The sequence below is a fragment of the Thamnophis sirtalis genome, unplaced genomic scaffold (assembly GCF_051295495.1).
Source record: "Thamnophis sirtalis isolate CommonGarterSnake01/CBP01778 unplaced genomic scaffold, rThaSir2_p1.2 scaffold_2, whole genome shotgun sequence".
Classification (NCBI taxonomy): Eukaryota; Metazoa; Chordata; class Lepidosauria; order Squamata; family Natricidae; genus Thamnophis; species Thamnophis sirtalis.
In genome coordinates this window covers 173,980,251-174,046,412 of record NW_028261382.1, presented here as the reverse complement: position 1 = coordinate 174,046,412, position 66,162 = coordinate 173,980,251, and the positions used below count along the sequence as shown (strand labels likewise).

The 66,162-nt window shown below is 42.9% G+C and overlaps 1 protein-coding gene across 1 annotated transcript; it reads right to left on the bottom strand.

Moving 5' to 3' along the window:
* Window positions 1-6,137: 6,137 nt before the first annotated feature.
* On the bottom strand, window positions 6,138-35,304 carry PXDC1 (PX domain containing 1). Its single transcript, XM_087707521.1, has 5 exons — window positions 34,668-35,304; window positions 17,498-17,589; window positions 15,376-15,493; window positions 10,834-10,945; window positions 6,138-6,935 (listed from the first exon to the last, which is right to left on the bottom strand). Exons 1-5 carry the CDS (start codon window positions 34,921-34,923, stop codon window positions 6,818-6,820), a joined length of 696 nt encoding a protein of 231 aa, XP_087563647.1. The 5' UTR covers window positions 34,924-35,304; the 3' UTR covers window positions 6,138-6,817.
* Window positions 35,305-66,162: the final 30,858 nt, after the last annotated feature.

Genomic DNA, 66,162 nt, shown 5'->3' with positions numbered 1-66,162 from the left:
AGTCTTCCCTCAACTGCCTTTTGATTAATTGTATCCAAGAAAAGAAATAAGCAAAATAAATTTGGCATTCTGTATAAAATTATCCATATATTTAAGCTTTAATGCCAGAAGAGATAGGGTACTGGGGAAACCAAGAGGCATTGAATGCAGAAAGGAGCAACAGAGAACCAATTTTTTTTAAGAAATAAAAATAAGATACTGGTATCGAATTTATTTCTGTCACATACATTCAGAAATAGATGTCATGTAGCCCTCAACTTACAACAATTCATTTAGTGACTGTTTGAAGTTGCAACAGCACTGAAAAAAATGATTTATGACCATTTTTCACACTTACGACTGTTGCAGCATCCCCATGGTCATGTGATTTACACTTGGATGCTCGACAACTGGTTCATATTTATGACGGTTGCAGTGCCCCAAGGTCATGTGACCTTGCTACTAATTTGACAACCGCAGTGGTTCGCTTAACAAAGAAAAATTTAAACCCATTTAACAAATTTCTCACTTAGCAATGTAAATTCTGGGCTTGAGGATGTTGTGGCCCAGCAGGAGCCGTTGGAGCTGCCACCAGACTCCAACAGCAAGGGGCCCTATGAGTCGGCTCTGGAGGATGTGGAGGACCCTGGACAGGGTTCCGACTCCGAGCAGGGCGCAGAGAGACTGGTTGGCCACCAGGAGGCACCTGAGCCTTGGATCAGTGGGGAGGAGACAAGAGAAAGTGATCCAGAAGCCAACGGTGAGTTGTTCCGGGATGCACGCCATCGAAGAGCTACTCAGCGTCAAGAACAACTACGTAATTACAGGAGGTAATTACGCTCAGCTGATGGTCATTAGGCTCCTCTCCAGACTATAAAACAGACTGCTTGTGCCACGCCCTTCTTGCAGAAGTCAACGCTTTGACTAAAGAGAAACAAACTTGGCAGGTTGGATTGCTGCCAGAGTTTGTCTGAATTGCTGCCAACATTTGTCGGCCTTGCTGCCAAGTCCTTATCTGTTTGTTTACTTGGCTTTCAGCCACCGAGAGTCTGGTCTTGTTATTAAAGAACATTCTCATTAAGCATGTCTCGGCTTTCATTACTGGACGGAGGAGGGGGTCAGAACAACTTGTACTTTTTCAGAGGCAGTTGTTATTTATTTGTCTTATTTATTAATCAACTGCCCATCTCACCCAAAGCGACTCTTAGTGGTGCACAATGAGATAAAATAACAATTTGCTACTAGTCTCATGAAAAGCGCACTTTAGCATTCTTCTTTGCTGAAATCCATTCAACCATTTGCTCAAGAAGAACTGAATTACAAAATGCGTTGGGCAGCAATAAATTATAGTGTATAGAGATGACTAGTAACAGAAGGTTCTTATCAGATACTTCTCTCTAGAAAGGGATTTCTTTAATCTCCCAAGAACTCTGCAATTCCCTGCTGTTTCACTGACGGTAGAATTATTCAGCATCAGGACCAGGCATTACTATTTTCTCTTGGGAATTAATTTACTTTCACTGTACCATTGACTGAGCAAATTAAGTGGGGCTGTGTGACGCAGGGAAGCACAAATGCAAGACAACTGTAGTAAGTAGTGAGTATTGTAGTACTCAGACAAGGCATTGGAAGGCCTTCGTGGATTTCAGCACAAGAAGCACTTTATAGAAAAGAATCAGCCGAGAGAAACGGTTGACTTATCGGACATTGTCTGAACAAGAACATGGAGAACAAAAGATGGAAGTCTAAATATCAATTGATTGCAGAGGGATTTTGTTTCCAATGGTTTTCCTATACACAGCTAAAAAAAAAGATTTTAATTAGACAAAAGAACTTAGCAATACAAGACCAAATTTGAAATGGAATTATGTGCATATGATGAACATATAATTGTTTAAACACATAAGCTTTTACTGAAATTGGAAACAGAAGAACAATTTACAGAGGGTGCATGATAAAACGGGCTAAGAACTTTGGTTACAATATACAGGTGGATCAATAGGAAAATATAGCTGTAGCACTTAGATTTATATACCGCTTCATAGTGCTTTACAGAACTCTCTAAGCAGTTTGCAGAGTCAGCATATTGACCCCAACAATGTGGGTCCTCACTTTACCGACCTCAGAAAGATGCAAGGCTGAGTTAACCTTGAGTTGGTGAGAATCGAACTGCTGGCAGTTGGCAGAATTAGCCTGAAATACTGCATTCTAACCACCGCACCGTCATGGCTCCTATGGGGCTAAAAGGACTGAAATTCACATTATGTTATAATTTAAAAGAGAATTTTTATGAAATGATATACCTTTGGTGTATATGATACCAGAAAAACTTTATAGAATCTATAGAGGAATTTCAAATTTATGTTGGGAATGCGGATAACATGAAGGGTCGTTTTATAATGCTTGTTAAAAACAGTAAAACATTTTGGATTCAAATACACACAGTGATAAAAAGAATTTTATAAATTAATGTCCCAAAGATGCTTTTTCAAGAGACAACTGGACTGTCTGGTTTTTCTTTGAAGATGTTTCGTTTCTCATCCAAGGAGCTTCTTCTGCTGAAGATGCTTCTTGGATTAAGGTGGCAGGCTGAACCAAGGTAGGCCTCAAGCCAGAACCAAACTAGGGTTTCATGATATTAAGCTTTAATTGTTCACATAGAAATTGCAAGGTTTGCTTTTAGGACATAGTGTGACACGGGTTAGAAGGAAGTCTGTACATGAAATATGCTGAGGCAAAACATCTATTTTAGCCCATCTGCTAGCTTGGCTGTTAATCTGTTTGGTAGATACATATTGTTAGTTCCTAAAAATACGGGCTATGCATGTCCGTTAGCTGACCCATGTATTATGACATCCTGTAGACATACTTTCTGTAACTCAGGGGCAAATCTTGAGGGGTGTTTCCAAAACTAACAGATGGCTTTAGCTGAAAGTGATAAACTATATAAGGAAGTTCCTGATTTTCATTCAGTGTTCAGGCCATTTATTCTTTGCTATGAACCTGCACAAATAAACTATTCCTTCTCTGAAGAGCTGGCTTGTGTGTCCCGTCTTTTCTACAACAGGATGAGAAACGACATGTCTTCAAAAAAAACCCCGCAGACACTCCTGTTGCCTGTTTAAAGCTTAATATTCAACTGAAACAAAAAATTCATTTTAGGATTCATAACTCAGTTCCATTTTCCGCATTTCTACGTGAGTTAAAAGAGCTGAGAAAAACGCACCATCCTGTGACAATCACAAAAGAAGAATACTAGAATACCTGTGTCGACTTTGTGCTCACAGATGATAATCCCATAATCCCAGACCTCTAGAGATGGTGAGATTTACAGACAACAGAATATGAAACTGAAACTATTAAAAAAAGGCCCAACCAGCGAGTTCCTTTTGTGCAATTAAAAAAAAATGATATTCAATTGCAAATGTTACATTGAAGATGAGTAATACTTTTATTTCAATAAAATATAATGGAAACATGTTTTGTAAAAGAGTTAGGGTTTTCAATAACTTATTAATATTTACAATTGCAAATGTTGCTTTACAGTTATTATACAAAAGATTCTGAAAAGCTTTAGCGATGGGGAAAATGTACCATATCCTTCCCAGCCAAGTGGGGGGGAAAACAGAATTCATTAATAGAATGTACTGATTTCGGTACCACCACAAAACCGTGCTCAACTAAACCGCGCCCGACTAAACTGCGTCGCTGACGTCATCAACAGGGCGACAACAGCGTGGAGACAGAAGCACGCTGTAAACCCTAAACCTAAAATTAACCCCTAAACCTAAACCTAACCCCTAAACCTAAACCTAATCCTAACCCTAAACCTAACCCTTAACCTAACCCTAAACCTAACCCTTAACCTAACCCTAAACCTAACCCTAAACCTAACCCTAAACCTAACCCTTACCTTAAGTTGAATCAGCTTGCTTTCAAAGTGCTATTTAAAGCGCCCTTCTTTCTCCGCGCTGGCTGTTGTCGCCCTGTTGATGACATCAGCGATGCGGTTTAATCGGGCACAGTTTAGTCGAGCGTGGTTTTGACGGGTCACGACTGATTTCCATTGCATTATGGACATTACAAGCATGTGCTGATTTAATACTGCCTTCACTGTCATTTCCCAATCCTTGTAAACTACAGTTTGGCATCAATAATTCACTGTGCCCTAACTCTAAAATACAGAACAACGGTTCCAGAACATCCTGACAAAGGAAGCAATCACTGAAACACCTGCAGATGGGGCCTCTTCTAAATAATTCAATCACTATGTGGTTGAATGCTACCTTGTGAGCCCTAGCTCAAATCAATGTTAAGGCAACAACACTCGGCAGTTTAAGCCCTATTTTGGCTGCTGTGTTTTAACAGGAGAATCAATTCTCTTTCTCCATCCATGTCTCATTTGTGGCCTTAGCTGTGTGGATTTTACTTCTGCCATACCTCTTTCATGGAAAGCAAGAGCTGTGTGTTTTTGTCTTCTGGCTTATGGCCACCTGAAAGGAAGGTCTAAGAACTACAAGGATCACTCTTGAGGGGAAGTGATTGTATTCTTAACAAATGAGTACAGAGGTTCAATAAAGGCTGCATGTGAACGTGTTGGTACTATAGGCCCTCAATCTCCTATGCTATTATGACAGGAAAAGGGATTCTTGTTCAGTTATCACACAAGATGCTATTACTTTGCCACTGAAATGATACCTATTTGTTGTGGCCCAGCAGGAGCTGTTGGAGCTGCCACCAGACTCCGACAGCGAGGGGCCCTATGAGTCGGTTCTGGAGGATGTGGACAGGGTTCCGACTCCGAGCAGGGTGCAGAGAGGCTGGTTGGCCACCAGGAGGCTCCTGAGCCTTGGACCAGTGGGGAGGAGGCAAGGGAGTGTGATCCAGACATCAGCAGTGAGTTGTTCCTGGATGCCCGGCACCGGAGGGCTAATAGGCGTAAGGAACAATTACGCAGTTACAGGAGGTAATTGCACTCAGCTGGTGGTAATTAGGCTCCTCTCCAGACTATAAAAAGGACTGCTTGTGCACACGCCCCTTTTGCAGGAGTCAACGCATTGACTAAAAGTTGGAGAACTTTTGTAACTAGCTTGGCAGGCTGGATTGCTGCCAAGGCTTGTCCGAGTTGCTCCCAAGGTCCTTGTCTGTTTGTTATGCTTGGCTTTCAGCCACTGAGGTTTCGGTTTCTTGCTAATAAAATACATTCCAGTTAAGCTTGTCTCGGCATTCATTACTGGATGGAGGAGGGGGTCAGAATACCTATTTATCTACTCACATTTGCATGCTTTCGAACCACTAGGCTGGCAAGAACGGGGGCAAGAATGGGAGTTCACCCGGTCATACAGCGCTTGTGTGTTTCCAGCCAACAAGCCTAGTGTCTTGACTGTTCAGTGATACATGATGTCATGCTGGCCACATGACCATGGATACATCTTTGGACAGCGCTGACTCAATGGTCTCGAAACAGAGATGAGCTCCACTCCCTACTAGCAGAGTAAAAACGACTAGCAGAGGCTTCTTTACTTTTACCGTATCATACAAGATAAACTGGGGAGAAAGGTTGGTGCTAAAACAGAACAACGGGGTACTTTCAAATGATGTAATAAGCTTATTGCTGAGTGAGCGGTATGAACAATAGCTTGCATTCCTATTATTCCTGGAAAAAGATATTCTCTCCTTTCACAAATATTCAAGTTTTGCCACTGTAAAGTCACCTAATGCAAGATCAGATTTTTCTCTGGGCTGAAGCTCATATAGCACATGCCAGTGATGTGCCACGGAAAGCAGGGTTTTTGTGGCACAAAAGTTCATAACAGTGCAATTATTTGACAACATGAATCCGCCCCACCAAATTGTGAACTTCACTCCGCATTCCTTTGTTGTTATTTATATTTAAGGGAGCAGCGCTGAGGATTTACTCACCACGGAAATCATACTTTTGGCAAGTTACTTGTTCTAATCCGTGGAAAGTTAAGTGGACAGGACGAAATGTACCCCACCTGTGTAAACATTAATACTGAGAATTGCAAAGTGTTCCTATTGTAGAAGAAACGAAATCATGGAGAATTCCTGGAGGAGGAAAACCAAACGTTTGGATGGACCATTTAAAACTCATCGTATTTCCCTTTCTCTTAGAGCTACAACTTGCTTGTTCACTCTTTTGTTTCACTATTATTATTTATTTCAGGAGAACATGATAGTTGCTGAAAAGATTAAAATCCTTGGTTTCAAATGAAGTCGAACTAAACAGTCAATTCAGAAGCTTATTTCTTGTAGGCACACATTACATAAGGCATCACTTACTCTGGAATACTTCCTGTAAACCAACTACTGGGCATTTCTTGCAAGCCATCATGAGAAATTGTGGGTGGTGGTCCTCTAGTGTCTGATCATAATGAATCTTTCAATTAAAAAGAGGTTCAAAATGTTGGGTGGGATTAGAGACCACTTGACAGAGGAGGAAACATGAAGTTCCTTTTCAAATTTCACCGCTGATGCTCTGTTTCCATTTTGGTATCATCAAAGTTTTATCAGCACATCACTTATTCTTTGAATCAACACAGCTTTGGATGTCCTTGTTTCACTCTTTTTTTGGCGCTATAAAAACTTCTTTGTCCATTAGAAGAGAAACGCATCCTTGGGAGTTGACCCAGGCAGCCGCAGTGAAGAATCAAACAACGATATCAGCTTCAAGGAGAACCTTTGTAGGAATCCTTTCCTGTCTTGTATCATATACTTGCAGCAGGCATGATCAGTGCAAAGCTGGGGGAGGGGGCAACTGAACGCCCCCAAGAAAAGACAATTGCCTGATGTCAGCCGTGAAGTCTGTTTGACAGTCTTAGTCCAAAATATCCGTTTCAAATGGAACCAGATGATAGTATGACAAGTTGGTGACATAAGCTGTTGGATCATCAGCGTCTTGCAACTCAGAGGTAAATTCACTAACATTTTCAAACCTAAAAATGGACAAAACAAAGAACTGTCTTAGCAGATTTTTTAAAATTATTTTTTCCCTTCTACAACACCTTACAGTCATTACATCAACATTGTTTTGTCATCATACCTGTACATGTATATATTTCGTTTCTATGTTTACACATCTTTACACACATACATACATACATACATACATACATACATACATACATTTAGTGTCACAACCCCTGGTATGCCCCAATTATGGGAGGAAGCTAACTGCTTCCATTCTCTGTCCATCGGCTCGTCACAAGGGACCATCCAGACAGAAAGCCCAATATATTACTGTTGCCTTTTTACATTTGTGTTGTATTTGTGCTGATAAATAAATAAAGGGAGACTAGTATAGATCTATTTCAAGCTATTTAACTCTCATCAGCTAGCCAGCTAGGTTCAAATCCCAGAAAGGGTATGGCTATTTTACTTGAAAGGAAGAGATGCAGCGCAATAAATGGCTCTCATAAAAGCCTTTGCTCTCCACTCTTACCATTCATCAAAGCTAGTTGGTCCTTTGCAGTCACCACCCTCTGAAAACCAAGTTTCGATAACAACTGCCTTGGAATGTTGCTCAAGTGGTTCCATTATTGCGCTATTTTTCAGCCCATATTTCACATGGGTAGTTCACTATTTTTAAGCGGCTCACAAAATGGGCACAAGCCACAATTTTGCAACCTGCAAGGTTCCTTCGAATTACCCAGTTGATGAATCACAATGAAATCTTCCACCCTGAGTACCTGCATTTTAATTTTACAGATCATTATGACAAGGGTTTTAGCTATACATCAGGAGGCTCCATTTTATTACGAACCTGAGTGAAGAATGAAGGGAAGAAGTTAGCTAGAAAGCACTTGGGCAGTGAGTGATCTATCTGAAACCCAGATGTTCCCATTTCTCTCTAAAAGGCTTTTGGCAGCTGCCTTGAAGAGCTTTACGCTTGGCAGGACACAATGATATTTGTAGTTTTTTTTAAAAAAATCTCTTAAAATGAAGATGGCATTTCTTTGACCATTGACTTTTGCAGCACTGAAATACAAATACGGCACTAGAGATGAGGTTTTATTCCAGAGTAAATTTATCCACATACAGAGCTTCTTGTATGGCTTTCAGCTGGGTGCTGGCCAGTGGTGGGTTTCAAAAATGGTTCGAACCTACTCTGTGGGTGTGGCCTCCTTTGTGGGAGTGGCTTGCCGCCCATGTGACCGGATGGGAGTGGCTTGCCGCCCATGTGACCGGATATGAAGATGCCGCCGACACTTGTCAGAACCACCTTAAATTACCTGACACACAGCACTGGCATGCATAAGAATAGGATGTAAACTTGTTTTTTAAAAGGCATCTTTGGTTTGCGTTAAAACAACTTCAACACACGCAATGTTCCGATTGCACCACAAACGCAGTAGTCATCCTTACCTTTCACAGAGGCCCTGAGTTTTATAAATAGGAGCATGATAGTGTAGAATAATCCTATCCAAGGACCAGTGGTGGGTTTCAAAAAAATTTGGAACCTCTTCTGTAGGTGTGGCCTGCTTTCCGGGTCCACTGGTGGAACCTCTGCTAACCGGTTCGGTAGATTTGACGAACCGGTTCTACCGAATAGGTGCAAACTGGTAGGAACCCCCACCTCTGGTGCTGGCACACCTGAAAACCCTCACAGATCCATTGTTAGGCTCCTTACAATTTGCCTACCGAGCAAATACCTCGACAGATGATGCTGTTAATGTGGCTCTGCACTATATCCTACAACATCTTGAAGGAATATATTTTATTTTTCCCTTTATGTACACTGAAAGCATATGCATCAAAGACAAATCCCTTGTGTGTCCAATCACACTTGGTCAATAAAGAATTCTATTCTATTGACAATGGTACATCAGCCATACTAACATCTTGGTTAACTTGTTCTGAATGGATCAAACCTTGCAAATGGCCAGGTTGGTAACACAAACTGGTTGCCAAAAAAGACTGTGGACCTGGACCTGTGGCAGAAGTCCTCCACAACCAGTTTCTCAGGAAACCTTGATATTTTTGAACATAGGTTGTTGTATTTTTATAGAACGGTATTTTAAATATTTTCCAAATAAAAACATGTCAGAGGGAACACAATGGCCAGTAAACTGGTCTCCATTTTAATCATGGACAACTGAGATTTACACCGTAGCAGTGGTGGGATTCAAATAATTTTACGAACCAGGTCTCTGCCCTAATGACCAGCTGGGTAGGCGAGGCTCGGTGGTCATGTGATCATGTGGGCGTGGCCAAGTCAATGTCACTCAGGTCGATGGGCGCTTCGCCTTAGTTGTTACAATGGTAATAAGGGTTAATCGGAGAGGCAGTTTCTGTAAGCAGGGCAATAAATATTAGGCTAGAAACAACACCAGAATGTTTCCTTCCTGCCTTCCTTACAGGATTAGCCTTGTAAAAGTGGAAAAAAACAAAAGGAGATTTTCTTCCAACAACCGGTTCTCCGAACTGCTTAGGAAGTTACCAACTGGTTCTCCCGAATAGGTGCGAACTGGCTGAATCCCACCACTGCACCGTAGATAAAAAGGATATAAATTTGGGTGCTCTGGCCCCAAACTCTTTTTTTTAATGCTTTCCATAAGATTCATGATTTATGTATTTTAGAATAGGTTGTTTACTGTATAATGGTTCATCTGCACATTTTCTGACTCGCAATGTTTACCAAGGGCTGATCATAACCTGAATTTTTATGCACAAGGGGATCATTTCAAACTATCATAACTGCAGCCACAATACCTGTACAGAGAAAGGCACCAAGGGGGAGAGACTGCCACCTGCTGAATTAAAAATATCTCCTTTTTGAAGGACTCGTATTGAGTTTATCTGCTTCCTCTTTAATCAAAAACCAAATCACTATCCTTTCACAAGATTTGAAAGTCCATCTATGTGGAGCAACGTAGTCAGTATGTTATTCAATCCTGTCTTTAGAGTAAATGCACAGAAGTAGAAATGGCACTATTATAGTTTGGGATATGTAAAATGGTTGAACAAATTGATACAGGATTGGTTAAAATAACAACACACGGACACACACACACACACACACACACACACACACACAAACAGATTCGTGAGCCTAGTACTATCCATATAACATACCTAACATAATGTTGATCCTTAGTAACATTTTTTTGTGATTAGTATTTTTTCTTATTCTGCCAAGGTTCAAGGTTCATTTTATTTATATGCCGCCCTATTCCCAGCGGGACTCAGGGCGGCGCAAAGCCCAAAGGAGGGGAAAGGAAACACAAAAACTACAACAAAAAGTACAGGGCATTTAAAAACAACCAACAGCCACATGATTCGAGAGGGGAAGGGAACTCATTGACCCCAGGCCTGCCGCCACAGCCAGGTTTCGGAAGGCCTGGGGAGAGGTGAGGGTCCGAATCTCTGCAGGGAGCTCATTCCAAAGGGCCGGAGCCGCCACAGAGAAGGCCCTCCCCCGGGTAGTAGCCAGATGACATTGGCCGGTAGACGGAACCCGGAGGAGGCCTAATCTGTGTGATCTAATGGGTCTTTGGGAGGTAATTGGCAGCAGGCGGTCTCTCAAGTACCCAGGTCCAATACCATGAAGGGCTTTATAAGTGACGACTAGCACCTTGAAGCGTATCCGGAGACCAATCGGTAACCAGTGCAGCTCGCGGAGGATAGGTGTAACGTGGGTGTACCGAGGTGCACCCACAATAGCTCGCGCGGCTGCATTCTGGACGAGCTGAAGTCTCCGAATACTCTTCAAGGGCTGCCCTGCCATCCTGTTCAAGACTCAGTTTTGTACACGCAACGTGGGGGAGAAAAAAAAAGAGGAGGTGGTTTTATACTACAGGTGAGGATGTGTATCCAGGGATCACAATTACTTACAAGTGTTCTGCTGCATCGGCGTCCAAGTGTCTTTCTTTGCCATTTGGTATACTGTGGTCGATCACGATCGTTTCAGTATTAGCTAAACAAAATCCATTCGAACGCATGATTTCTGAAGAAAAAGCGAAAGATTAAAAACCTGTACCATATTTCTGAAAGGTGCATGCTTAAAGGTAAGTAGAGCATCCTATTTAGCAATAGCAATAGCAGTTAGACTTCTATACCGCTTCATAGGGCTTTCAGCCCTCTCTAAGCGGTTTACAGAGTCAGCATATCGCCCCCACAGTCTGGGTCCTCATTTCACCCACCTCGGACCAACCTTTATCAGGCTTGGAGAGTGGCCAGGCTGATATCAGACACCACAATACTTGGCAAGAATGCAGGAATGAACTAATTGTCTCCTGCAAACTCCACTCCCCTTTCGCTCCTCTTTTATTCCCTATGGGAGGGGCCATTCACCGTCCACTTGTGGCTTTACTCCGAGTCTATCTTTGTTCCTTAGCTGTTCATCTGGTGACTCTGTGCATGCACACACTGGGAACAGGCTCCAGCTGTTCATCTGCCTCACGGATGTCTGACTTCGAGGCAGCTGATAACTGTCAGACGGCCTTGGCCCCCTCTCTGCCTTGTCAGGGCCTCCCCCAAAGTCTAGGACTGGCCCATGTTCCTCCTCAACCTCCTCACTGTCCGAATCTACTGTGCCACTAGAGGGCCACAACAACTTGTGTGTATGCTTTAAATAGTACACAAAGCATGCCATGAATAGTTATAATGAATATATTTATATTTTATCCTTTCTGTTCTGCCATAACCAAGAACACATTACTTTCTTTTATGCAGACCTAAAACACTGTTCAATATTACGTTTCAGCTCACAAAATGCCTCAGATTAAGCCAGCCTTCCCAACCTAGTAACTCTTCAAATAGGAGGAATTTATTTCTTAGAAATCACAAAAATGGTCACAACGGCTAAGAATTCTAGATGTTGAACTCAACATATTACAACTGGAGGCCCCCCAAGTCAGGAATGTTGCATTAGGCTGGCTGTGTGCGATCCTTTTGTTGACAGTACACAATTATTCAGTTCACTTCCAACTCTTCATAACCCAAAAGACATTACTTCTCAAAAGATTGTTGGGAACTGCTTACGTTTTCTTTTTATTTGTTTTATAGAGACTTGAAAGAAAGTGTCACAAGGGGGGACAGAGGGTCAAGAAGAATAAAAGAGCAGAAAAGTAACAGAAAAGAGATTTGCGAGCTGTATAAAACTTGAGTGAGAGTTAACATTAGACTGGTACCCATGTAAAGGTGACTTTTAAAATCAATTTAGCACTTCAAAACCATTCTGAAAACCCAATCAATATTCAGTAGTAAAACAAGGCAGCCAATAGGATAAACATCAGCGCCCGGATAAATAATTAATGGGAATTTATGTGTAACCTGAGAAAGCCTGCCTGTATTGTAATGAATAAAGCTTTATGTTAAGAGAAATCCAGCCTTAGGATGTGGTAGAAGTGTATATGCACAATTATAATCTATAAATAGTTTCCAGGGTAAATTAAATTCAGGACTGGATTATTAGCTGCTTTTACGAGTGCTTGCAAGCACATGCTTGTGTCATTAGAGATCAAACTTAGCCATCTTCTCTTCTATCAGCCCCTTCTTCAATTGTCTTAGATTTTCCAAACACTGGTGTCTTGCAAGATTTTATATTGTTTGGCTGGCATTTCAGAAACTCCTACAGCTTTGCTACTAAGAACATTTTCTAGAGAGCATTGGTCTTTACTTTCACAAACATCTGGCTGTAATTCTGCGAACAAACCTTTGTGTGGGTACATAGCAGTGGTGGGATTCAAATAATTTAACAACCGGTTCTCTGCCCTAAATGGTTTATTCCAAAAACCAGTTCGCCTAACTGCTCAGAAAGTTAACAACTGCTTCTCCCGAAGTGGTGCGAACCGGCTGAATCCCACCACTGGTACGTAGATGTATCCCCTTGTCTCTTCTTGTTCTTTTTTGGAACTGAGCAATGAGGTAGGCATGTTTTTCTATGTTTGAGTTGCCTTATGGGTGCAACCCAGGGGTGGGTTTCAATAGCAATAGCAGTAGACTTATATACCGCTTCATAGGCCTTTCTAAGCGGTTTACTCTCTGTAAAGAGAGTCAGCATATTGCCCCCAACAATCTGGGTCCTCATTTTACCCACCTCGGAAGGATGGAAGGCTGAGTCAACCCTGAGCCGGTGAGATTTGAACCGCTGACCTGCTGATCTAGCAGTAGCCTGTAGTGCTGCATTTAACCACTGCGCCACTGCGCACCTTGGCCACCTTGGGTTTCAGGCGGTTCGCGGCGGTCCCCGCGAACCGGTTGGTCGGCGAACCCGGAAGTAAGTAACTTCCAGGAACGCCGAAGGATCCACCCGCCCGCCCGCATTTCTTACCCGGTTTTGATGAGTTCTGCGCTTCCACGCATGCGCAGAATGCATACAGCGCCTGCGCGATCCTCCAGGAGCAGCTGGAGCATCGCACAGGCGCTAATACGCATGTGTGCACTGCGCGCGTGCACAAGGTTGAAACGGGGCGAGAAACCCACCCCTGGTGCAACCCTACAGATAATGAATTCTATGGGCATTTATTCCCAAGACGAATGAATTCTATGGGCATTTATTCCTATTCCTAAGAACTCAAGTGTAAAACTGCAGCCTAAGTGTGAATATAGATTGATTTGACCTCACTCAGGGAAGGATTTACCCAAGGAAAGATCTGAATCAGATTTCACCTGTACAAAACTGTCAATTTCTTCAAACTGGGAGACCGAACAATAACAAAATGTAACATTGGCTCGGCTTGCAAGATGTTGATATGTATAGTTTCTTTTCTTACATTTTAACAACCGGTATCAATAATTAAGGCTGTAATGCAGGGGTGTCAAACACGAAGCCCACGGGCCGCATCCAGCCCGCGATGTGGTCCGATCCAGCCTGCAGAGCCATCCTGGAAAATGTAAGGGGCTGGCCCATGTTCATTTTGGCCCGGTCTACCCAATGTGAAGAAGATGTCAGTGTTCCAAGTATCATGTAAAATTAAATCAGAGTCCAAGGCAAAAGAATCCTTCAAGTTTCAATTTAACAAAGCAGACATCTTAGCACATCTGTGGGATTCTGATGTCATTTCCAGAATTGGGATTAACACAGATGTGCCTAAGATGTCTGCTTTATTAAATTGGAACTTTAAGGATCGTTTTGCCTTGGACTCTGATTTAATTCTACACGATACTTGGAACGCTGACAGAAGAAACATCGGGACGGGGTTCCTTCTGCCCAGTCTACCCAGTGCAAAGAGGAAACATGCCAGAGTTTGGGGAGTGGTGTCAAGATGGCCACACCCACCTGGTCAGCCATGCCCAGTGAGTGTCATCAAGTTGGCCTTTCCTACCCAGTTGGCCACACACCCAGTCGGCCAACACCACCCCCAAGGTCAACCACAGCCCTGATACAGCCCTCAATGAAATTGAGTTGATACCCCTGCTGTAGTGGCAAAAGAATGTTCAGAGAGGGAACAAGCTTAAAGTGAGTAACTATAGTTGGTTCTCCTAATGAATATTTCGAAGTCTATTCTGGGCATTCTCATCCTTCTTTTTTATGCAGATCACAACCTTGCCATCAAAACCTTTGGCAGACAAAAATGTAATCCAGCAGTTACCATTGCAATACCTGATGCACAAGGAACATCCCACTAATAATGTCCATAGGAACCTGTTGTGGTCCAACAGGAGCCGTTGGAGCTGCCACCAGACTCTGACAGCGAGGGGGCCTATGAGTCGGCTCTGGAGGAAGTGGAGGACCCCGACTCTGAGCAGGGCACAGAGAGGCTGGTTGGCCACCAGGAGGCGCCTGAGCCTTGGACCAGTGGGGAGGAGACAAGGGAGTGTGATCCGGACGTCATGCATTGGAGCAGTGGGGAGGAGACAAGGGAGTTGGTCCTGGATGCCCGGCAACGAAGAGCTAATAGGCGTAAGGAACAGTTGCGCAGTTACAGGAGGTAATTGCACTCCGCTGGTGGTAATTAGGCTCCTCTCAAGACTATAAAAGGAATGATTGTGCACACGCCCCTTTTGCAGGAGTCAACGTATTCACTGGAGCTGGAGAACTCTTTGGGCTAGCTTGGCGGGCTGGATTGCTGCCTAAATTAGTCTGTGCTGGATTGTTGCCAACGTCTTGTCTGTGCTGGATTGCTGCCAAGGTCTCATCTGTGTCAATAAATCCTTGCAGTATCATTGTCTCGGCGTGCTTTGGTGTAGGACGAGGGAGGACAGAACAGGAACCCAAAATGAAATGCAAATTGATTTTAGGGGGAAAGGGGCAATGTAAGCATGAAAACAGTTAAATTTTCTGAGCTCATCAAAACCTCATGGGACTGAATATAAAACAACACCATGAAGTTATTCTATACCCCACCAGTTCATACTGAGTTTGTACTGAGACGAATCACAATTCCTAATGCGTTATCTCATGCAGCTTAAAGCAAACCACTTCAGCCTTACCAGATATTTTAACTGGACTCTGGAAACTGGGTTGGATTTTATGGACGTTGTCGTTTTTTAACACTTGGTCTAAAGGAGACCTTTCAAAAAAGGTCAGGACAACTTCAGATCTGGAATACTGAAATAAAATTAACAGAGACAATTATAATCATGGGAGGAGGTAAAATAACATTTGAGGCATATTTTATCGGCCAAACTAGAAGCCCTTTGTTCAATCCTTACCACTTGCAGATAGGACCAAGAAAGATTTCTGCCTGAAACTCTACAGGTTGCAGACAAATTTCCGAAGATGCCCTCTATACTAGCTGGGAACGCTGCAAGTTCTAGTTCCAGCAAATGTAAAGATTGTGGAAATTTAAAGCCCTACATGGCTTAGGACCAGCCTATCTGCGAGACCGCCTACTGCCACACACCTCCCAACGGCCGATAAGATCCCACAGGGTGGGCCTCCCTTCGGATGCCGTCAGCCAGACAGTGTCGGCTGGCGGGCCCCCGGAGGAGAGCCTTCTCTGTGGCTGCTCCGACTCTTTGGAATCAGCTACCCCCAGAGATCCAGACCTTACCCACTCTCATGGCCTTCAGAAAAGCTATTAAAACCTGGCTATTCCGGCAGGCCTGGGGCTGTTGACCTCGTGACCCGTCAAAACCGCGGTAGAATAAAGCGCGCCCGACGAAAGCGCGTACGTGACGTCATCAGCAGCGCGATGAAAAAATTAAAAATAAATTAAAATTAAATTAAAATAAAATTAAAGCAAGCCGATTCACATAAAGGTAAGGGTTAGGGTTAGGGTTAGGGTTAGGTTAAGGGTTAGGGTTAGGTTTAGAGTTACGTTAAGCGTTAGAGTTAGGTTTAGCGTTAGGTTAAGGGTTAGGTTTAGGGTTAGGTTAAGGGTTAGGTTTAGGGTTAGGTTTGGGGGGGTTAGGGCAATGTTTTCGTCGCGCTGTGATGATGTCACGTACGCGCTTTCGTCGAGCGCGCTTTATTCTACCGCGGTTTTGTGGTGGAACCGTTGACCTTAGTGTTAAGGTCCAGCCCCGATTAGAACGTACGTGTGTTGCGAATTTTAAACTATTTTTTATTTTTTGCTTTTCTTCTTTTTTCTTTTTTCTTCTTTGTTGTAAGCCTCCCGGAGTCCTCCGGGATTGGGCGGCCTATAAATTTAATAAATGAAAATGAAATGAAATTTGAAGTGAGTAATGAGCTTGACAGAAAGTAGACCATCTAGAGATCTGCGTACTGTACCGTAACAGCTGCACTGTTCTGCTAAAATTCGGCTGCTTGACTTCGATGGAAATGGCTTCTTGTTCTCCTATTACAGGGGTGTCAAACTCGATCGTGTCACGTGACGCATCGTGATGTATTCACAATGTTTTTTTGCCTTTGCGGAGCTGGGGTGGGCGTATCCGACATGCGATGTGTCTGGCCCGCGGGCCGCCAGTTTTGACCCAGGACTCTTATTACATCTAGAAATGGGGCGTCTATCTGTTTTACAGGGCTGTAAAACCCTGTAAAGCCGAGGTGGCACAGTGGATAGAGTGCTGTACTACTCAGCAGGGGTCTCCTATAGCCCAAAAGGCCCATCTTAAGATTTACACTACGATTTTAGTGTTAAGTCTGTAATCTAGGCTAAAATGCAGCCACTTGTGGCTCTCTTCCAACCATAATTCTTAACTTCGTGGACATTTTAACATTTCTTCACTGGTTTTTCACGTTTCCCTGGCAGTGGTGGATTCTGGATTTTTTTCCAACTGGTGGGGTTGGAACGGCCCTGGAGTCACACACATGCACCATGTGCCTGCATTGTAGCATCAAATGATGCTTCCACAAGCCTCCGCAACGCTCCAGCTGCTCGGCGGAGCGTCGTGCAGGTGCCACACGCACCATGCGCGTGCTCAGAAGCGCCAAAAGCATAAAGCGCAGGTAAGGAGTGCAGGCGGGTGGGTGGGCCCTCCGGAGCACCGTACCGGAACGGTACCCGATACTCCGGGCAGGATCCGGTACGCCCGTACCGGGGCGTACCGCCTGCAACCCACCACTCCTCCCAGGTAATCAAAATCAAACAATTGAACAAAATCAACATTGCCTAAACTTTCCCTGAAATTTATCATTCCTCTCACTTACCTTCCAAGGCATATTTATAATATTCTTTAGGAGCTTCTCCACCTCGTTCAGCCTGGCTTCGATGTCATGAGACTCTTTAATCGTAATTAAGCCTAAAAAGAAAAGAAGAAGAAGAAAATCTTTAAGGACGTATTCTGAGGGAAAGCTACATTTTATTTCTGGACTGTACACTTTTCAACCTGTAGTCTACGTTCTCAATACGTGGAATGTACGGTGTGTTCTTTTTTAAATTGTATCTCGTTACTTTTTTAACTTTTATTTTTATCTTTCTCTAAGCCACCCAGAGTCCTATGGAATTGGGCGGCATACAAATTTATTAAATTGCAAATTGCAATTGCAGTGCCACAGAGCAATCTCGTTATTTTATCTTCTGACAAATAAATATTTTATGATTGGTTATAGCCTCCTTAATCCTTTTTGCCCATCATAGTCCTGTCCCCCTCCTCTCATTGTGTAGTCTAGAAAGGCTGTCAAACTTTGGGGGTGCCAGGGACCAGTTCCATGGAGAGATATTTCTGTGGACTGGAGGGAGCGTGGTTTCATGTGCTGCCTGCATCCTGCGGATGGCGCTTTCCTTGTTTACATGGCCCAGTTTCTGGCATGCCACCGACTGGTGCCGGTCAATGGACTGGGGGTTGGGAAACCCCGGTTTACTCTATTGTATAAATCAGTGGTGGGATTCAGCTGGTTCGCACCTATTCGGGAGACTGGTTGTTAACTTTCTAAGCAGTTGGAAAAACCAGTTGTTGGAAGAAATCTTATTTCCCCCCCCCCCACACACACACACTTTATAGGGCTAATCCTGTAAGGAAGACAGGAAGGAAGGAAGGAAACACAAATAGTACATCTGTGGTTAAAGGTTAAATCAGTGGTGGAATTCAGCCGGTTCGCACCTATCTGGAAGGAATCGGTTGGTAACTTTCTAAGTAGTTCAGAGAACCGGTTGTTGGAAGAAATCTTTGGTTTTTTCCCCACTTTACAGGGCTAATCCTGTAAGGAAGGCAGGAAGGAAACATTCTGGTGTTGTTTCTAGCCTCATCTTTATTGCCCTGCTTACAGAAACTGCCCCTCTGGTTAACCCTTATGACATTGTAACAGCTAAGGCGAAGCGCCCATCGACCTGAGTGATGCGGAGTTGGCCACGCCCACACAGTCACATGATCACTGAGCCACTCCTACCCAGCTGGTCATTAGGGCAGAGAACCGGTTGTTAAATTATTTGAATCCCCACCACTGGTATAAATTTCCAACTTTAGAAAATCTCTCGACATGAGGTTTTTCCACTGCAATTTGGTCAGTATCCAATAGAGGGAGCCATACCTCCACACATTGCTACTTCTAAAATCTATGGAACCTCTCTGTATAGAATTCTGCTAACTTCAGCTATTTTGCCCAATTACATGTCCTCCCATGTCTGGATAAATTTCACAAATGGAGAGACCTAAACTAATAGACCATTTTTTAGTTAAGTGCCTCCCGTCTGCATTCAGCAGAGAAGCAACCATCTAGCAACACAAGATATATTTTGAAGACTGGCCTTTCAATAATATATATATATATTCATCAGCTAGCCACACCCTTACTGATGAGAGAGCTAAATAGAGATGGGAGCTAAATAGCTTGAAATAGATCTATACTAGTCTCCCTTTATTTATTTATCAGCACAAATAAAAAACACAAATATAACAAAGGCAACAGTAAAAAAAAACCATATTGGGTTTCTGTCGTGATGGACTCTTGTGACGAGCCGATTGACAGATGATGGAAGCAGTTAGCTTCCTCCCATAATTGGGGCTTACCAGGGATTGTGACTCTCTCTCTCTCTCTCCCCCCCCCTCCCTCTCTCTCTCTCTCTCTCTCTCTATCTATCTATCTATCTATCTATCTATCATCTATCTATCATCTATATATATATATATATCAAGGAAAAAGGGAGATATGAGGAAAGGATGATGCTGCATAGAGAAGCCTAATTGTTCAGCAAATATCAGGTAGTATTTTATCTCTTTTCACAATACAAGCAAAAGCGTAGGGGACTTTATGCTAAGGAGAGGCGTTTAATCCCAAAGTACTTTCTTACAGTTTGAAACAGCACAGTCAAAACACAGTCTATATCAGAGATCAATCCAACACAAATTTTCCACTTAGCCAAATTGCCCAATTCATTTAGGTCTTCGTGGGTTGACTTTGGCTTGAGCCACATGTAGATGCTTGAGATAGTGGTGGAAACATGAAGCATTTCTCATTAAAACACCCGTCCCACTTGCTATCAACTCCAGCCAGAGGTGGGTTCCTACCAGTTCGCACCTATTCGGTAGAACCGGTTCGTCAAATCTACCGAACCGGTTAGAAGAGGTTCCACCAGTGGACCCGGAAAGCAGGCCACACCTACAGAAGAGGTTCCAAATTTTTTTGAAACCCACCACTGGTCCTTGGATATGATTATTCTACACTATCATGCTCCTATTTATAAAACTCAGTGCCTCTGTGAAAAGTAAGGATGACTACTGCGTTTGTGGCGCAATCAGAACATTCCGTGTGTTGAAGTTGTTTTAACGCAAACCAAAGATGCCTTTTAAAAAACAAGTTGACATCATATTCTGTCCCCATCTGTGCATAAGCATGAGGGCAGCCTAGCTTTAAAAGAGAAAAGTCCAGAAATCCCCCAAAATGCTTTCATTGAAATTTGGCAGCAACCCCCCCCCCCCCCACACACACACCAAATAGGTGTCATGCTTGCTCATGACTTTTCCTTATTTTACTTTAAAACCTCACCCTCCAATTGCCTCCAAATTCCTTTTTTTTCCCCCTTGGAAAGAAAGAGAAGCAAGCAACTAAGGACACAGGCTGTGGAAAAAACTGTTATTAATTTTTCAAGATGCTATTGGATTTGATATTCCCTAAAATTGGGTTTTATTTTTATTTTTACAAATATTTGTTAAATTCATGTTTGTAACTTTATTCACTAAATGTTTACAAGCATACAGTGCATACCCACTGGGATTTATGCCACGACCTTTGGGCCAAGCAGCTATGGAGCGCATTCTGAAACTAACCACAGGTTATTCTGAAATATATTAGTATGATCGCTGACACACAATATGGAAATGAGGGCTATTTCCTCTCTCTTTAAACACCATCTGAAAAATCAGTGCATCCTGTCACTTACTCATAGTTTGACAAACATCTGTTTCTCTACACACTGAGTATGCTTCTTCTTAAAAGGGGTTTCAACGAAGTTCCATTTATCTCCCTGCTATGCAAAACCAGATGGATTTTTGGGGGGAATTGTGATGATTGCATCTGTGTTCAGTGTTTTGAGTAGAATTTTGATGTAATGTTGTCCTGACTTGAGAAACAGCAAAGAGCAGTAGCATTTAGACTTATATACCGCTTCACAGTGCTTTACAGTGTAGGAAGTTATCACCCAGCCCTCCCCCGGAAAAATGAAATATCCTAGGCAATATTGAAAAGGCAGAATATTTCTCTGGATGTGAAAAGAAAGAAACATGTTTTAAAAGACAGAATAGCTGCCTGTAGCTTCCTGGCCATCCACAGTTTGTCAATGAGCCATTAAGAAGGCCAAGCTAGTCCACTTTACATAATAAAGACTTCTCCACTGCAGCTCCAGGGGGATGGGAGTAAAAGCATGATAATATTGGCCCTTTACTCAACTGACCACATGGCATCTGAGAACTCAACCAAACCTGGATTCAAAACGTAGCCCAGAGAGTTGCCCCTGCATGGCCCCATGGGAGTCTGACAACCAATCAGAATACATGTCTTACACAGGAACAGGAAACAGAGAGGTGGGACTGAACAGGTTATAAAAAGCCTAGCAAGCCCCTCCCTCAGCCCTTCTCTTCTTCTCCACCAACACTGAAGCATGTGATCCCCTTTTCTGTTCAGGAACTCAAGCCACGTGGTCCTGTCCACCATTAAAACCACCTTTCCAAGCAGCCTCCATGTCTCCAGTGTCTTTTCCCCCACTTGGAACTGAACCCAGAAGGACATTTCTTTCATCAACAGCCCTAAGCGGCATACAAAGTGTTTCCCAAACTTGGCAACTTTAAGACTTGTGGACTTCAACTCCCAGAATTCTCCAGCTAGCTCTTCTGGCTGGAGAACTCTGGGAGTTGAAGTCCACAAGTCTTAAAGTTGCCAAGTTTGGGAAACACTGCTTTAAGCTAAGGCAGGGGTGTCAAACTCAATTTCATTGAGGGCCGCATCAGGGTTGTGTTTGATCTTGGGGGTTTGGGGGGGGCATGGCGAGGGGGGGCAGCTTAACAGCACTCCTGTTGGGGGCACCTGTGGTGGCCCAGACAGGGCTGGAGGGATTCATTGTCTCCGGTGGAGGAAGGTAAGACCAGAGAGAGCGCTAAACCCTTCTTTTTCCTTCCCTCTTCCTTCCTTCCTTCCTTCCTTCCTTCCTTCCTTCCTTCCTTCCTTCCTTTCCTTCTTTTTCCTTTGTCTTTCCTTTTTCTCTTTCTTCTTTCCTGTCCCTTCTTGGATGCTCAAGTGCAAAAGGGGAAAACATTTCTCCTTTGGTTTGTTTCGCTAGCCCTCTGCCAGCGAAAATGGAGCTGGGGGGGGGGGCAAGAACAGCCTCCTTGGGCCCCATTTCCGGCGTGGATGGCCTCCTGCAGCCCTCTGCCAGCAAAAACTGAGCCTGGAGATTCATAGCAATAGCAATAGCAGATTTTTATACACCGCTTCATAGGGCTTTCAGCCCTCTCTAAGCGGTTTACAGAGTCAGCATATTGCCCCCAACAATCTGGGTCCTCATTTTACCCACCTCGGAAGGATGGAAGGCTGAGTCAACCCTGAGCCGGTGAGATTTGAACCGCTGAACTGCTGATCTAGCAGTCAGCTGAAATGGCCTGCAGTACTGCACTCTACCCACTGCGCCACCATGTTTCCTCCCCCACCTCCGAGTTCCATTTTCACTGGCAGAGTCCTGCGGGCTGTTCCTTTGCCCACGGGCCAGATCTAACCATCCTGCAGGCTGGATCCATCCCACAGCCCTTGAGTTTGACACCCCTGTTCTAAGCAAATGCATAACTGGGCAACAAAGTGTCTTTCATTGTTTGGGGAATAACAATAAGAAGTCTATATTTATATAACATTAGCCATGCAAAAGAATGGGGGGGGGGAAAGCATTTCCTCTCCATTCAGGCAAACATCTGGTTTTACAGTATATAATCAATTGAATCCAGTCTTAGTAATACGCGTGTGGATTAATTGAAACCTACGGGGCTTAAATTGGTTCTGATTGCCTTAAGTACCACTGACGGCCAGGGGTTTATTCTACACACTGCTATGTTTGCAATAGCAATAGCAATAGCAATAGCAATAGCAATAGCAGTTAAACTTATATACCGCTTCATAGGGCTTTCAGCCCTCTCTAAGCGGTTTACAGAGTCAGCATATCGCCCCCAACAACAATCCGGGTCCTCATTTCACCCACCTCGGAAGGATGGAAGGCTGAGTCAACCCTGAGCCGGTGAGATTTGAACCGCTGAACTGCAGAACTGCAGTCAGCTGAAGTAGCCCGCAGTGCTGCATTTAACCACTGCACCACCTCGGCTCGTTTGCGCAGTTAAGTACAGTAAAGTCATTACTGATGGAGAGCGGTATTTGCACTGATATTTTTTCTGATGTAGAAGTAAATTAGCTATTTCCAAGACAGTAGCTGCTGTTGCTATGCTGCAGAGATAAAGATTAGTTTCACAACATATAAATTGCATCAACTGTGACACATTTTATTGTGCAATGTCAAGAGTCCATTAAAAAAAGCCCTGCCTGATAAAAACGAGGGAACGGACTCTTTAATTATCTAACCGAAAGTAAGTTTTTAGCTGTATGTTCTCCTGTAATTGCTGATGTTTGTAATGGTGTGGGTGGGAGTGGGGTGTTGAACATCCCCACAGAATCAGAAGCTTGTGTGCATTTTTGGTAAGAATCAGAAACTTTCATGCATTTTGATGGAGCAATCTTGCTGATATGCTGCAAATATTTTAGCCATTCCTAAGATTATTTTTAAGGGATACAGGTAGCCATGACTTAAGGTGGCTACACTTGGGACCAGCAATTCAGTTATTAAGCAAAGTGGTCACTTATCTTATAAATCTTATAATATTATGACATTCTTCTCTTTTAGATCTCACGAAAACATCCTACAAAATAAATAAAATTTGACAAATCTAGGAGAAGTATTGGCTGTCATTCCTATTTTATACCAATTTGTAATCATCTGAACTTTGGCTTAGCATCCTATAGTCTTTTGCAATTGTTGATTTCATCAATAATGTTTAATTGAAGGGGAGAGGATACCATACAGAGGAAAATATATATTTCATAAGGTTATTATAAAGGGCTCTGCAAAATGGACAAAAGTTTGATGCTTGTAAACAACGTCTTGGAGATTCAAATTCCTACATATAAAAAAGCCATGCTGGTGCAGTGGTCAGAACACAGTATTGCAGGCTAATTCTGCCGACTGCCAGTTCGATTCTGATCGGCTCAAGGTTGACTCAGCCTTCCATCCTTCCGAAGTCGGTAAAATGAGTACCCAAATTGTTGGGGGCAATATGCTGACTCTGTAACCGCTTAGAGAGTGATATAAAGCACTGTGAATCAGAATATAAGGCTTAAGTGCTATTGATGTATTGTCTTTTCAAAGGAACTAAATGATCTTCTCACCTATTCTGCAAAGAGCCGAGGTGGCGCAGTGGTTAGGGTGCAGTACTGCAGGCCACTTCAGCTGACTGTTATCTGCAGTTCAGCAGTTCAAATCTCACCGGCTCAGGGTTGACTCAGCCTTCCATCCTTCCGAGGTGGGTAAAATGAGGACCCAGACTGTGGGGGCGATATGCTGACTCTGTAAACCGCTTAGAGAGGGCTGAAAGCCCTATGAAGCGGTATATAAGTCTAGCTATTGCTATTGCTATTGATAGAGTGCTGTACTGCAGCCACTTCAGCTGACTGCTAACTGCAGTTCGGCTGTTCAAATCTCACCGGCTCAAGGTTGACTCAGCCTTCCATCCTTCCGAGGTGGGTGAAATGAGGACCCAGACTGTGGGGGCGATATGCTGACTCTGTAAACTGCTTAGAGAGGGCTGAAAGCCCTATGAAGCGGTATAGAAGTCTAACTGCTATTCCTGACTTCCATCTCAAATCCTGCAAAGTAACACACACAAGATTCACTAGGTGTGGGGCACAGGCAACTTTGTCAAAATATTTCCATTAAACTATCTTTAAATCTACCTTGTTATTGAGTGTCTATGAAGATTCTCAGTCATCCAAGTTATGATTGTCCCAAAGGTGCTTTTTCAAAAGGCAACTGGATTTTCTGGTTACCAGAAAGTCCAGTTATCTCTTGAAAAACCACCTTTGGGATATTTTAATATTGAGACTGAAGAATTGCATTTTTATTGGCTGGTAGGTTTCCGCAGCAGTATTGCAGAAGTGACTGCAGATGGCAGCTTAGAACGGTGAGTCTCTCTGAAACTCTTCCAACTTCTTAGCTTTAGCTGAGGAGAAACAAATGTGGGAATAACTTCACATTCCCAAGATCAGAAAAATGAAATGAAGAGCCCAAACAATATAATAAAAATTACGCGGCAAAAGCGGAGGAAAGTGAAACTATGCGAATCCCCCCAAAAAACAAACTGCAATACTGCAGGTTACCAGAAAATACTTGAAATTTAATTGAAGATAACAGATCTAACACTGCTAAAACAGGTAACTCTTTCTCTTTCTAACAAATATAAGAACCCCAAGGGAACTAATCCTCTGGCTGAGAATTTTCTCAGTAAACTAATTTTCTCTCTGTCATCAAGTAGTCCTATGTAAATTCAGACATAGCAATAGCAATAGCAGTTAGACTTATATACCGCTTCATAGGGCTTTCAGCCCTCTCTAAGCGGTTTACAGAGTCAGCATATCGCCCCCAACAACAATCCGGGTCCTCATTTTACCCACCTCGGAAGGATGGAAGGCTGAGTCAACCCTGAGTCGGTGAGATTTGAACAGCCGAACTGCAGAACTGCAGTCAGCTGAAGTAGCCTGCAGTGCTGCATTTAACCACTGCGCCACCTCGACATGTTTATAGCCAAACTCATTCACCAGAGTCCACTGGGTCCGCAGGAATACAGGTAGTCTTTGATTTACAACAGTTCGCCGAGTGACCATTCAAAAGTTACAGCGGCACTGAAAAAAGTGACTTATGACCATTTTTTCACTCTTACGACCATTGCAAGACCCTCATGGCCACATGATTTACATCTGGATCCTTGGCAACTGACTCACACTTATGACAGTTGCAGTGTCCCGGGGGTTTATAACAGCTGCAGTGATTCACTTAACATGACAAGAAAAAAAGTCGTAAAGGAGAAGCTGGAAGCACAGTGAAGTTAGGGAAAAGGGAGAGAAGAAGAAAAATAATTAAAAGTGGAATTTTTGAGAGCTCAAGAGAAAATGGTTAGTAGAGGAAGAAAGGGAAAAAAGAGTTACATTAGTAGACTAAAGGGAATAGTAGTAAGATTGTTAGTGTTATGTAACTAATTAAGAAATAAAGAAATTTGCCCAATGCTGGAAACAAAATAATACCCCCTCGGATGAACTAGTGATTAAAAAGAACTTTGGATTGTGCAGAGATGGACAAATTAACACTGAAATTAAAAGGCAAAGAAGAGTCGGAATATTATGAAATTTGGAACAATTGGTACAAATGGCTGCAAAACAGGAATAACATTAATTAAGCCAAAAAACAATATATATAAATATATATATAGAACTGTGTGTAAAGGTGTGTAAATATAGAAGCGAAATATTATATACATGTACAGGTATGATGACATAACAATGTTGATGTAATGACTGTAAGGTGTTGTAGAAGGGAAAAAATAATTTAAAAAATCTTTAAAAAAAAGAAATTAAACTAAGTACATATTAGCACATCTGCTAACAACAGCTAGAATAGCATTTGCCCAATGCTGGAAACAAAAAAATACCCACTCGGATGAATTAGTGATTAAAAAAAACGTTGGATTGTGCAGAGATGGACAAATTAACACTGAAATTAAAAGATAAAGAAGAGTCGGAATATTATGAAATTTGGAACAATTGGTACAAATGGCTGCAAAACAAGAATAAAATTAATTAAGCCAAAAAACAATATATATAAATATATATAGAACTGTGTATAAAGGCGTATAAATATAGAAGCGAAATATTATATACATGTACAGGTATGATGATGTAACAATGTTGATGTAATGACTGTAAGGTGTTGTAGAAGGGAAAAAATAATAATAATAAATCTGCTAACAAAAAAAAAAGAAATAAAGAAATTATAGTATAATCGCTAATTGTAGAAAAAATTGAGAGAAATGCCATCTATGTTTAAATTGGAGGATATATGTTGTTTATAGCAAAATATACCAATGGAGAAAATAAGAAATGGAAATTTGGTGTAACTTTGAAGGGGCAACTGAAGATATTGTTTATGTATTAAGCAAAAATAACTATAAAGATGAAAAATAATGGAAGAGAATAATTTGCCTGAAAGTGAAAACGGAACTCGGACGTAAAATGGACTATGTAAATGAAAAGACCCAGATAACGCTTTGTTCCTATAATATGTATAATTTTTATAAAAAAATAAATAAAACCCTTGAATTAAAAAAAAAAGAAAAAAGTTGTAAAATGGGGCAAAACTTGCTTAACTTGCTTAACAAATTATGTTTTCACTTAACCACATATATTTTGGGCTCAATTTTGGTCATAAGTCAAGGACTACCTATATCGCAAGAAGTTCATGATATAGAATTGTTTTTTTCTTCCCACTGCTTTCCTCCAAGTGTAAGGGTGGGGGAGGGAGGAAATCAACTGATTGATTGTGTCAGGAAATTGACTGACCAGCTTGTCACCTGTGCCTGACATCATGGGCTGAGAGTCACCCAGACAACTTCCATCGCTAAAGTGGAGCTGGAATTCACAGGTTTCCTGCCTAATCTCGGGCCTTCACCACTAGACAAAAGAGTGGTTCACAAAAATACGAAATAGAAGCCAAATCTTGCAAAATTTGCCCTGTTCGTTTGAAATCTTGTGCTCTTGGTCAATCCTGAGTGTCACTGCCAGCTCAGATTCTGATGAGGAAATCGACAAAACAGCAGCCAGTTCCTGAATTGTTGGGCAAAACCTTGCCTGGAATCCCAGGCAGAGGAGATTGTGCCACCGTGGCGTCAGTTAACCTAGAGACCCAGTTGTCCCCCAATCTCTAAAGATGAGTTGAAGCTGCCACTCATTGTGCCGTCAGCAGAGTAAATGTGCTCTCCAAGGCTCTTTGCTAGAAAGGAACCCCACTCTTCCAAACAGAGGAGGGTTCCTGCCAGTTCTAACCTCTTCTATAGAAGTGGTTCCACAAATCTACAGTGCTGTTTGGAACCGGTTCCAGCTCCCTCCCTCCATCCGTCCACACATCATCAAGATGAAGAGCGAGAGGAGGAATTCTGGGAGTTGAAGTCCACAAGTCTTAAAGCTGTCAAGTTTGAACACCCCTGGGGTTTTTTTTCCTAAAGGGTTAGGGGTACAAAGGTCTTGTAACTTGACAGCTTTAAGACTTGCGTGCTTCAATGCCAGAGTTCCTGAGCCAACAAGACTGGAGGAGGAATTCTGGGAGTTGAAGTCCACAAGTCTTAAAGCTGTCAAGTTTGAACACCCCTGGAGTTATTTTTTCTAAAGGGTTAGGGGTGCAAGGGTCTTGTAACTTGACAGCTTTAAGACTTGCACACTTCAATTGCAGAGTTCCTGAGCCAACATGACTGGAGGAGGAATTCTGGGAGTTGAAGTCCACAAGTCTTAAAGCTGTCAAGTTTGAACACCCCTGGAGGTTTTTTTTTTCTAAAGGGTTAGGGATGCAAGGGTCTTGTAACTTGACAGCTGTAAGACTTGCGTGCTTCAAACGCCAGAGTTCCTGAGCCAACATTTTGGTTGCTAAGCAAGAGCGTTGGTAAGTGAGTTTCACCACATTTTACAAGTTGGCCACGCCCACCCAGTCACGTGGCCGGCAAAGCCACTCCCGCAAAGCAGGCCACACCCTACAGAAGAGGTTCTAAAAAAATTGGAAACCCACCACTGCTTCCCAATGACCAACATGGGGTTCCTTCTTTTTAAGAAGAACAACGAGCTCAAGCCTTTCCAATGGGTGACAACCGTTTCTTGACCTACAACTGAGGACCCAGACTGTGGGGGCGATATGCTGACTCTGTAAACCGCTTAGAGAGGGCTGAAAGCCGTATGAAGCGGCATATAAGTCTAACTGCTATTGCTAACTTGAAATTTTCATCTTTCTGACTCTGAACCTGGGATGACCTACCGCCCACTTTTGTATCTCTGTTAGTAGTAAAATTTTCTAACCTCCCTCTGGTTCCACAGTAATGGTGATTTTATGAAAACCTAATGAAAATGTTTTTAAATAATTCTATGATTTTAAAAAAAGTCAATTAAATTTAAAAAAAGGAAAGTGCTTCAGTATCAGACAAAACCCCTACCACCCACCATAAAAGCTGGAATGCCCACTAGTGGGTGGTAGGGACCAGGTTGACCACCACTGTTCTAAACAGTTCGGAGAACCGGTTGTTGAAAGAAATCTTAAATTATTTGAATCCCGAGGTGGCGCAGTGGTTAGGGTGCAGTACTGCAGGCCACTTCAGCTGACTGTTATCTGCAATTCAGCGGTTCTAATCTCAAGGTTGACTCAGCCTTCCATCCTTCCGAGGTGGGTGAAATGAGGACCCAGACTGTGGGGGGCAATATACTGACTCTGTAAACCGCTTAGAGAGGGCTGAAAGCCCTATGAAGCGGTATATAAGTCTAACTGCTATTGCTATTGCTAATCCCACCACTGAGCCACTCCCACCCGGTCACATGGCCGGCAAGCCACTCCCACCAGGTCACATGGCTGGAAAGCCACTCCCACAAAGCAGGCCACACCCACAGAGTAGGTTTCAAAAACTTTTGAAACCCACCACTGATTAGAAGGCATTTTGCAGCCTGACCACAAAGGCTCAGATTTCTCTAAGGATGGTAGCCCAGAGCAAAGAACTATTTTTTCATGTAAATATGTTTTATTTCCATTTCATTTCGTACAATCACATGTATACTGTGCATAACCGGGGCATATAACATTGAACAATAAACACAGCCCTCCCTCTTGCCGACAATACCCCCCAAAATACAAACCCAATATACCACCTTGACCCACCATACACCCTCTTTCGCCCCCCTCCAACTTTCGTTCTTCCTTCCAACATTCCCCTCTACTTCCCTACTTCCCCTCCCCCTCTATCACTCCTCTCTCCCAATACATTCCCTCCCTTCGTTCTCCTCCTCCCTCCAATCCTCTCTCCCACCCTCTCTACCCCTCTTTCTTCTTTCCCTCTACTCCTCCCTTCGGTGTATTTCTACTGTCCATCAATATATTCAGCTTGTCCTATTTTTACACTAAAATTAAAGAGCCACAGTATACAAGTGCAAGCAAAGAACTATTTATGAGGCTCTCCGCTGTGATTTTATGCTACCTAGCCAGGAGATCAATCCACAGAGTTGCTGAAACAGAGGACTCCCATCCATTTTTTCTCCCTCTGTTTCTATCTGTTCAGCGGTTCCAGCAGAAACTGTGTACTGCCTGTTGTACACAGAGCCTGATTACCCCGTTCAGTTTCCCAGCAATCGGAGCCAAAGTACAACCACAGAATTAACAACAAAACTGCCTGCCAAGGATTTTAACGTGACGTGACTACACCGCTTGTTCTTACGGCCATCCACTTGCCATCTTACAGTTGACCCCATGCGAAGCCAGGCCTTCCACAACGTAGCATTTCATTCTTCGTCTTAAAAACAATTACCCTAAAACACAAGTGTAACTGACACTACAATTTGGGAGAAACAACGAAATGGAGGGAAAACATTGCAGAAAGGGGTCTATGTTTAAGTTTAATTTTATATCAATATAGTGAATATTATGTGGGTGCTTTCTCTACTTTTTGTCAGTTAGCCTTTTTTCTTCTTTTTGTCACACTTAGATAAATTTAATGACCATAATAAATCTAGGATTTTTTTTTTTCTTGACTGTATACCAATTATCATTTCTCTTTTCTTTTCTTGAGTTTCTTTGCGTTTCATTATTAAAAGCAAACCACATATTTTAGAAAGGTCCTTTTTTTCTTTAATTATGTTTCTTTTATTTCAGTTAAAATCAATTTCAAAATGAATTAAAAATGGGTTTTTTATATATGTTGGGCTGGGAATATCATCTAATGAAGAGGAGTGTTATGCTAACAGGAATATTATATATATACACACACACACACACACACACACACACACACATACATACATGTGTCTGTGTGTGTGTGTGTGTGTGTTGTATTTGTGCTGATAAATATGATGAGCCGATGGACAGAGAATGGAAGCAGTGAACCTCCTCCCATATTTGGGCATACCAGGGGTTGTGACTTTAAATATATATAGGAAGATATAGAGGAAGATCACTATAGAGGAAGATCACTACTTCCATTCTCTGTCCTTCATCACAAGAGACCATCCAGACAGAACCCAATTTTTTTTTTTACTGTTGCCTTTTTGTTACATTTGTTATATTTGTGCTGATAAATAAATAAAGGGAGACTAGTATAGATCTATTTCAAGCTATTTAGCTCTCGTCAGCTAGCCATACCCTTACTGGGAATCGAACCTGTGCTCTATTGCCTCTAAGGCAGATGTGTTAACCATTGAAAGCCCTGAAGCCCTATGAAAGCCCTATGAAGCGGTATATAAGTCTACTGCTATTGCTATTGCTATTGAGCCACAGAGCTCGACTCCTTATCAGCCAGCCAGGGTGAAAGGTATCTATTTAGATTTTACAACCCCCGGTATGCCCAAATATGGGAGGAAGATCACTACTTCCATACACACACACACACACACACACACACACACACACACACACACACACATGCATACACACACACATATACATACATACATACACACATATATATAGGATGCTTACATTTTCAACATTTTTTAAATGAATTCAAATATTTGACTCTTACAAATGTTACCAAATAGCTGGGAGTCAAAAGCCCTTTGGTAGAATATATTTTACACATCAAATTAAATCTGCCCGTGAGAAACATATACATTACTTGAATAGATATGCATACATGTAGGATGGAGAAATACATGAACCACATAAATATCAAATGTAGAACTTGCCAACGTGGTGATTACATCTGTATCACAGAGTCAGGAATACAAAACCGTAGCCCTTAATTGCCCTTTTGTGACAAGTGTTTTTTCTGGGATTTATCTTCAATAATTATCTAAAAGATTATTCGATTCTGCAACGGTGGATCAATTTATGCTAAGGATAAGTTGGTTCTGAAGAGCTGTCGTTCCACCTGAGCCATTTTTCTTTCAATTTTTGTTTCTTATTATGAATGAAGGGTATTTCTGAGAGCTGCACTATAATTATAGGATTCCCTTTGCAGATCCAGGTAAATTCAGTCCCTGAAACACTTACAGCATGGAAAAGCTGGTTAGTGAAAGCACATTTCTTACCTGGCTGTTCTGGCAGGCCTGGGGCTGTTGATCAATGCCCAGCCCCACTTAGACAGAATGGATGGTGTGTGATTTTAACAACCGTATTTTTATTCTTAATCTTTTAAATGTTTTTTTTTTTTAAATCTTGCTCTGTAAGCCAGCCAGAGTCCCAAGGGATTGGGCGGCATACAAATTCTATTAAATCACAAATAAATTACAAATTACAAACTGGTACTATTTTTTAAAGCATCTATTTGAATGTATGTTTCAAGGTTATTCAATAAGTTTTTTGAGTCAACGTAGCAATTTAGAAATATGAAGGACCAGAATAAGGCTGGAAGGGGGGAAAAAAAAGTTCATTTTGTATTTTTATTTATTAAATGTATATGCCGCCCAACTCACTGTTCAAGGAACCTGGGTCGCACAGGGCAACTCGGAGAGGCTCGGAAGGATCATCCTTTCATTTTGCTATCATGGATTCCTGGATTAATGTCACTTAATCTGAGTATCATAGTTTGCTTCACTTCTGCAGCAATAACTGTTTCTCTACTTGTGTAGGGAAACACTTGACGAATTAGGATGTCCAGCACTCATACCAGCTACACCCAGAGTTGATGGTTCCACCACAAAACCGCGGTAGACAAAAGCGCGGTCGACGAAAGCGCGTATGTGACGTCATCACAGCGCGACGAAAAAGATCGAAAAATGTAAAAATAAAGCGAAAACCTTACCCTAACCCCCCCAAACCTAACCCTAAACCTAACCCTAAACCTAATCCTTAACCTAACCCTAAACCTAACCCTAAACCTAACCCTTAACCTAACGAAAAACCTAACGCTAACCCTTAACCTAACGCTAAACGTAACGCTAACGCTCTAAACCTAACCCTAACCCTAAACCTAACCCTTACCTTTATGTGAATCGGCTTGCTGTAATTTTATTTTTATTTCAATTTTGCGATCTTTTTCGTCGCGCTGTGATGACGTCACACACGCGCTTTCGTCGACCGCGCTTTTGTGGACCGCGGTTTTGACGGGTCACGGAGTTGATTACTGAGAATCTAAAGAACAAACTGTTGTATCAACAACCAGTACTTGGGATCCGTAAAACAACATGTGTTGTGAGGCTATTTCTTGGATGTTTTCCTGGTATCAGCATCCCTACCGGTTATGAGGTTGAGATTCTGCATTGATAAAGTCGCGAAGCCCCATGCCAAACATCAGAAAATCCCGAAGAAATGCACATTACGTCACAGCTCCCCATACAACAGCAACCACAACTGCAGTCAAGTTTCATTTTAGGAATGTGCTTGTACAATCCTCAGAATTAGAAGGCAGTGCAACAGGCCAACCATTTTCAACACTCACAGAAAGACTACACTCAGAAAGACCTACACAGGTTGAGGTTGATTGGATTTATACGCCGCCCTCCTCCCCAAGGACTCAGGACTTCTCAAGAGCTGAACTCAAGGAAGTCTAAGGGTGGAGCTGACCAGCTGACCAGCCACGTGGCTCTCTGCCCCCTCTATTCCTACAGTCCTCCTTCATGGCTAAGGGGGGGGGGAAGAAGATTATGCCCCCATTCATTCCCACTCGGTCATTAGCAGAAAAATACCGTCATTATCACAAGTATTTCCTATTAGCAATAGCAATAGCAGTTAGACTTATATACCGCTTCATAGGGCTTTCAGCCCTCTCTAAGCGGTTTATAGAGTCAGCATATGCCCCCAACAATCCGGGTCCTCATTTTACCCACCTCGGAAGGATGGAAGGCTGAGTCAACCCTGAGCCGGTGAGATTTGAACCGCTGAACTGCAGATAGCAGTCAGCTGAAGTGGCCTGCCTATTCCCATTTTGGGGGGGTGAAGCCTTGGGGGAGGCGCTTTTAGTATGCCCAGAGACATTCTATTGATCAGGAATGTCAAAGGACTGACCCGGAGTTCCGAGTGTATGTTTGAAATGGTAGAGAGGGTTTCCTGCCGGGGTTGGACTAGATGACCTCCAATGTGCCCCTTTCCAAATCTCTTGCTCTGTTTCTGTTTAGAAACCAGCCTAGTAGAGACACTCCGTCCTATCCAAGTTGCCTTCCTCTACTACAAGGAAGGATCCCGAGAAAACGTCGGGTCTATTTAGGCGCAGTGGTTAAATGCAGCACTGCAGGCTACTGCTAGATCAGCAGTTCAGCGGTTCAAATCTCACCGGCTCAGGGTTGACTCAGCCTTCCATCCTTCTGAGGTGGGTGAAATGAGGACCCGGATTGTTGTTGGGGGCAATATGCTGACTCTGTAAACCGCTTAGAGATGGCTGAAAGCCCTATGAAGCGGTATATAAGTCTAACTGCTATTGCTATTGCTATTTCGGCAGCCAACAGGTTTAAGAAGAGGCGGAAAGTTTCCCTCCCCAGCCCACCCCGATCCCTCAACTGCGGCGGGAAGGAAGCGCCGCTCCTTTGCGGGGAACTTCCTCTCGCCTTAGCGACGAGTCGCCAAGTGGGCATAGGATGGAGTTTGGGAGGGGGGGGGGAAGAGGGAGAAAGTCGGAAAACGAGGCGGCCGGCAAACCTTGGAGGAAGGGGGACTGGGAGAGCTCGGGGCGATCCTCCGGGAAGGAGTCCAGCAGGCGCTTGAAGAGGCGGCCCAAGTCCGAGTAGCTGCGGTGCAAGTACAGGACGTTCCGGTCGGACCACTCGGTTCGGATCTCAAAGAACTCCTCCTCGTCCCCGCGCCGGTTGACGATCAGCCTCCGGATGCCGTTCACCCAGCAGCCCCGCACGTACATGTTGACCAGCGAGGTGCCCTCAAACACAGCCGAGGCCATCCCGCCGCTGCCCGAGCATACCAGCCCTCGGCCAGGGGGACGGCGGGCAGCCTCCGTCCTTCGCTCCGAAGCCGCTGGGCGGTCAGGAGAAGAAGGGAGCCATGGGCGAGCTTGGGCGTCGGCGGCACAAGGCGCTGCCTTCAAGCTCCGCGCAGGGCGGCCCCGGGCGCCTCCGGCATTCTTCGCCCAGGCAGAGAGACCCAGGAGGGGAGGGCTCAGCCGTCGTCGTCCTCCTCCGCCTCCTCCTCCGCCGCCGCCGCCTCTTCTCCCTGGCTACAGTTGCCCTTTTTTTGCCGCCACCGGTCGCGAGTCCCAAGCGCGGGCTGGGAGGAGAGGAACCGTCGGGCAAATCAGACGGGCTTCTGCTTTTCAGGCCGGAGGGGAGAGGCGCGCTGCTCGTGGGGCGGCGTTGCGTTGCATCTTGTGGCTTTGACGCCTCTCTCTCTCTCTCTCTCTCTCTCTCTCTCTCTCTCTCTCTCTCTCTCTCTCTCTCTCTCTCTGACTCTCTCTCTCTCTCTCTCTGTTTCTCTCTCTCTTCTCTCCCCCCTCCCTCCCTCTCTCTTTCTCTCTGTCTGTCTCTGTTTCCCTCTCTCCCTCTTCCTTCCTCTCTCTCTCTCTTTCTGTCTCTCTCCCCCTCCCTGTCTCTCTCTTCTTTCTCCCCTCCCTCTCTCTCTCTTTCTCTCTGTCTGTCTGTTTCTCTCTCTCCCTTCCTCCCTCTCTCTCTTTCTCTCCCCCTCCCTCTCTTTGCCTCTCACTCCGTCTCTCTCTTTCTCTTTCTCTGTCTCTGTCTCTCTCTCTCTCTCTTTCCTTCTCTCCCCTCCCTCTCTCTGTTTCTCTCCCCCCCTCGGTCTGTCTCCCCTCTCTCTCCCTCCCTCCCACTCCCTGTCTCTCTCTTCTCTCCCCCTCCCTCCCTCTCTCTTTCTCTCTTTCTCTCTGTCTGCCTGTCTCTGTTTCTCTCTCTCCCTCTTCCTTCCTCTCTCTCTCTCTCTCTCTTTCTGTCTCTCTCCCCCTCCCTGTCAGTCTCTCTCTTCTCTCTCCCTCTCCCTCTCTCTTTCTCTGTCTGTCTCTGTTTCCCTCCCTCTCTCCCTCTCTATCTATCTATCTATCTATCTATCTTTCTATCTTTCTATCTTTCTATCTTTCTATCTTTCTATCTTTCTATCTTTCTATCTTTCTATCTTTCTATCTTTCTATCTTTCTATCTTTCTATCTTTCTACCTTTCTTCCTGAATGTTTGGGAGGCAGGGTGAAGAATTGGAGCTGAATTTCTAAAGACAAAAACAAAAACATGCGCGAGGGGATTTGGACTTCGGCCTGCCTGCTTTCTTTCTTTCTTTCTTTCTTTCTTTCTTTCTTTCTTTCTTTCTTTCTTTCTTTCTTTCTTTCTTTCTTTCCTTCCTTCTTTCTTTCTTTCTTTCTTCTCCTTCCTTCCTTCCTTCTTTCCTTCCTTCCCTACCCGAGGTTTTCAACACGTGGAAGGAAAAAGAAAGGGTGCGGGGGGGGGAGGGCGGGGGAAGCAAACGCCCCCTGCTCCCTGGACTCTGCGGCCCGTCCGATTCTCGTGGCAGGGGAGGTGCTAGACGGGGAGTTTTCTCCATCCGAGGTTTGGCAGGGCATCGATTTCGGCAGAGGGAAGGCTTTTTAAAAAAAAAAAAGGCCGTGACGCAACCGGCCGGGAAAAAAAAAGAAAGGTATAGAATAGATTAGTTTGCTCGCTTACTGGAGAAAGAGGGGGGTGGGTGGAAAAGACCGCCGGGAGGCTGGCTCCCCGCCCCCCCCCCCGTCGGAGGTTTCTCGCGGAGCTGGGGAAGCTTAAAGTCAACTTCTCCCTGTTTCCTTGCAAAAAAGCTCGAAAAATGGTTTTTTTTCCGGAGGAAACCAGGCGATCTTTGCCGCTGTTCGGAGACACCGGTACCATCTCCTCGAGCAACTGGCGCGTCTCCCACTTCGCTCGCCTCTTCCTTTCCGCCCAGCGCGGGTTAAACCGAAGGGTTATCCGGGAATCCCAAGCTCTGCGTGCAACAGCTGGAAAGGGAGGATCAGATCCAGACCGGTGGTTCCCAACGTGGGGAAAAAAAGACCCTTGCACCCCTATAACCCTTTAGGGGAAAAACCACCCAGGGGTGTTCAAACTTGACAGCTTTAAGACTTGTGGGCTTCAACTCCCAGAATTCCTCCTCCAGTCTTGTTGGCTCAGGAACTCTGGCATTGAAGTGTGCAAGTCTTAAAGCTGTCAAGTTACAAGACCCTTGCTCCCCTAACCCTTTAGAAAAAAAACCCAGGGGTGTTCAAACTTGACAGCTTTAAGACTTGTGGGCTTCAACTCCCAGAATTCCTCCTCCAGTCATGTTGGCTCAAGAACTCTGGCATTGAAGTGTGCAAGTCTTAAAGCTGCCAAGTTACAAGACTCTTGCACCACTAACCCTTTAGCAAAAAAACCACCCAGGGGTGTTCAAACTTGACAGCTTTAAGACTTGTGGACTTCAACTCCCAGAATTCCTCCTCCAGTCTTGTTGGCTCAGGAACTCTGGCATTGAAGTGTGCCAGTCTTAAAGCTGTCAAGTTACAAGACCTTTGCACCCCAACCCTTTAGAAAAAAAACCCCCAGGGGTGTTCAAACTTGACAGCTTTAAGACTTGTGGACTTCGACTCCCAGAATTCCTCCTCTCGCTCTTCATCTTGATGATGTGAGGACGGGCAGGGGGTGGGAGCTGGAACCGGTTCTAAACAGCACGGTAGATTTGTGGAACCTCTTCTATAGAAGAGGCTAGAACTGGCAGGAACCCACCCCTGCCTCAGGACTACCCCCAACGCCTGAGTTGAAACCGTCCTCCCTGCTGGCTTGGCATAATATCCAACAGAGTTATTTTGGGCCCCGAGACCTAATCCCACAGCAGTTCTCTTCCCACTTAAAAAGCAGTAACAATAATTTCCAATTAGCTGTTCTTTCATGACGTCCAACATCTGCCCACTGCTGCAGATACCACACTGTCTAATGCTAGGGTGGGTGTTGTACCACTTTAAATTCCTACTGTGGCCTGGTTAAATAGAAGCTACGGCTAGTCATCCGGCAGTGTTTGGAAGAGAGGATGGAAAAAAATGGTATCCAAGCCTATTCTTAGGTCCAAATACTGGGCTTTCCAGTGCCTCGTGATGAGGCAAATCCTACCATCTTCACATGATGGTAGAATTTGTCTTCTGTTTACACGGATGAAAGTGAATCTTCGGTGCCTTTGCTGGACAATCTTTCTTCCTTTGCTCCCCCCAACAGAAGGTCATGTCCAGAAAAAGGATAGTTGATAACCACAAGTCTGGAACTATTGGTCCAGTGGTGGGATTCAGCCAGTTCGCACCTATTCAGGAGAACCGGTTGGTAACTTTCTAGGTAGTTTAGAGAACCGGTTGTTGGAAGAAATCTCCTTTTGTGTTTTTCCCCACTTTACAGAGCTGATCCTGTAAGGAAGGCAGGAAGGAAACATTCTGGTGTTGTTTCTAGCCTCATCTTTATTGTCCTGCTTACAGAAACTGCCTCTCTGGTTAACCCTTATTACCATTGTAACAGCTAAAGCGAAGCACCCATCGATGTGAGTGACCTTGAGTTGGCCACACCCACATATTCACATGATCACCGAGCCCCACCTACCCAGCTGGTCATTAGGGCAGAGAACCAGTTGTTAAATTATTTGAATCCCACCACTGCATTGGTCCATCCTGAACATGAGTCCTAAAAAGTAGTGGATGCAGTTATATCATTAAAACCAATAACTCTTTAAGTAGCCTAAAGTACAAGTTCCAGAATCCATTCTGAGGTTCCGATAATATTAGCTGTGCAGGACTACTTCCTGATGGATTTCAGCCGATATTATTATTATTGGAAAATCTAATCAATAGGATTTTCTTATTTAGGTATTAGGAGCCGAGGTGGCGCAGTGGTTAGAGTGCAGCACTGCAGGCTACTTCAGCTGACTGCAGTTCTGCAGTTCGGCTGTTCAAATCTCACCGGCTCAGGGTTGACTCAGCCTTCCATCCTTCCGAGGTGGGTAAAATGAGGACCCGGATTGTTGTTGGGGGCGATATGTTGACTCTGTAAACCACTTAGAGAGGGCTGAAAGCCCTATGAAGCGGTATATAAGTCTAACTGCTATTGCTATTCTCAGTCATCCAGATTATGGTTGCCCCAAAGGTGATTTTTCAAGAGGCAACTGAACTTTCTTGTTGTTAAGTTATAAGTCAGCTCTAATGAAGCCACTTTTTCATCCTTCTGTTCCTTACGGTTCCTTACCATCAAGAGGAAACACCATAAAAACTCTTGGAAATGTTTACTAATAGTTTTTTAAATGCTTGAAATTAAAATATGTGAACAGGAAAAGTTTGTGGCCTCATTTCGAAGCTTGGGAAAGACTTCTGCCTTAGCCCTTGCTTAGTGCCACTGACCCACCACAGACATAATTAATAGAGGAAGTAAAGTTTTTTCCCTCCTCCGCCTCAGGCTGGATCGGAGGAGATGCCTCATCAAACACAAGCACAGATGTCTGCTCTTGGCTCCTCCGGGCTTTCAGGAGAGAGACAGATTTTTAACTTTTTTTTTTAAAGATTATGTTTGAGGAAAATCTGACGTGGGAAGCCGGGGCTGCAGAGCAAAACCTCTCGAGGGTTAGGCTGACAATGAGGACACGGTGAATTGAGGCCTTGCATCAGCTTCTCCGGAAAGCAGCCTTGGACCAATGCCCAGGGTGATGCAATGTTGCTCGAGCAACAAAAGTTTTTGGCTGCGAATGCCAGTATTTGACAACAGTGGTAACGAGGGAGAAGAGGAAGTCGAAGTGTTTTGTTTTTGAGAAATGAAAGCCTCTTCAGAGAGCGGAATGGTGATGGCCGGGGCAGCGGAGGGGGGGGGGAGAGACTCGGTTACATTTCTTAGAATTGAGTGGGTTGGTTTTAGGCCTGCCTGGAAAGACTGGGGTGGAATTTCATAGGGTTTGGAAACACACACACACCCCTTGATTTTAAATCTGATCCCGAGAAGGCACTTCCTTTCTACAAGCACATAGTTCTAAATAGGGTGCAATTGGTTCAAATGCGCGCTCGACAAAAGCGCGCCGACGAAACCGCGGCAAGAAAACCACGAGGTCAAAATCACGCCAACGAATGCGCGCAGAAGCGCGCCAACAACAGCGCGCCAACAAAAGCGCGCCTTCAACAAACAAGTAATAACAACCTAATAACCCTAACCCTAACCCTAAACCTAACCCTAACCCTAAACCTAACCCTAAACCTAACCCTAACCCTAAACCTAACCCTAACCCTAAACCTAACCCTAAACCTAACCCTAACCCTAAACCTAACCCTAACCCTAACCCTAAACCTAACCCTAAACCTAACCCTAAACCTAACCTTGATTTTAAATCTGATCCCGAGAAGGCACTGTCAGCTCCTCTCCATTAATTAATTAGGAAAGAAAGACCACGAGACTCCATGTTTGGAAATCAAGTGTACTTTTACTAATTAAGAATGATTAAAGGCAAAGCGTAGCGAAGTCTGATTAATTAGGCGCGAGAGTGATGGATATATAGAATAGCCCATTCCCCACCCCTTGGCATCATAGTCCCACTCCAATCATAAGTCTCCCAAGTGTCAGGTGTGAGATAACTTCAAAAGGCATCACGAAGATGGAATGTCGGTGCCGTTAGTCCTGGCGGGAAACACCCACGCATGCGTAGTCCGATCAGTCGGTGAACTCCAGAACCTTCCTCCAGCACAATAAGTAACCCCCTCCCAAATACCATGCCCCCCCTCCCCGTTTCATGGCAGCTGAAGCGACCGCAAAGCAGAAGCTGACATCCACTTCCTTTCTACAAGCACATAGTTCTAATAGGGTGCAATTGGTTCACCGACAAATGAGCGCTCGACAAAAGCGCACCGCCGAAACCACGGCGAGAAAACCGCGAAGTCAAAATCGTGCCAATGAATGCGCGCAGAAGTGCGCTGACAACAGCGCGCTGACAACAGCGCGCTGACAAAAGCGTGCCTTCAACAAACAAGTAATAACAACCTAATAACCCTAACCCTAAACCTAACCCTAACCCTAACCCTTACCTTAACTTAAATCGCGCTTTTGTGGGTGCGGTTTTGTCGGCGCGTTGTGGGCACATTTATGATGTCCTGCTGTTCTTGCTGCGGTTTTGTCGGCACGCTTTTGTTGTGCGCGCATTTGTCAGGTCACGGATGCAATTATATTACATTCCATAAAAGATGAAAGATGGCGTCCATTACATTGTTGTTCGACTTCATATGAATAACCTTAAAAGTTACAGAAATTATGGATATTTGTCAATTATGTAAAGTTGAAAAGTAAACCAGGGAGGTTCAGACTGGCCAAAGATATTTCTAAAAATTGACTGTGGTGGAGCAGATGCGTCAGGGGAAAATCATAATCGCCTTTTCACACATTTCCCTTGTTTTTAAAAATACACTTTTACTGCAGCTGCCGGGAATTCATTTTAATGTGCACTGCAAGTGTTTGAAAAGCGATTAAAACCCTTCTGAACTCTTATTTTTCTCTGCAGAAATTCAGTTTCGATTTAAAAACCTATCCCCCACGTGCCCTTAGTCAGGGTATCAAGACGGCTTAATAGCCAAAATAGCCTCCCAGTCTCCGTAGAATTCTTCCTATCTTGTCCTCAGCCCATAAATGAGGCATACTTAAATCATCATTAACTTTACTGGTATCGAAGTAGCATTTGCCTCTTTATTTCAGTTCTAACAAGGATGTAAAAAGATGTAAAAGAATCTGCCAATTGTTGTTTTGGAGACAAAAATCAGCTGATTTATCAGTAATAAATTTGGCTTCTTTGACCTCTGTGATTTGTAAGCACACCCTGTCCTTTGGCCACTTACTATTCTCTCCCACTGCTTTTTTTCCAGATTTTGCTTGTTTCCCAAGTTTTTTTCTTGCCTGTCATTTCCACCCTGTTCTGTTTCCCATATCAGTTTCTCCACAGTTTTTCCCTTGGGATAAAATAGCTTAATGTAAAGAAAAAGAGGGAATGTATTTGTGCTTCTCACTATTCCAGAGGTGGGTTCCTACCAGTTCGCACCTATTCAGTAGAACTGGTTCATCAAATCTACCGAACCGGTTAGAAGAGGTTCCACCAGTGGACCCGGAAAGCAGGCCATACCTACAGAAGAGGCTCCAAAAATTTGTTGAAACCCACCACTGGTCCTTGGATATGATTATTCTACACTTTCATGCTCCTATTTATAAAACTCAGTGCCTCTGTGAAAGGTAAGGATGGCTACTGCGTTTGTGGTGCAATCAGAACATTGCGTGTGTTGAAGTTGTTTTAACGCAAACCAAAGATGCCTTTTAAAAAACAAGTTGACATCCTATTCTTATGCATGCCAGTGCTGTGTGTGAGGGAATTTAAGGTGGTTCTGACAAGTGTCGTCGGCATCTTCCTATCCGGTCACATGGGCTGCAAGCCACTCCCATCCGGTCACATGGGTGGCAAGCCACTCCCACAAAGGAGGCCACACCCACAGAGTAGGTTCGAACAATTTTTGAAACCCACCACTGCACTGCTCATCAATTTCGATCATTCCCTCTACCCACGAATATGAGAGATGGTTGCCCAACAGCCAGGGGGAAAATTCTCTTATTTTGTGAGACACAGCTAGTTGCCGACTATGGTCTCGCCTCATGTTTCTTCACTTCACATTTAGTTTAATTTGGGAGTTGCCCGGATGGGGTGTGGAAGACCAAGCAGCCTGGAGAAACAGGGAGAAGCCTTGAAGTCATTCATTCTGACTGGTAGATGTTATCTCTCCTGGCTAGTAGCATGTTGGCAGGAGAGGCAGTATAAGGGGAAAACAGTCTTTTTTTTTTTTCAACAGCAAGCGGAGAATACCATTCATCAGTGACTCAGAAGAGATACAATAGAGGCACAAAATGAGTTGGCAACTGGCAGCATAGCTCACGCTGGCACCGGGAGCCAGCAAACATTATGCCTTGTGCTGAGTTTAGTCTGGGTGCCTAGCAAGGGGAGAACCAGTCCTTTGCACTGCAGTAATTGTGCAAATGTAATGTGGGAGAGCTGTGATTTTTTTTCCCGGTGGATTGCTATGGATAGCGAGACCACAATAGTGCTTGAGAGGGTTATCCGACAAATGCGCGATAGACAATATGCGCGCCGACAAAACCCCGACGGACAAATGAGCGCCGTCAAAAATCGCGAATTGATTTTCGACAATAGCGCGACGACAAACGCGGGACGACAAAATCGCGTCATCAACAAACTATAGACAGCCCAGTGAGTAACCTTAACCCTAACAGTAATTTTTTCAATTTTATTGTGCTTGTCATCGCGATTTTGACGTCGCGTTTTAATCAGCGCTATTTTGTCGGCGCGCATATGTCTATCGCGCAATTGTCGGGTCACGCTTGAGAGGGCTATTCCCTCAACCGCTCTTGCTAAGCTGGTGCAGGGATACTGAAGCACTCCAAGAAATCAGGCGCATGAGGAAATCCTTGGGAGTGGTGGTAAGATCAGAAATGCGAATGGTTCAATATGTAGATGGACTGAAATGTAAACATGTGCAAGCAGAGGAAACACCAGCGTGTCTCCACATTTATCGAGTCTTTGGGATGCCAGTCAGCTCTCTTAATAGGATGACTCACTTCCTCTCTTAAGAACTCTAGTCTAAATGCCTTCCTGTTGTTCACTGTGGGCATTTTCCAGGCACAATCGCTCCCAGCCACTTTGAGGTAGGCACCATATTGGTGGGTTCCCATGAAATAACAAGGCAACCATTTTCGACATTTTCTGGGATTCTTACGAGCTTGTGATATCTGAGGAAGTGAATAGGATCTCCTGTGGAATGAATTCAACCACGTGCAAATTAGAGCTGCACACTTCCTGGATTCCAGGCAGGAAGCGGATTTGAAAGAGGAAGAAACTTTCCTCTTTTTCAAAACAACTTTATTTCACCAAAACGCCTTAGACGTTTAGCGACCAGTTTCCAATCTGCTTTTTTTTTAAGATAAGTTTGTAGCGGTAATGGTGTAAGTACGGACAGCCCTGTAGATTACTTAGACACCTTTCCTCTGGGATATAGTGGACCGAGCATGGGGTAGAAATCACCTTGGCAACTTCTGTGGATGGCCTGCAACAGGACTCCAATAAGTGTGATGTAAGATCTCCTACCCCACTAGATCTGTAAATAGCATTCAGTGGTATTGACAGTGGTATCCTTTCAGATTGGCTGCAAGAATTACGGATTAAGGGCAGTGGTTAGGTTCAGGGTGGGCTTCAAAAATTTTAGCAATGCAAATATATGCAAAAAAACCTGGAAAAATGAAACAATACCAAAACAGGAAGAAGTTATTCGAAAAATAATGGACTGTGCTGAAATGAGTAAATTGACACTTGAAATTAGAGAACAAGAGGGCGAGCAGTTTTATAAGATATGGGCCTTGTTTTATCAGTGGCTGGGGGGAAAAACTTGGAAATGAAAAATGTTTTACTCCTGCTTTAACTGAAGGAGTTAAATGATAACACACTCATGCTGTGAAATAAATCAACAGTGATACAATGAAAAACTGATATATCTATGAATTGAATACTCTAGAATTTTTTGCTTTAAAAAGGATAAGGATAATAATGATTTTATGTATACTTGATAGAGGATTGGTGATATAATGTATAACGTTAAGAACATGTTACAATGATATCTTGTCGATAAATAATTTTTATAAGGGAATAATTGAAAATTGGTATATATATATGTAGCGACTATTTAGAATATTTTGTTGAAAAATGAAGGAATAAGATTTCTGTTTGAATGTATGATGTACAAGGATAATAATGAACATAAGCATACCTGATAGTTGATTGGTGGAATTATGCATAATTGAAAATAGTGATATACAAATATAAATGGTTGGTTAAAAAAAAAAAATTCTATCACATGGGGATTATATAAAGGTATACTGTTATCAAATAGACAATCAAGAATGTAAGGGAATTATGACCTACTGGAAAAAAATAATACTAATTGTAACTGAACATATACTGTACAATGAAAGTGAGGTATTTAGTTATGTGTGTGAGGTAATTTAAGGTGGTTCTGACAAGTGTCGTCGGCATCTTCATATCCAGTCACATGGGTGGTAAGCCACTCCCATCCGGTCACATGGGCAGCAAGCCACTCCCACAAAGGAGGCCACACCCACAGAGTAGGTTCGAACAATTTTTGAAACCCACCACTGAGATGAACCCTATCCTTCGGTTATTTAGGAAGGCATTGAAAACAATCCTTTTTTTTCTAAGGGGTTTTATTGATAATATGTTATTAATGTTGTTGTTATGTTTTAGGCACATAAACTGTCTAGAGTCTGGTTATGTGGACAGCACACAAATTGATGTAATAAATAACATCATCGCAGATTGTGGTTTCTACATTATATTTACATGCCTCAGTGGAACAGTCACACAAACAGCTCTGCTAATGTTGGCTATTAATATTGTTTCACAACTTTCATCTTGGAATATATCTCCTTTTTTAAAAAAAACATTGGGTTTGATAAATTAAGACTGCATCGGTGTATATAATTGAATTACATCTCATTCAGCTTAGCATCAATTATTTCTAAATCTGTATAACATCTGGCTGGATCCCACCTGATTATTGCACAGAAGGTGGGTCAATTTCTTTGTAGGGAAAGGTTGTCAAGCTATCATGATATAAGGAAGGCCCTAAAACCCGTAGCCATTCAGCCTTGTCAAGATTGAACGAAAGCCTATTCTTCCTCATCCAGACCTGAAGTGTCTCCAGGCGCTGAGAGAGCATCGTGATGACATCATTTGGACAATCCAGGGTAGAACTGATATTTTATGTCCATGCTGATGGATGACCTAACTCAACAGTCTCATGACAAAGTTAAATGGAAGAAGAATAGAACTATTAACCCTGTAAGGTAGTTGAGATAAGAAACACAAGTAGAAATATTGGCTTTTACACACCAGTTGTCCGAACTGCGGCTCTCTCTCTTGAATGCCAAGTTCATTCCAGTGGTGGGATTCAAATAATTTTACAACTGGTTCTCTTCCTTAATGACCATCTGGGTAGGTGGGGCTCGGTGATCATGTGAATATGTGGGTGTGGCCAACTCAACGTCACTAAGGTCGATGGGCGCTTCACCTTAACTGTTGCAATGTCATAAGGGTTAACCAGAGAGGCAGTTTCTGTAAGCAGGGCAACGAAGATTAGCTAGAAACAACACCAGAATGTTTCCTTCCTTCCTGCCTTCCTTACAGGATTAGCCCTGTAAAGTGGAAAGAAACAAAAGGAGATTTCTTCCAACAACCGGTTCTCCAAACTGCTTAGAAAGTTAACAACCAGTTCTAATAGGTGCGAACTGGCTGAATCCCACCGCTAGGCCTCCTCTCGGTGCCGTCGACCGGACAATGCCGGCTGGCGACCACTCGGGGGAGAGCCTTTTCTGTAGCTGCTCCGGCTCTGTGGAACGATCTGCCTGCTGAGATCCGGACCCTCCCCACTCTCGCAGCCTTCCCAAAAGCCACCAAAACCTGGCTGTTTCGGTAGGCCTGGGGGTTGTTGATCTATAAACCAGGTCCAACCCCCAGCTAAGCCGAATGTATGTTGTGTTTTTTAAATTGTTTTCGTTTCTCTCCCCTATTTGTTATTTTTATTTTATCTCGTATTTGTAAGCCGCCCGGAGTCCTACGGGTTTGGGCGGCATATAAGCTCATTAAATTACAAATGACGAATTATGAATTATCTGAAACTAAAATATCAAGAAATTGAAACCAAGACCACAGTATCCCAAGCCATCTTTCTTCCCACAATACTTTATGGTGGTATAATTTGGTTTAGGACTATATAATTCTTGATGAAATCTGTTGATGTACATAGAATTATCTGCAGCAAATGACAGCTTGCCTAGAAGAAATACAGGTTTAAGAAACGATCAATCTCACAAGGATAAAAATATTGAATTATCATCATGGCATTATGTTGAAGATGAAACTATCTAACTTTGTTTTTCTGCCATGTCACCCCGGGGTTTTGACTATTTGTTTCCTTCGGCAGTTCATTCTACGCTTTTTCTAAAGAGAGGATGATCACTTATATTAAACTATCTCTGCAGAGAATTGAGAAAAGGGAAGAAAATCTATCTGCTTCTCCAAGGGTAATTGGAAGCATTATCCACATCCCAAGGGACAGGCTTCTTAATAAATACAATTTTATTTCATTTCTCAATTTCTGCATGCCTTTTATTTATACGGAGAATAAAAACGCTAAGCGTCTTTGAGAGATCTAGAGGCACAACTTCTGAGATTGTTTCTGCCTGAAGAACTATAATCATCAGAATGTGTCAGCTGCTTCTGTGGCTCTTTCTAAAATTTATCTCTCTTATTAAAGGAATAAGCGGTCGCTTGAACAATATGTTGATATTCCAGCACATTTAAGACTTTCAATGCTTAGTCCCCAAATACATTTCTTTGTTTCATGGGAAATGACTGCTTCAAAAGATGACCTCTTTAAATGATAAGCCAGTTCTCTGAAAACAAAAGTTTTGAACATTTCTTTTTAATTTTTTTAATTTTTATTACCGGTACATAGACAACACATACACACAACAATGAAAAAACAAGAAAAACACACACACAAAAACCCATCATCACACACAGCATGTCATTTGGTTACAGGTGTTTTAACATTTCTCATTCTTATACATTAATTTTTTCATTTAATATACAGTTTGGGTTGCTTTGTTTACCATCCCTTCCTCCTGTTGTAACACCACTTGATTTTCCCTTTCTTTTCTCCCTCCCTCCCTTCTCTACTTTCTTCCTTCCTCCTCTCCTTTCCCTTCCTTCTTCCTGTACCTTTCTCCTACTCCTGCTCTTCCTCTTCCCCTTCCTACCCTCTTTCCTTTCTCTTTCTCTCCTTTCCATCCTCCTCTCCTTACCTCTTTCTTTCCACCCTCTCTCCCTTCTCTACTTTCTTCCTTCCTCCTCTCCTTCCCCTTCCTTCTTCCCTTATCTTTCCTTTGCTCCTGCTCTTCCTCTTTCCCTTCCTACCCTCTCTCCTTAAATAAAGATCAAGAGCAGGTATTATGGGATCGTGTCTGTGGCAACTTATTTGATTTCTAATATACAGTTTTACAGAGAAGCAATGCATTCTTCATCCGGTCTACCATTAAGGTGGTAAGAGCCAAGGTGGCGCAGTGGTTAGAGTGCAGTACTGCAGGCCACTTCAGCTGACTGCTATCTGCAGTTCGGCGGTTCAAATCTCACCGGCTCAAGGTTGATTCAGCCTTCCATCCTTCCGAGGTGGGTGAAATGAGGACCAGGATTGTTGGGGGCGATATGCTGACTCTGTAAACCGCTTAGAGAGGGCTGAAAGCCCTACGAAGCAGTATATAAGTCTAACTGCTATTGCTAAGCTTCTCTCATCCTGGAATGAAACTCCTCTGAAATCGTTTTTGAGAGGAAGCTATTCAACAATTATGGTAGCGAGGGCCGGAAGACTTGGTAGAAAATAAAGCAATGCTTCTGAATGGAAATTGAATGCAGGGGCTGAGCTGTTTTGCTAGTCTCTTTCCCTTTCATCCATTCATGCGAGATGGATAGCCTCAGGCCTGAAACGGGATTTATTTAACAACAACTTCATTTTTTTTTCAAATAGGGGAGATGACACTTAGTAACTGACAAGGCCAGTGGGTTTATCTCATCACCTTTTTGTTAATAATGTACACACACACAACAAACAAATAGATTTTCCTATTTACAGTGGCATATACCGGTACCATGTCTGAAAGCAGTTTGAAACATTCTCACTTCCATCCTTTTAATAGCAAATGCTGAATTTCATATAATGGATGGGACTAAGATTCATGCCATTAAAAACATCTATCATAAAAGTTCAAGGATGCATGAACGGCCTATAAAGTCGGCTGTATCAATGCCATAGGGTGATTGTGTTCCATCTAAAAGGTGGTGCTTTCTCAGAGAGAAAAAACAGTGTTGTCTTGTGTAGCAATAGCAATAGCAGTCAGACTTATATACCGCTTCATAGGGCTTTCAGCCCTCTCTAAGCGGTTTACAGAGTCAGCATATTGCCCCCAACAACAGTCTGGGTCCTCATTTCACCCACCTTGGAAGGATGGAAGGCTGAGTCAACCCTGAGCCAGTGAGATTTGAACAGCCGAACTGCAGAACTGCAGTCAGCTGAAGTAGCCTGCAGTGCTGCACTGTAACCACTGCGCCACCTCGGCTCTTATAACCGTCTCTAAACAGAAATTTATTAATAAGCATTAACAAAATAACCATTGAAAATCTAAGACAATCTGAAAGATGTTGACATTTCTAGTTAACAATCACCAAAAGTATACGTTAACATTTCCTTCTCGTTATTATAGTTAAGAGGGAAAAAAAACCAATTGTTTGCTATTTATATCACGTCTCCTCTCTTCTGATCCAAATTATTTATACCTTCCTAACAAGATCTAAACAAAAAAATTATAATTCTAGCTTTTGAGGAAAAAATCAGAACTCTGCCATTCTGTTTGAAGGTGAGCTTTTTCCATTTTGCTCTATGCCTTCAACGCATTGAAAAACTTTTATAAAATCTTGAATGGGCCTTTAAAAAAGCGAAAATCAATATATATATATGGACTCTTGTGACGAGCCGATTGACAGATGATGGAAGCAGTTAGCTTCCTCCCATAATTGGGGCTTACCAGGGGTTGTGAAAAATCTAATAGCAATATAGCAATAGCAGTAGACTTATATACCGCTTCATAGGCCTTTCAGGCCTCTCTAAGCGGTTTACAGAGAGTCAGCATATTGCCCCCAACAATCTGGGTCCTCATTTTACCCACCTCGGAAGGATGGAAGGCTGAGTCAACCCTGAGCCGGTGAGATTTGAACCGCTGACCTGCTGATCTAGCAGTAGCCTGCAGTGCTGCATTTTAACCACTGCGCCACCTTGGCTCTAGATACCTCTCACCCTGGCTTCGCTGATAACGGATAAGAGCCTGTGGCCTAATGGCTAAGATGTCTGCCTAGTATGTAATATAGCCCAGATTCAAATCCCAGTAAGGGTGTGGCTAGCTGATGAGAGCTAAATAGCTTGAAATAGATCTATACTAGTCTCCCTTTATTTATTTATCAGCACAAATAAACACACACACACACACACACACACACACATATATGGGTAATAGCTCAAATGAAGTTCTTTCTGTTCCCAAGAAGACCCTACATGACTACGGTAATACATAGTCCTTCTGGATTTATCACTTGAAACGTTTCATGTCAAAACAAGTATAAATGATTGGAAGTGTCTGACTAGCATAATTAGAGATGTAAATGACTTCTTGTCAGAAACTGGAGCATTAGACTATGTAATTACTGCACTTGTATTACACACGGAATTGTTTCAGTTTAAATGTACTGTAATGCACAGCATTATTATGATTTGAAAACCCTTAACTTCAGGCCAGCATTTAAAAAAAGTATTTTACTCATCAAATTTTGAAACTGCCCAGTTCCCTCACAGAGATATTTTGGCTATTTTTTGTTGTTGAACATTTCTGTTTAAAACAGTTCTTTATTGATACTTTTTAATAACAGCTGGAGGGATGAATCAATCGCCAATATTTATTCAGCTACCTTTCCTTTTTGAGGGTTATTTCTAATTATCTTAACTCCCAAATTATTCTAACTACACATTACCTGAATTTTGGAACTGGAATCGTTAATTTAGCCAATCCTTGAGACTGTCTCAAATTCTCTTACTCTAATACAGGGTGGGTTCCGGCGGGCACTACTGCCAGTTCGCTCTGGCGTGCGCTTTGTGTGCGTGCTTGATGCATGCTATGCACGCATGCGTGACCCGTCAAAAGCGTGCACGACAAAAGCGCGCCGACAAAACCGCGTCGCTAAAACCGTGACATCATCAACGCGCCAACAACAGCGCAGCGCCAACAGCGCGTCAACAGAAGGGCGATTTAAGTTGGTAAGGGTTAGGTTTAGGGTTAGGTTTAGGGTTAGGGTTAGGGTTAGGTTTGGCAGAAGACGGTCTCGCAGATATCTGGGTCCTAGGCCATGTAGGGCTTTAAAGGTAATAACCAGCACCTTGAAGCACGTTCGGAGACCGATGGAGAGCCAGTGCAGCTCGCGGAGGATAGGTGTAACATGGGTGTATCTTGGTACACCCAATATCGCTTGTGCGGCTGCATTCTGGACCAGTTGTAGTCTCCGAACACTTTTCAGGGACAGCCCGATGTAGATGTAATATATGTGTAGATCCAAATAAAATTCCTGCTGAAACAAGGGTAATGGAATAACCCATAATTATTTGCAAGGTTACAAAGGGGGAAAAAAGTATTAAATGTTGATCTAGCTTAAATGCATTCAGTCCCCAGGCTTTGCCCAAATGGCATAATCTAAAAGAGAGAGAGAGAGAGGCCACAGAAAGATTAGCGAGCTAAAAGACAAATACGAGTTAAGCTGAAGGTTTAGCATAATAAGATCCATTACAAATTCTATTCCCAAGGAAAACATTGACAATTATTTATACTTGCAATGAATGTATTGATGTAGAAACTGTATGAGTCGAATAAACAAGTTAATAAACATTGCAAAAGAACTTTTGTGTACCAAGTGTGTTAGACATCAATTTCCGTAGTTTCAATGGAACACACGTCCTGAAACCAAAAAGTAGCAAATTTTTTGATGGAGAACAAATATTAATAGCCAGGCATAAATCCTATAAATTGCATCGTTATTTGTGTAGACTCAATCTGGATGATTCAACAGAGCTATTGAATAAAATATTAAATCACCTTACAGAAAACCCTACGTCACTTATTCTGTCAAGCTGAAATAGGTTTGATTATCATAAACAAATGTAAACATAATGATCTTGAATAAGCTTTTAAGAATTCAGTGCGCAGCCACTGGTATCCAGCCATTAAAGGAAGGACATTCTTCCCCTGCTAAGTCAGCCAGTTGAATTATTATCATTTCTGCTTTGAAAGAGTATTTTGATTCATAAGATCAGCTGCCATTCTAGTTAGTTCAGTTAGCGTGCCTTCCAGGTATGTTCACTGGGACCTGCCCAGGATATAATTTCGTTGCTTTAAAGGGTGTAACATCAGAAGGGGACTAATAGAAAAAATATAATCCATTCCAAGTGGGTGTGCCTACTCCCAGCATGTCTTCTGATCCATGTTTGTGTCCATTAGAATCAGTGGCGGGATTCAGCCGGTTCGCACCTATTCGAGAGAACCGGATCTTAACTTTCTAAGAGGTTCAGAGAACCAATTGTTGGGAGAAATCTTCTTTTGGCTTTTTTTTCTGCTTTACAGGGTTAATCCTGTAAGGAAGGCAGGAAGGAAACATTCTGGTGTTGTTTCTAGCTTAATCTTTATTGCCTTGCTTACAGAAACTGCCTCTCCGGTTAACCCTTATTACATTGTAACACCTAAGGCAAAGTGTTCATCGACCTGAGTAATGTTGAGTTGGCCATGCCCGCACGGTCACATGACCACTAAGCCCCGCCTACCCACCTGGTCATTAGGACAGAGAACCGGTTGTTAAATGATTTGAATCCCACCACTGATTAGAATGCGTTGTGAAAGTCTAAACACAGAAACTTTTCAAATCACAACGATACGCCGGAATTTCTGGCCCTGATGGGAAAGTGAGAAAGTTTATACAATAGATCCATATTTCGCTAAAGGGTTGATTCAGCCGTGGCACGACAAAACCGCGCTCGACTAAAGCGCGCCTGATTAAACCACGTCGCTGATGTCATCAACAGGGCGACAACAGCCAGCGCGGAGAAAGAAGGGCGCTTTAAATAGCGCTTTAAAAGCAAGCTGATTCAACTTAAGGTAAGGGTTAGCTTTAGGGTTAGCTTTAGGGTTAGGTTAAGGGTTAGGGCTAGGTTTAGGGTTAGGTTAAGGGTTAGTATTAGGTTTAGGGTTAGGTTTAGGATTAGGTTTAGGGGTTAATTTTAGGTTTAGCGTTTATAGCGTGCTTCTATCTCCGCGCTGTTGTCGCCCTGTGATGACGTCAGCTACGTGGTTTCGTTGAGTGCACTTTAGTCGAACGCGGTTTTGTGGTGGAACCTGATTCAGCTATTACCCCATTGTGCAGAAAGTGTTGAAAGATTTTTTCCCCCTCAGGTTTGTATTTCACACAGGAGCTATCGCTGGTTCTTGTTTTGTTATGAGCAAAAATTACAGATCGAACAAGATAAAAATTCCCCTTCTCCTTCCAAGCGTTGAACCTGTGACCTGAAAGAGCTTAGATAGAAATCCCGTCTATGAGCCATTATTTGCCTAAGATGGAAATCATATCTTAAGACAGCTGTTTGGCACCAACAATCTAAAAGTACTGTTTAATTCTTTCAGATTAGATCTGTTCTTTAGCATGACCAACTGGGAGGTCTGCTCTTTCTATGTATGCTCAGCCTTTGTCTCCGAATCTACATTCCAGATAATAACCAGTGGTGCCAAAATATGACTATAACTTAGTGTGTATGGAGCCATTTGAACGGTGCTGCTGAATGGATGCTTCATTCTGGAAGTTATCCTTGTTGATGTAATAATGTGGATACTCAGCATGGTTAAAAAAACAACAACTACAGGATCCTTTCCAATCATAGGAACAGTGGTGGGATTCAGCCGGTTCGCACCTATTCGGGAGAACCGGCTGCTAACTTTCTAAGCAGTTCGGAGAACCGGTTGATAAAAGAAATCTCATTTTGTTTTTTTCCCACTTTACAGGGCTAATCCTGTAAGGAAGGCAGGAAAGAAACATTCTGGTGTTGTTTCTAGCCTCATCTTTATTGCCCTGCTTACAGAAACTGCCTCTCCCGTTAACCCTTATTACCATTGTAACAACTAAGGCGAAGCACCCATCGACATGAGTGACGTTGAGTTGGCCACGCCCACCCAGTCACATGACCACCGAGCCCCACCTACCCAGATAGTCATTAGGGCAGAGAACCGGTTGTTAAATTATTTGAATCCCACCATTGCATAGGAGCTACATGGATTGGACAATTACTCCATGGGAAAATGTACACAGCTCACCTGATTCAACGTCCTTTGATACTCACGACTCCATAACTACTACTGAGGCGGCCTCTCTTTTTTTCTCATCATGCTCAAATGCGAAACCCCATAATTTCATATGATTTCGTAATTAAAAGAGTTAATTTTAGCAGAAATTCCTCTCCATCCCCAGTGTAACTTAGACGATTAGATTCTTGGCAAGGAAATCACCTTGAGTAAAAGCAAAACAGAAATACGGAAACTGTATTTATAGATATCCCGTGGGGGCCCAGATTGAGAAATTGCTCAGGATGAACCACAGGCTTGTATACCGCAGAAAATGAGAATAGTTCTGTTTGAGAAATAGTGCTACAAGCTACACAAATTAACTCATCTGAAAACTCAGAAAGGAAATAATAGCAGAAACAAATCCTTGTATTATACTGTCATGCATAAAATCATTCTCTTGGCTAGGAATTTGTAACCAAGGTGGTCTTTTTCTCCCTTTCTACATTTTTGCAATTCAGGGTGATATTTCTTTCTTGTTGTTGGTGGCTACTCAAGAAAATGGAGTTCCCATCATTACACGGCTCAAAAATTGATTGAATAAAAATATTTTCTTAGATGCTGAGGCAATAATGGTAGGGTAGTCGCACTGGATATTATTATTTTTTCTTGTAAATGTGGTTTTTATTTTCCATTTTCATTTCGTACAGTCACATATATACTGTGCATAACCGGGGCCATATAACAATAAACAATAAACACAGCCATTCCTCTTGTCAACAATACCCCCCAAAATAGAAACCCAATGTACCTCTTCGATCCTCCATACACCCTTTCTTTCGCCCCCCTCCAACTTTCCATCTTCCCTCCATCATTCCCCTCTACCCTACTTCCCTTCCCCCTCTATCACTCCTCTCTCCCAGTACACTCCCTCCCTTCCTTCTCCCCCTCCCTCCCATCCTCTCTCCCACCCTCTCTACCCCACGGTATAGGTTTTTAACAAATACAGTCTAAAATATATTAAGACAAAAGAAATAAAAAAAGAAGTTAATAACATCTCTGCATTAAACTCAGCTTCTTCCTGTTGCACTAACTTTAAGCAGTTTAGATTATTCCTAATCTTAAGCATAGGCTATCTGGAATTTCTTAGTCCCGTATTTGTTTTGTATGTAGTCAATCCATTTTTTCCAGTCTCGTTTATATCTCTCATTTGAATGGTCTTTAAGATATGCCAATATTTTAGCCATCTCGGCTAGGTTTGTAACTTTCAATGTCCATTCTTGAGTTGTAGGCAAGTCTTCCTTCTTCCAGTATTGTGCCACCCACAGTCTTGCTGCCGTTATTAAGTGCAGAACCAAATTAGTCTCTAGCGCTGTAAATTCAGTACATATACCTAGTAAAAATAACTGAGGAGTAAACTTTATCCTTCTTTTAAAGATATTTTGCATAATCCACCACATTTTTATCCAAAATGCCTTAACCTTTTGACAAGTCCACCATATATGAAAATATGTAGCATCGGTGATATTTCTTTCTTGTTATCAGTGGCTACTCAAGAAAATGGAGTTCCCATCATTACATGGCTCAAAAATTGATTGAATAAAATTATTTTCTTAGATGCTGAGGCAATAATGGTAGGGTAGCCTCACTGGATATTGTTCACATGTCTAAAACAGGAAGGGGATTGTGTAATTTTTGAAAATTCAGATTTAAAACCCATTTTTCAATATCCATAAAATAAAATAAAAGCATTAAAAATATCAAAAACAAGCATCAGGTCATCTAGGGGAGTTAGAGCATTTGTTTAGCCTCAACCAAAATCAACATGATGTATCTTTTTGAGGATGGAGACTATTGCAGAAAAATCATGAATCTTCCTCTTAGTAATAAATAGTAATAGACTAAAAATAAAACCACATAAGAACAGATGTGGCTTCTTAGGGGCATTATCCTATGTATAATACAGATCTATTACTGACGACGGTGATCTAGAAATAGCATAAAGGAATACCACCCAGTTTGACAAATTCCTTAGACAGAAGAATCATACAGTTCCACAACTTTATGTTGCAACAGGTGAAACAGACTAAAATTAAATGGTACAATTGCTGTCATATCTCAACAGTAAAGCCATTGAGTCTTTTGTTATGTCTAGAGAAATAACTGTATTTCTTCAGAAATGCATTGCAGTATAAAACCACTTGTTATTTCCAAGCCAACATGACTTACAGGAATCCTGTAAAAGGAACATCAGGTGGAGATATACCAGTGGTGGGATTCAGCCGGTTCGCACCTATTCAGGAGAACCGGTTGTTAACTTTCTAAGCAGTTTGGAGAACCGGTTGTTGGAAGAAATCTCCTTTTGTTTTTTTCCCACTTTACAGGGCTAATCCTGTAAGGAAGGCAGGAAGGAAATATTCTGGTGTTGTTTCTAGCCTCATCTTTATTGCCCTGCTTACAGAAACTGCCTCTCTGGTTAACCCTTATTACTTTGTAACAGCTAAGGCGAAGTGCCCATCGATCTGAGTGACGTTGGGTTGGCCACGCCCACCTGGTCACATGGCCACCGAGCCACGCCTACACACATCATCCCCGGGGACGGTGAGTTTGACACCCCTGATTTAGATCAAGAAACAGATTCCAGGAATGCTACTACATTGCTGTAGGGTATATTAACCAAGTCTTGAAAGTTTGTTCAAAATTTTATCTGGCCCCTTTTTAAGGACAATAAGGTTATAGTGGAGCTGTTCTAAGTTTCTTTATTATACTTTCCAATTCTCCAAGGCTGTGTAACCATCTTACCTCTTTCTCAAGGCCAGAACTCAATTTGTCTCTACAAGATGACAGGCATTTTGGCATTTGCTCAGGACTAATCTTTCCATATTTTCTTTCCAGAATGCAGGAAATATGTACCTGTTGGCATACAGAGATAGACAATTTATCTGCAACAATGCATTGAAAATAAAAAAACACAGCTTTTTCACATAGCTGGCCTTAAATCAACCTTGATTCTATAAGGGCGAAAGAGAAGAAGTGTTCTCTTCTATCAAATAAAATCTAGAGTTATTTCTTTTACACAATATGATAGATTGTGGGGAGGCAGTAGAGAAACAGTGTTAAGAAAATAGAGACATAAACAATCCAGATTCTGCAGGGGTCGAGTCATCTGACAGCTTATCTCAAGAATAATACTTCAGCTCAGGGGATGAGAAATTTGGGCATTTTAAGGTATTCAAAGAGACGCTGCCTTAATTAACTCACAATAAACAAGGCTGGGAAAATTCTTATTACAATTTTATTTGAGATAGAGCAGTGGTTAGAGTGCAGCACTGCAGGCTACTTCAGCTGACTCCAATTCTGCAGTTTGGCGGTTCAAATTTCACCGGCTCAGGGTTGACTCAGCCTTCCATCCTTCCGAGGTGGGTAAAATGAGGACCCGGATTGTTGGGGGCTATATGCTGACTTTGTAAACCACTTAGAAAGGGCTGAAAGCCCTATGAAGCGGTATATAAGTCTAACTGCTATTGCTATCAACTAAGTTAGATACAATTAAAGTTTTGATAATTAGGGGAAAATGTTATGATACAGGATATAGTCAAATAAAGGAGGGATAAAATAACAATGTGTTATGAAGCAGTATATAAGTCTAAAGTTAAGTTTAAAAAACCCCTTACAACCAGTTGCTTAGCAACCATTCATAGTTACGAGAGACCTCAAAAAGCTACTTATGACCCAAAGTTCCAATGCCCCGCCCTCTCCAAAGTCATGTGACTGAATTTTGAGTGCTTGGCAAACGGCACACATTTACGGCCGTTTTCAGCATCCCATAGTCACATGACTGTGATTGACAATGTTTTTTTTTGCCTGAAACCAGTCCTTGCTTCCAATTTCTAGAAAAAATATATATCCCATGGCAAACAAAGGGTTTGCTTAATGACCACAGCATTTGCTTAACAAACGCAGCATAATAAGAGCCGAGGTGGCGCAGTGGTTAGAGTGCAGCACTGCAGGCTACTTCAGCTGACTGCAGTTCTGCAGTTCGGCTGTTCAAATCTCACCGGCTCAGGGTTGACTCAGCCTTCCATCCTTCCGAGGTGGGTAAAATGAGGACCCGGATTGTTGTTGGGTGCGATATGCTGACTCTGTAAACCGCTTAGAGAGGGCTGAAAGCCCCATGAAGCGGTATATAAGTCTAACTGCTATTGCTATTGCTATAACACTGCAAAAATGTTTATAAAATTGGTGTATGGTCACAGGGTGATCGGCTTTACATCGACAGCAACCTTTGACTAAAATTGCAGGATTAGTAATGATTGTAAGTCGAGGTCTACCAGTAACGCATTCAAGATACCTTACAGGTAGTCCTTGACTTACAACCACAATGGCGGCCAAACACTTTGTTGTTAAGTGAGACATTTGTTAAGTGAGTTTTGCACCATTTCACGACCTTCCTTGCCACAGTTGTTAAGTGAATCACTGCAGTGGGTTAGTTAGTAACCTGACTGTTAAATGAATTCAGCTTCCCCATTGACTTTGCTTGTCAGAAGGTTGCAAAACTTTATTTATTTATTAGACTTATATACCGCTTCATAGGGCTTTCAGCCCTCTCTAAGCGGTTTACAAATTTTTTAGCAAATTGAGTCAGCAACTTGCCCCCAACAATCCGGGTCCTCATTTCACCCACCTCGGAAGGATGGAAGGCTGAGTCGATCTTGAGCCGGTGAGATTTGAACCGCTGAACTGCAGATCACAGTCAGCTAAAGTGGCCTGCAGTACTGCACCCTAACCATTGCGCCACCTCGGCTCTTAATTGTTAATTGTTAATTGATCTTAAGTTGATCACATTACCTTGGGACACTGCAACAGTTGTAAATACGAACCAGTCGCCAAGCACCTGAATTTTGATCACATGATCATGGGGATGCTGTAAAGGTCGTAACTGTGAAAAACGGTCATAAAGTCACTTTTTTCAGAGCTGTTGTAACTTTGAACGGTGGCTAGACAAACTGTTGTAAGTTGAAGAGTACCTGTATTTGAAAAAAAAAACAGCTTCTTCTGTTGTTACAATCTGTAAGAATGTCAGCAGGATGATTACTCAGAAGGGGATGTTGAGTGGCTCGTGATCCTGGGATTGTATTTTTACAAAAGAGGAGCCCACTTGTAAGTATGAAAATTACCCTTGAGTGCTAAGTGCAGCTGCACACAAGCGAAGTAGGCAGTGTGGGAGTGGGAAAAAAAAAAGCTGAGATGATCATGAGACAGCAAAGGAAGGAATTATATTTTAAAAAACAAAATTAGCAAGAGGGAGATGGAGGCTGCAGCAGGAGTTGGGGAAGCCAGTTAGAAGTGCATAAAATAGGTGTCAGCGTTCCAAGTATCATGTAGAATTAAATCAGAGTCCAAGGCAAAACGATCCTTAAAGTTCCAATTTAATAAAGCAGACATCTTAGCACATTGCTGTGGAATCCCAATTCTGGAAATTACATCAGAATCCCACCCAGTTCAAAGTTCATGATCTTGTCCCAACACCCACAAATCCATCACATGGTTCAATCTTCTTCTTTCACGCTGGCATCCACACCCAGCTGCTTCCGGTCAGGTGTAAAAGTGCGGAGACGAAAGATGACCATGGCCTTCTAGTAAAGAATGAAAACAATACATTCCACAATCCTACTCCTGTCTATGCCTCCCTCCCATCGACTATACTAAAGAAACAGCATAATGAAATAAGAGAAAGTGTGGCAGGCCAAAATTCTAAAAGGAATATAATTGCAGGCCTGACAATAGGCTTCTGAAGGAGCCCAGTTCTTCAAGCACGAGGGAGACCATCTTGGTTTCCTTCAACCTGAGGGAAAACATGTCAAACTAATAAAGTGTTACAATGATCAAATTAAGTACTCTTGAGAGTTAGAGGGCAGAAGAAGAGGTCAGGCAATTGAGACTCCTTCCTCCAGAAAGATTAAATAACTGTCTATGTCAGTGTTTCTCAACCTTGGCCACTTGAAGATGTCTGGACTTCAACTCCCAGAATTCCCCAGCCAGCGAATGCTGGCTGGGGAATTCTGGGAGTTGAAGTCCAGACATCTTCAAGTGGCCAAGGTTGAGAAACACTGGTCTATGTGTCTTTCTTTCTTTTTAATAATGTATTTTTAATCTTTGTGGGTTTTTTCCCTGGGTTTTTTGTCATTATTTTAAAAAGCAATAAAATAAAAAATAATATAAATAAGCAAACTGTTCTGTCAAAAACTCTCAGATAATTTTCTCCTTGAGTAATCCAAGCCAAGACAAAATAATTTAGCAGCAAGTCAGCAAGCTGCAGGTATGTTGTTTTAGGTCTCAGGCAACTGGCTTCCTAGGGCAAAAGGCGCATACTACTTCAAGGCGCTTCCTTGGAGTAGTTGTAGAAAGTCAGTGCCCATCCACCCTCCTAGAGAATGAAATAGTTTGGGGAATCGTAAAAAGGCAGGATCGAATATTTTCCCTAAAGGAGAAATGGGGGGAAATCTTAAGGGAGGCAGAAAACAGCACCAGTCTCCCTGCCCCAAGCAGAAACTGAGGAGGCCATCTTTTAGAAATGCAGATTTGGTAATCCATTCAGAAAGACTGGGTCAGACAGAAACTCCAGATAAGCAATGAAGCAAGGGACGATTAGCTCAGACAAACACCTAGGATTTGCATTTCCCCTTTTGCCTACAGAGTCAGTCATGACCCGTACATGACCCCATAGAAATAAAAAAAGGTATAAAAACCCACCCTATTCTCAACTCCATTCTGTCAGCTGCCCCAGAACTGCACCCTGTGTCCGTGTTGGTTCTGCCCTTCATGGTATTGGACCTGGGTACTTGAGAGACCGCCTGCTGCCAATCACCTCCCAAAGACCCATTAGATCACACAGATTAGGCCTCCTCCGGGTTCCGTCTACCAGCCAATGTCATCTGGCTACTACCTGGGGGAGGGCCTTCTCTGTGGCGGCTCCGGCCCTTTGGAACGAACTCCCCGCAGAGATTCGGACCCTCACCTCTCTCCAGGCCTTCCGAAAAGCCGTTAAAACCTCGCTGTGTCGGCAGGCCTGGGGTCGATGAGTTCCCTTCCCCTCTCGAATCGTGTGGCTGTTGGTCGTTTTTAAATGCCCTGTACTTTTTGCTGTAGTTTTTGTGTTTCCCTTCCCCTCCTTGGCTTTGTGCGCCGCCCTGAGTCCCGCCGGGAATAGGGCGGCATATAAATAAAATGAACCTCGAACCTGTTCACCAATAAACAGAATCCTCCTTCCAATCAGCCTCCATTTCATTCCCGGATGGGAATGTACCTGGATTTTTCTTCCAACATAGTATATGCCAAGAGATCAAGGGGTCAGAGTATTTCTCGTAGACCATTGAAGGAGGACAAGAGTTTTGCAGCTATTTAATTGTCAGTCAGGATTAGCAACATAGGAAAATCACCTTGCTGATGGATTATAGCACCCGAATACAGTACAGCATGCCAGCAATAAAGACACAGCTCAGAGGGATGATGCCTGAGCTCGTCACAATAATGGCATAATAAACAGGGTGGTGTAAGTCCTTTAAAAAGTTCCTTGAGAAGACGCAGAAGCACGGTTCCACCACAAAACCGCGGTAGACAAAAGTGCGGTCGACGAAAGCGCGTATGTGACGTCATCACAGCGCGACGAAAAAGATCGAAAAATGTAAAAATAAAGCGAAAACCTTACCCTAATCCCCCCAAACCTAACCCTAAACCTAACCCTAACCCTTAACCTAACCCTAAACCTAACCCTAAACCTAACCCTAAACCTAACCCTAAACCTAACCCTAAACCTAACCCTTAACCTAATGAAAAACCTAACGCTAACCCTTAACCTAACGCTAAACGTAACGCTAACGCTCTAAACCTAACCCTAACCCTTAACCTAACCCTAACCCTAACCCTAACCCTAAACCTAACCCTTACCTTTATGTGAATCGGCTTGCTTTAATTTTAATTTTATTTCAATTTTTCGATCTTTTTCGTCGCGCTGTGATGACGTCACATACGCGCTTTCGTCGACCGCGCTTTTGTGGAACGCGGTTTTGACGGGTCACGCAGAAGCACATGCAAAAACAGCAGAGATGTTTTCAAAGCGGCTTCCGAAATCTGGAAAAGGAAGTTTGCTGCTGTTTCAGCAGTGTGAAAAAAAAAAGTGTTATGTCTATATATGTATGCACACTTTCCTAAGCACTTCTTTCAAAGGATTTGCCCAGCCGTAATAACAAACAAATATTTAAGGTACCAAATTCCAAGAGGAATTTGATCATCGATGCTTAGGCTATGGATTGTGCCCTTAAATAGTTTTAAATAAAGTGCTCCTAGAAGCATGTATCAGTTTCCTAACTTGGGAAAAGTTCTTTGACTGAAGAAAACAATATTTGAATGTCTTCCGGTTCTCATTCCTCTCCAAACAATGTCAGTGAGAGTTCAGCCAGATACATTTAATGGAAGCATGACCAAACCATTTGAACCTCTTTTCTTTGCAATCCAAAATTAAATGAACTGGCTTAAGGTTCAAAGGTGACCGGATGAATATCTAGAGGGAAGATATGGAGAATGTTACAGACACTGAGCATAATACTGAAAGCCAAGTAGTGTTGAAGGAGGCTGATGGAATGTTCTGATGGAATGCACTTCTAACCCATGAAATTTACACTAGCAGCTTTTTTCATGAAGAAAACTCTGAGGAATATTCCATTCTTTATTTGGAAGGGAGTTTTACATCATCTGCATTTCATGTATCAAGTATCATGTAGAGCCGAGGTAGCGCAGTGGTTAGAGTGCAGTACTGCAGGCCACTTCAGCTGACTGCTATCTGCAGTTCAGCGGTTCTAATCTCACCGGCTCAAGGTTGACTCAGCCTTCCATCCTTCCGAGGTGGGTAAAATGAGGACCCAGACTGTGGGGGCGATATGCTGACTCTGTAAACCGCTTAGAGAGGGCTGAAAGCCCTATGAAGCGGTATATAAGTCGAACTGCTATTGCTATTGCTATTGCTATTTCAGTATCGCTCAATTGGATCCAAACAGAAATGACTGCATTAAGAAACTGCCTTCCATGAAGGCTATGCTGTACCTTGTCCTGAGAATACTGTATCCCAAAATTGAAATCAGGTCCAACCTTGTCCTCTTACATAGCATACTGTTCTGACCCCCTTCTCCGTCCAGTAACGAATGCCGAGACAAGCTTAACTGGAATGTCACAGCACTTTATTAGCAAGGAACCAAAACCTCGGTAGCTGAAAGCCAAGCATAACAAACAGATGCTGTGTGTTAATAAATCCTTGAAGTATCTTTGTCTCGGCGTGCTTTGGTGTAGGATGAGGGGGGTCAGAACACATAGACAAATGCCTCGGCATAAACCATGTGTCAGGTCTCTCTCTCTCTCCTTCAGCTCAAGCCCAAAAGACAATGGAGAGTAGTGATTAGTGAAGAGGTGGAATGTCCAGCAGGCAAAGGTGAACAATAGGAGCTGGTGAGATTCCAAGATTCCAACTCCTACAGGAGCAACCATAGAATCGATGAAGTATAGCAGATTGCATCCATAGTGGGGGGAAGTGTTTATGGAGTCATAGCAATAGCAATAGCAGTTAGACTTATATACCGCTTCATAGGGCTTTCAGCCCTCTCTAAGCGGTTTACAGAGTCAGCATATCGCCCCCAACAACAATCCGGGTCCTCATTTTACCCACCTCGGAAGGATGGAAGGCTGAGTCAACCTTGAGCCGGTGAGATTTGAACAGCCGAACTGCAGAACTGCAGTCAGCTGAAGTAGCCTGCAGTGCTGCACTCTAACCACTGCGCCACCTCGGCTCTGTTTGTGCCATGGTTAGGGCAAATAATAAAGAGTCTTCAGAGGCAATTAAGTATACACTCAACATTCTATATAGATACAGCATTCCAGAAAAGATGGGCAGAATATCCAAACAGCTGCTCATATACCGACTCTTCATGCTTTAAACATGCTAAGAAAAACACAGGTATCCTTCCAAATGTGATATTCTATTCTTTGTTGAAATTACAGCTTCCAGAATCGCTAGTCAATCCAATTACCCTGATTTGGTCATGAGGTTGAATTTAACTGGAGGAGGTTTCCCTACGACAATATTTAGTATCTGATTATGTTTGAGGGGGAAAAAAAAGTTTGCAATCAACTTACCGGTAATCTGATTCCCCAGTATTATTAGACGGTCCTTTTCCAATAAGGAAAGAACTTTATTATTAAAAAAAAAAATCCACTGGTAGCTTTTAAGGGCAGTTGTAAACTTCTCATGGCCCTAAGAGCCAAGGTGGCGCAGTGGTTAAATGCAGCACTGCAGGCTACTGCTAGATCAGCAGTTCAAATCTCACCGGCTCAGGGTTGACTCAGCCTTCCATCCTTCCGAGGTGGGTAAAATGAGGACCCAGATTGTTGTTGGGGGCAATATGCTGACTCTCTGTAAACCGCTTAGAGAGGGCTGGAAGCCCTATGAAGCGGTATATAAGTCTTCTGCTATTGCTATTGCTGAAAAAACAAAATGAAACTATTAATAAATAAAAAAGAAACTTGTAAATGTTACTAGGAATACCTTTTCAAATTAATTATATACAAGATGTGCCTAATATTTAGAGTCTGGGATTCAAGAGTATCCACAGCACAGTTGCTGAGATACGTTAACTGTAATTAAAGGATTGAGGTGGGAGGAAATTTTCCTCCTTTGCTTGGCTAATTAAAAATAGCTCTGAGGTTGCGGGGGCAAAGGCTCCATAGAGAAGCTTTGTATTCTATTTGCAATTATAACTGATTTTCTGCTTCAACCCTTTCAGCTTTCCTAGGTGAGAAATTTATGTGCTGGGCCTTGTGGTTGTTGCTGAAAATAGGTGTTCAAGGTAACCGTTTTCATGGATTTTAAAGAACATACGTACTCACTAAAGTCTGAAGTCAAATATCGGGGATGGTTAAAGCAAAGTGCTGCAGGATTTTGTCTTAAGACTGCAGACAAACTATGTCAAATATATTCTTCAAGCCCACAATGCATTTGGGTGAGTGGGAAGGAGAAACATCTAGCTTTAGTTTTGCATTGGAAGTGAAGATATTTTTAAATGCCTCTGAAAGGTATTACTGTTCTACAAGGTTATGCAAGCATGGCATCAGCCTGATTTTCGTGACCTGCTCTTTAACCCCAACATAACATTGACCCTAGGAACATCTGGATAAATAGATTAAGAAACTGTTGTAGAATATGACTCTCTGGTTTTAATAACTGCCTGGGTAGAGTGCCTTTACCTCTTACAACAGGTCTATTATCTGAAATATGAACATTTAGAGATTGTACTTTGCAATATAATTCCAATTAATTAAAGCCTCATTTCCATCTGCCAGTCAGTGCCGACTGGCAACCACACGGAGGAGAGCCTTTTCAGTAGTAGCTCCGACCCTTTGGAACGATCTCCCCGTGGAGATTCGTACCCTCACCACCGTCCAGACCTTCCGCACAGCCCTTAAGACCTGGCTAGCCCGTCAGGCCTGGGGATAAAGATAATCTGGCCCCACCCGAATGATGAATGAATGTTGCTTACTATTTTACCTTTATGTATTGTCTTGCGTCTATTGTCTGTACCCTCCCTTCCTTATTTTATGTAAGCCGCCCTGAGTCCCCTCAGGGAAAAGGGCGGCCTATAAATTCTAATAAAATCCTAAAAAAAAATCCTAAAATCCTAAACAAGAACAAAAGGAGGAAGAGAGAAAATAGCAGAGTTCTCAAGGAACCACAAAAAAATAAAGAACAGTTTTGATGTAAAATGAAAACAAATATATGCATATACACAAGTGTTGTGGCCCAGCAGGAGCCGTTGGAGCTGCCACCAGACTCCGATAGCGAGGGGCCCTATGAGTCGGCTTTGGAGGATGTGGGGGACCCTGGACAGGGTTCCGACTCCAAGCAGGGCGCAGAGAGACTGGTTGGCCACCAGGTGGCGCCTGAGGCTTGGATCAGAGGGGAGGAGACAAGGGAGAGTGATCCAGAAACCAACAGTGAGTTGTTCCGGGATGCACACCGTCGAAGTGCTACTCAGCGTCAAGAACAACTACGTAATTACAGGAGGTAATTACGCTCAGCTGATGGTCATTAGGCT

Bases quoted from the DNA above. Each gene is read 5' to 3' on its own strand.
- PXDC1 (XM_087707521.1), bottom strand. From the start codon at position 34,923: ATGGCCTCGGCTGTGTTTGAGGGCACCTCGCTGGTCAACATGTACGTG. The intron at 15,494-17,497 runs GTAAGTGAGAGG...ATTTTATTTCAG, and splicing joins TTATAAATATGCCTTGGAAG to TATTCCAGATCTGAAGTTGT. The intron at 6,936-10,833 runs GTAAGTAATTGT...GTCCATTTTTAG, and splicing joins GCCGATGCAGCAGAACACTT to GTTTGAAAATGTTAGTGAAT.